The sequence below is a fragment of the Punica granatum genome, chromosome 4, assembly GCF_007655135.1.
Source record: "Punica granatum isolate Tunisia-2019 chromosome 4, ASM765513v2, whole genome shotgun sequence".
Lineage (NCBI taxonomy): Eukaryota > Viridiplantae > Streptophyta > Magnoliopsida > Myrtales > Lythraceae > Punica > Punica granatum.
In genome coordinates, this window is record NC_045130.1 from 33,052,653 (window position 1) to 33,124,741 (window position 72,089).

The 72,089-nt window shown below is 36.1% G+C and overlaps 6 protein-coding genes across 7 annotated transcripts in view; 2 read left to right on the plus strand and 4 right to left on the minus strand.

Annotated features, from left to right (window-relative positions):
* LOC116204065 (ubiquitin carboxyl-terminal hydrolase 5) overlaps nt 1–6,914 on the plus strand; it is a 7,157-nt gene extending 243 nt beyond the window's left edge. Inside the window, exons 1-13 of one of the 2 annotated variants that reach the window (XM_031536122.1) lie at nt 1–90; nt 657–911; nt 1,331–1,475; nt 1,568–1,627; nt 1,744–1,839; nt 2,372–2,773; nt 3,440–3,580; nt 3,705–3,875; nt 4,174–4,431; nt 4,511–4,659; nt 4,851–5,345; nt 5,736–6,009; nt 6,311–6,914. The exon at nt 1–90 is cut by the window's left edge and continues 239 nt beyond it. In XM_031536122.1, the coding sequence (XP_031391982.1) occupies nt 1–90; nt 657–911; nt 1,331–1,475; nt 1,568–1,627; nt 1,744–1,839; nt 2,372–2,773; nt 3,440–3,580; nt 3,705–3,875; nt 4,174–4,431; nt 4,511–4,659; nt 4,851–5,345; nt 5,736–6,009; nt 6,311–6,442 (2,668 nt within the window). In that variant the 3' untranslated portion in view covers nt 6,443–6,914. Of the gene's footprint in view, nt 91–656; nt 912–1,330; nt 1,476–1,567; nt 1,628–1,743; nt 1,840–2,371; nt 2,774–3,439; nt 3,581–3,704; nt 3,876–4,173; nt 4,432–4,510; nt 4,660–4,850; nt 5,346–5,425; nt 6,010–6,310 lie in introns of those variants that run through there. The other variant, XM_031536123.1, reaches the window with a different exon arrangement.
* Nucleotides 6,915–7,331: 417 nt separating this feature from the next.
* LOC116204341 (cytochrome P450 94A2-like) lies at nt 7,332–8,840 on the minus strand. The gene has a single exon (XM_031536427.1). The coding sequence runs from the start codon at nt 8,838–8,840 to the stop codon at nt 7,332–7,334; it is 1,509 nt and encodes a 502-aa protein (XP_031392287.1).
* Nucleotides 8,841–15,129: 6,289 nt separating this feature from the next.
* On the minus strand, nt 15,130–16,701 carry LOC116204342 (cytochrome P450 94A2-like). Its single transcript, XM_031536428.1, has 2 exons — nt 16,083–16,701; nt 15,130–16,032 (listed from the first exon to the last, which is right to left on the minus strand). The coding sequence occupies exons 1-2, from the start codon at nt 16,699–16,701 to the stop codon at nt 15,182–15,184; spliced, it is 1,470 nt and encodes a 489-aa protein (XP_031392288.1). The 3' UTR covers nt 15,130–15,181.
* Nucleotides 16,702–22,374: 5,673 nt separating this feature from the next.
* Nucleotides 22,375–29,432, minus strand: LOC116202663. Its single transcript, XM_031534258.1, has 2 exons — nt 28,449–29,432; nt 22,375–22,788 (listed from the first exon to the last, which is right to left on the minus strand). The coding sequence occupies exons 1-2, from the start codon at nt 28,629–28,631 to the stop codon at nt 22,567–22,569; spliced, it is 405 nt and encodes a 134-aa protein (XP_031390118.1). The 5' UTR covers nt 28,632–29,432; the 3' UTR covers nt 22,375–22,566.
* A 2,843-nt stretch (nt 29,433–32,275) lies between these two features.
* On the minus strand, nt 32,276–34,043 carry LOC116205487 (cytochrome P450 94A1-like). The gene has a single exon (XM_031538115.1). It carries the CDS (start codon nt 33,941–33,943, stop codon nt 32,387–32,389), a length of 1,557 nt encoding a protein of 518 aa, XP_031393975.1. The 5' UTR covers nt 33,944–34,043; the 3' UTR covers nt 32,276–32,386.
* Nucleotides 34,044–61,961: 27,918 nt separating this feature from the next.
* Nucleotides 61,962–64,148, plus strand: LOC116202744 (WAT1-related protein At5g07050-like). Its single transcript, XM_031534351.1, has 7 exons — nt 61,962–62,277; nt 62,376–62,438; nt 62,534–62,650; nt 62,739–62,985; nt 63,116–63,274; nt 63,390–63,541; nt 63,668–64,148. Exons 1-7 carry the CDS (start codon nt 62,075–62,077, stop codon nt 63,858–63,860), a joined length of 1,134 nt encoding a protein of 377 aa, XP_031390211.1. The 5' UTR covers nt 61,962–62,074; the 3' UTR covers nt 63,861–64,148.
* The last annotated feature ends 7,941 nt before the right edge of the window (nt 64,149–72,089 follow it).

Sequence of the window (72,089 nt, forward strand, 5' to 3'; positions counted from 1 at the left end):
GGAGGAAGAAAGGGTTTTGATCAGAGACATCGCCTTAGCCGCTGAAGCCAACGCCAAGGAAGGCGCCACCTTCTACCTCATCACCCAAAGGTCAGCTGCTTGCTCCTTCAGATCATTGTTGAAACTAATTTCTTGTATGATAAATTGCTCTGGGGGACGGAAGTCGGGGTTCATCAGTTGAGTGGCTGAGCTCGTTTACTGACGCATGAAATTGCCACCCTTTAAGGCCTTGTTTGGATATGTCTTTTGAGAAAGACGAAGGAGATGATGATGAAAGGGGAGAAGAGAAGGCTTATCTGGTGAAACAGAGAAGATTGAAGTTTCTAGGCCTCATCTTGCCGCTGAGTACTTCTCATTGATCTAAAGGATACTCTTTTCCCTCCCTTTTCGGGTAATTGGTTGCATAATATGCATTTAAGTAGCCTACAAGATGAGATTTTTGGAGGGCTTGTGTCCTCGGCGGTGGTAACATGCCCTGCACAACTGAAGGGAACGTGATTTGGGGTTTTGTATTCCAATGAGTGGTTACCCAGTTAAATAGTTGGTTCTCAGCGGTCCATGTAAAGCTAGACAACGAGCTTTTTCAATGTTCTGACTTTTGGGGCTAGAGTGAAATCAGTTTGTGGATGATGACATCTTCTGGTTTTTTATAATAGATGGTGGCAGCACTGGATTGAGTACGTGAACCAAGACCAGCCGAACAACATGAACGATGGATCCTCTTTATCAGAGAATTGCGATTCAGTGGGCTCGAGCTCTCTAAAGAAGCCCGGTGTAATAGATAATTCTGACTTAATTTATGATACTGCTTCAGACGACTTGAGTACGGGCATTGAGATTCACGACACTCTGCTAGAAGGTCGTGATTACGTATTGCTTCCGCATGAGGTTTGGAATAAGCTGTTCACATGGTGAGTTTTAAATTTGAAGACTGGTATTTTTTTCTTTACATTAGATGATTTTATGCTTTGTCATATGTTTAGAACTTTATCTTACCCGATGATGTTAGTGTGATGCTTAATTTCATCTAAGCGTTGTTCCCTTCTCCGAGTTCTTGATTGCTCACCTAGTCTTGGGGATCCCATCCTCAATTTTTAAGATGGAAAAAAGGAGGGAGAAAATAAAAGCTATCTTCATCTATTCCTTGTACTTATAAGAAAGGTTTGCTTGCTTTGAATACAATTTTATTCATGTATTTCTTTGATGACTCAATGTTCTGGCATTATCAAAGATACCTTGTTAAAACGAGCTATGAGGCAATGCTCATTTTCCTTGTCAAAATATAGGTGATGCATATCGGAAATCTTGAGCATTTATTCTTTGCTGCTAGGTATGGTGGTGGCCCGACTCTACCTAGGAAGGTTATTAGTTCTGGTCTCTCTCAGACAGAGTTGGCTGTAGAGGTGTATCCGCTGCGGCTTCAACTGCTTTTGGTGCCGAAGGAAGATCGTTCTACAATAAGGATAAGCAAGAAGGTATGAGATCAGCTTCATACACCAATTTCATGAAAGGGAGGTGTAGTAGTATGGAGGATTGTTTTGCGCTAAAGGAACTTGCCATTTTGCAGGAAACTATTGGGGAACTTCATAGAAGAGCCTGTGAGATCTTTGATCTAAACTCTGAACAAGTAAAGACTTCATGCATCTCAGCAAGTTCTTTTAATTCAAAGTAATTTTACTGAATCCTTTTTCTGGTCCAATATTCTTTCCAGTTTGTTGTGTTCAAGGTTTTATTGTGTTCCAGGTATGCATTTGGGACTATTATGGCCATCGGAAGCATGCTTTGATGAATGATATGGATAAAACACTTGATGATGCCAACATTCAGATGGATCAGGACGTAAGTATCCTAGTTGGGAGATATATAATCACTTAAAAAAGGTTTTTAACAACCTGTGGTTTCAGTTGATAGATATTTTTTTTGTTCTTATGTGCATATGAAGCCTAGGGGAAAGTATTCCATGAAATTTTTGTGATGTTAATAAATTTAAGATAAACATGTTTTCTCTTATTGAATGAAGTTAATATTTTGGAGTGCTGTTAAGGAGTTTGGTCATTGCTCAGCACCTCTTGGCTTGATAATCGGCCTCCAAAGGATTCAATAATTGATGATATCCTTGTTTTTTGTTTCTAGTAAAGTTATGCGAGTATTTGATTACCTCTATTGCGGTATCCTTCTTGCTTCATATCAGAACCAATTTTAGAAGGCCTTGACTGGCGTAGAATTATGTGCTGCAAATAAAACTAGCACCAGCGAATTAAGTTTGCAACTAGATTTGTACACAGTGTTTCTTGTGCTATTTTTGCAGTGCTTTACTATTTACGCTTTGTTTGACAGTTCATTTCTCGCGCCTTTGATCTATAATGAACAGATTCTGGTGGAAGTCCTTGATAATGCAAATGGGTCTGCTAGCATGAGTCACGGAAATGGTACCTTAAGGAAGGAAGCATCTTCCATGTTTGTTGAGCCTCTGAAGTCAAACTTATCAATTGCTGGAGGTTTATCTGCCAGCAAGTTCTCATCTAAAAGCTGCATCTCTGAAGCGTCACAGAGTAGCATGACTACTGGTGTGAGAGAATCTGACAGTACATATGGAATCAGTGGGGTGAATACAAGGGGTTCATCTGTTGGTCTGACTGGCCTGCTGAACCTGGGGAACACCTGTTTCATGAATAGTGCCATTCAGTGCCTTGTTCATACTCCCGAGTTTGCAAAATACTTTCAGGAAGATTATCATCAAGAGATTAATTGGCAGAATCCACTTGGCATGGTGGTAAGTATCTGGTTCATTGACACATGTCAAACAATTTATGAGTTTTACTGGGTCTAAATTCAGTATTCATGCACCCTGTGGTTCATGAGGTCTCGTTATGTCCTCTGAAGTTTAATAAATGATTTCAATCTAATTTTCTTCTACTTAACCCTGAACACTAAAAGTGCTAGTTTCCTGAATGGAATCTGATTCATGCGCCTCTCATGGTTTGGAGGTGAGGGTAGATTTGGGAATCCATATACATTCTATAAAAGTAAGGCCTCACTGAAATGAAATTGGAGAAGATTTGGTATCCCCAAATTTTAGTTTGGTGTTTGAGGTTGAGGTGAGTACCGTTATCTTCAAATTTTAGTGGACTGAACCCCCCTAGCACTTATGTGTATTCAAAATTCAAGTGCACTAACAATTCCGCAACCCTCCCACTTCACATTACAGAAAGCAATCGAATTTCCATCTGAGTAACTTATAGTGATAGTTTACTGGGGTAAATTGAAATGATTTTCCAAATTTCAGGAGACAATTCGAGACTTTTACTAGGTGAATAGTGGCCACATTACCTAAATCAAGGGGGCAAATCAAAATTAGCACTTTTTCATTCTTTACCCTGAGACCTTTGTAGTTTAGTAAAACTTTCTGACTTGTTTAATTGAACTGTTCAATGGTTAGGGTGAGTTAGCTCTAGCATTTGGTGAGTTACTGCGGAAGCTATGGGCACCTGGACGAACCCCAGTTGCACCTCGTCCCTTCAAAGCTAAGCTGGCCCGTTTTGCTCCTCAATTCAGTGGGTACAATCAGCATGATTCTCAGGTCTGATGTCTGCTTATTGTTTAAAGTTCATCTGATGTATTTTTTCCCAGTTGCATAGGGGATAAGTTATGTGGTCTTTTTTAGGCCTTTTGCCTCAATGAATATGCTATATATATTCCTTCAGGAGCTGTTGGCTTTTCTCTTAGATGGTCTTCATGAAGATTTAAATCGAGTCAAGGAGAAACCATACATCAAGTCTAGGGATGCAGATGGCCGATCCGAAGAAGAAGTTGCAGATGAGTATTGGGCAAATCACATTGCTCGTAATGATTCAATAATTGTGGATGTGTGTCAGGTGAGGATCACTTTGCTGATTGACCAAATTTAATAAGAAAATGTCGAAACCTTATACACCTGTTTTCTCTAGATAGGATGAAATTAGCTCTGTTTTTACTAGACTTGTGATGAGGTTATGGTCTCTTCTTTAGTATATATCATAGTAGCAATGAGTTCTGATCTTGCCTGAGCTTCTCACTGTTGTTGTAGATTAGATTCAGGACTCATGTGAATTTCTTTAGAAATTTAGCTTTTAATGCTACCAAGGAATCTTGAACAAAATCTTATACATGGTCTGGGCATTGGCACATTTACAGGGACAGTACAAGTCAACTTTGGTTTGTCCAGCGTGTGACAAAATTTCTGTTACATTCGATCCTTTCATGTACCTCTCCTTACCACTCCAATTCGCCAGCACGAGGAGTATGACAGTGACAGTTTTTACCTGTGATGGAAGCTCTTTACCATCTGCCTATACTGTAGCTGTTCCAAAACAAGGGCGCTGCAGGGACTTGATACAAGCACTTAGTAATGTTTGTTCCTTGCAGCCAACTGAGAAGCTTTTACTCGCAGAGGTTCGAAGCTCTAGACTTTTTGAACAAGTGGCTTATATGAGTATTATTTGATTAATAAGCTTTGGCGTCCAATTTGCAGGTAAGAAACCATGGAATCCAAAGAATAATGGATGACCCGTTAATCCTATTGTCCACCATTAAAGATGATGACCATCTCACTGCATACAAGATCCCCAAGTTAGAGAAAAACGCAGTTCATCTTCGTTTGGAGCAGCGCTGCCAAGAACAGTATGTTTCTACTTTCAACTAAGCCTACCCATTGGCCTCTGACTTCTAACCATTGTAAATCTTCGTTTAGCCAAATTCTAACCTATGTAAATCAGGTCAAAATGTCTGCTCTCTTATCTTACTGTATGCTTTTATGGTCTTATCTATGTCGGTGATTCTCTATTTATTCTTTTTCTTATGTTTGAAATTAGGACTGCTAATGATTCCCAAACTAGATGGAAACCCTGTGGAACACCTTTAGTAGCGGTTATCTCCAGTGATGGAATGAAAAGAGGTGATGTACAGAAAGCAGTTCACAGGATGCTCATACCTTTCCTTATGGACAAGGCTTTGGGACAATCTGTTCCTTCTGATCCATCAGACCAAAATTGTAACAGTAGTACTAGTTCTCAACCAGATACGTCGCCGAAACTACCCCTTCAGTTGGTTGATGAGGATAATTCATTCATTGATCTGTCAGAGGGAGAAGAAAAGTCCATTAAACTTTCCTCATCATCATTTATGCTTGTGGTAATGAACTGGTCAACAGAATTATCAGAGAAATACGACACCCAGTACCTTGAGAACTTGCCTGAAGTGTGCAAATATGGGCATGTAAGCAAAAAGACGAGGACTGAACCTCTGTCTTTGTACACTTGCCTTGAGGCATTCTTGCGTGAGGAGCCACTGGTGCCTGAAGATATGTGGTAAGTTGATATGCGTTTATATCTAAATTGGGTTGTGCTTTGATATCCTCTTTTTTATTTTATTTTTTTAACTGCTGCAGAGTTGTCCTCTTAGTGCAGACAGTAGGAGCTCTCAGATCATCCAGGCATTTTTGAACATGCTCGAGGATTAATTACACATGATCTTTGAATGTTTTTTTCGTTGAAATATGCCATAGCAGCCCCGCTGACAGCAAACCCCCTATCCCGGGGGCCGCGCTGTACTCTCTCTGTTTTTTCTTGAGTGTATATGATGACACATAAAAGCTGAGTTCTTAGAAATTCTGCCAGTTTTCATTGCAATAGAAGAATCCCCTTCATGGTTTTCTTATGATAAATTTTTTTTTCTCATGTTGGTGTTCGTCTCTGCAGGTACTGTCCTCAGTGCAAAGAGCGAAGGCAGGCAAGTAAAAAACTTGATTTGTGGAGGCTTCCTGAAGTATTAGTTATCCATCTGAAAAGATTCTCATACAGCCGTTCGATGAAGCATAAGCTAGAAACCTTTGTCAACTTTCCAATCCACGACTTTGATCTCACAAACTATGTTGCCAACAAGAACAGCTCCCAGCGACAGTTATATGAACTCTACGCATTGATCAATCATTATGGTGGCATGGGCAGTGGACACTACATGGCGAATATTAAGGTCGGTATGGAGTTTTAACTTTTGGGCTCCACTTTGTTCTAGAAAGAAAGAGGAATTTTTTCTGTTGCATTTTGCCATTCTCAGTAAATAGCAGAAATAAGTTAGAAACATAAGAATTTGCGCTCTAGCTAGTCGCATTGGATCGTAAAATGAATAGCAATTATGGTAAGAAATGGGCTTTCTGGAATCACATGGAACCTACTTTCCCATTTCATCTCCTTTTCGACCCTCCTGACTAGCTTTGAAGCCTGAGCTCTTCTGGTGGACTGATGATTTTTCATGGTTACATCATGATATGCAGCTTCTAGATGAGAACAGGTGGTACAATTTTGATGATAGCCACATAACACCCATTAATGAAGATGATGTCAAGTCGAACGGTGCATATGTTCTCTTTTATCGGAGGGTGAAGACGGTTAGCAATGGAGCATAATCTGTCAATTGTGGGACGAGACAATATCAAGTACCAAAGATAGATTCAAGGGCATGGTTCGGTTTACTCCAAAAAACAAGAGGGCGAGGAACAGGCATCAATGCGCATTCCTTGGAATATCGATGTCAAAGATGGAATATAGTGATTCCTGAATATCTAAAGTGAAATTTCGTAGCACAATTATTAAATCACAATATTACATCTTCTGGGTGTCCCTTCTTCAGATTCATACATTAGGGATCCTGCAGCGGTTGAGAATATAAATTATAGAGCCCATTTTTAGTCGAGAAGTTCTGCTTTTGAGGCTTTCTTCTTTTTGTCAGGCGGGTTGCCTGCACTATTTACCTTATGTTTTTGGCTCTCAAAAACAATGTAGAGTAGAAATCCTTAACCTTGTAATTGAAAAACGAAAGATCATCAATGAACCTAATTAAAGCTTAAAACGACAAGTTTCCATTGAGAGTTGATAGTCCAATGGTTTTTATACTTTTTGGTATGTTATACCATCATGCTTACGATTTTTTGCCTAACCTTTTTGTCTGAGATAATATTTGCAGAGACTCATAGTTGTAGAGTCACACTTGATTATACTCGTCTTTTCTTTTGCCAGCTACGGAGATGCATTTGGTCTAGGTACTCCTGCTTGAAGGTAAGTGATCAAGTGCTGATTTTTCCTTGAATATCCTCACTTTAAGGTAAGTGATCATGTGCCGATGAAAGAGCTTCGAAACAAGTACTTATGTCCTCATAACTATGAAGCATAGATGAGAGTATACATTTCTGCTGTTCTTTTACCTTATTTGAGACTGATGGCTCAGCGATTCATATTATGCCTGCACGCATCTTATTATCAAGTATACGTGAAATAATTGTTAACTCGTGATTCCTTTTAGTCCTTAAATTCCGGATACCTTTCTCTCACTTTTACAGGCAAGCCACCTTTCATTATCAGGGTGAGGGAAAGGGCCTTCTCGGGGCACATCCGGTTGTCTCGTGCCTCTATCACGAACCTCTCTATCATTAACGCTGCGATCGACTTCATTTGTATGTAGGCCATGTCCTTCCCAAGGCACATCCTAGGTCCAGCGTGGAAGATTGGGTATCGAAAGGGGCTTTCTTGCCGGAAAAGCCCATCTTCGAGCCACCTCTCAGGCTTGTACTCGAGGCAGTCCTTCCCCCAGATTTTCTCCATCCTGCCCATTGCATAGGGACTGAATAATACGGTCCACCCTTTCTTGACTTGTGTCCCATCTGGTAGTACATCATCAGAGATACATGCTTTGACATTGAAGGGCGCCGGTGGGTATAACCTCATGGACTCTGTCATCGCTGCATGGAGGTACTGCATCTCGCGAATCTCCTCATAGGTTGGCATCTCCCCGAAGCTCCTGTTGTGCTTGGCTCGAACCGCCTTCACCTCTTCCACTATCTGCTTCTCAACTCGGGGGTTTGAAGAAAGAAGCCAGAAGAACCATGTTAGACTGGACACAGTTGTGTCCATCCCTGCCAACATTAAGCCAATGCCAATGTCGCGGAGAGACTCTATTGACGTGTAGCCATGGTTGTTGAACCTTGACATAACATCAACCTTGCTCATCCCCCTCGTCTCTATGAATTTTACCTGTATGACTCTCTCGAGATGCTTATGCACGATGTTGATCGAGTCCCTGAGTCTCTGCTCCGACCCAATGGTTAGGAACTTCTTCACCTTCCACATGAAAGGGAGCAAGTGGTGAAGCCTCTCATGCGAGATAAAACTCGATTGTTTAAATGCTGTTAACAGGGTTGTGCTCCCATTTCTATCGTTGCTTAGTGAACCGGGACGTTCGTCGAACGCCAACTTGTAGAAAACGTTGAACATGATCGAGTTGAATATCTCTTGGAGGTCCACGACATGGTTTGTCTTCGAGGCGCTCTCCAGAATCGGAATCAACCTTGTATGAGTCTCCTGTGCCACAATGTCCAAACCAAAATCACGGAGTGTGTTGGAGCCGAACTCGTGAGCTGCAATCCTCCTCTGGTCCTTCCAGCGTTCACCGTCGAGGACGAACATCACTTGGCCGAAAAGATCCCCGAAGTGAGATGTGAACCGCTTACCCTTGGGATAGCAGTCGAAGTTGGTCATGAGGATGTGCTTGACGTTCGAGGGGTCAGCGGTCAGAACCAGTGGAGGTATACCGGGGCGGTGGAGGAGCATGGTGTTGGTCGGGGACGCCGAGAGGATCTCGGTGGTCCAGTCAATGAACCGATTCCGATTCTTAATGAAATCTAGTAGGTTCCCGATGAGAGGACCTCCATTGGTAGTTATACTCGAGGCATTGGACTTGTAGACGTAGAGGAGAAGAAGAATGAGGCAAGAGGATATGAGGAGAAGGAATTGCACAAAGAAGTCATCCATGGGATGTCAACAGTTTTGTGATGGGGTTGTTTTGAGGTGTTCGAATATATGTACAAACACACACACATCTATGTAATTTATAAACTTAACTCTAAATAGGGACAAAATAGTTGGTGTCTTACTAATTCATATTCATATGTTAATATACTATAATGAAATTAAATAATAATAATTTATTATTGAGTAATAATATAAGAGAAGAATAATTAAAAGTTCATTAAATATATTATTCAAATAAATTAAATTTATTCAAATTCACAAACACTTAATATATATATTTAGAAACGGAGCGTTCTGAGATCAACTGGTTGGCCATCATGTTCATGTTTTCAAATATATATATATATATATATATATATAGGTGGGTAGATAGATAAATATATAAGGGGAGGGATCTATATAATTTGGATGGTTCAAAGGGTTTGAAAAGAAAATATTCTTCATAATAATCACGAGCCTCCATACAATTTTCTTCATAATAATCACGAGCCTCCATACAATTATCCTATATATATATATATATATATATATATATATATGGATTAAACCAAAAGGTAAGAGCTTCGGACCGGATTGTTGAGCCCATGTTCTTGTCTAGCAAGCACACATCTTGCTATTGGCATGGTTAGCGAGACTAACCAACATCAAATTTAAGTTCCGTTAATCGTTATGCAAGGCGGTGGCCTTTGATTCAATTTGAAGATAATAGTGGAAGGCACTCCTGACTATAATGGGATTTGACAAAATGTGCCGGTTCGGTTTGGTGATGGATAAAAATTGATGCGAATGCGGTAAGGATCTACATTTTGTATCATAGGATTCCATTTCATTCATATCTCCCTTATGTGCTCTTAGAACTAGGATAACCTAACATATAGGATACTAGTCACATTACTTGGGGCAGCGGGCTAGCTTACTGCATGCTGCTTCGCATATCAAGTCGTAAACACCTGTTATTCCGATTAGATATCGTATAGTGACCCAAGAGCCTTGGATATTGCTCGTCTGGATGTGCTCCTAACTGTGCAATGAATGATCCAGGACCGGAACTACGCTTTCCCCTTCTTTTAAGCTACATTGTGAGGAAGAATCACTACAAAAAAAAAAAAAAATTGGTCGTAAAAGTTGCACTATTTGTTCCATTTCAAGAAATATATTACCAGTCCACTTATAGAAGCTAATCCATCTGCCCACTTAAATGTATTGACCATAGCCGTCTTGATTAAATTTTAAGTAAGATAGGGTTAGGCCATATTGACTATAAGCACTTCAGTTCATTTATTTTGTTACAACACAACCTTTTGATGCATATAAATAGAGCATAAATCGGAAAAAAGAAACTAGTTTCCATTTTTTCTACCTCTGCAATCTTCTCTTGAACCTTTTACCATGTATTCATCGATGGACATTCATTGATTTTCTGAGCCAAAAAAAAAAAAGAAAACCTAGTCTCCATTTTATATTATTATTATTTTTGTTACAGGGGATGTCCATGGTACTAGTATAATGAATCCATTTTCTAATACTTTATAAGTTAGGAATGGCTACACAGACGGACTATATAAAGCATGTTTAACCTATATAAATCTTGAATACAAGTGCGTTAAATAGTGGCCTAATTGTAAATATATACAATTAATTCACATTAACAAAATATTTATCAAATAAATAAATAAATAATAAAAATAAATACATACATCCTAAGAATATATACATATGAATAGCATGTATTGACTGCACAAAAGTTGATAACTTTAAATGGGAAAAAGAGATCCATGAATATGTGACAAAATTACAACTCCTAATATCGTTTTCTTCCCTGAAATTTTATTTGGAGAATGGATAAATGCGGTGGGAAAAGTTTTGTACCAACCGTACCATTTCCAAGTCTGTTGGGAAAGTGTGATTAAATTTGGTAGATTGTGGTTAATTAAATTAGATAAATAATATAAGTAATTAACATTGATGTTATCAGCCAGAAAAAAAGAAAAAACAAAAGGCATTGGCGTAATTGTAAATTCAGGAACACCAGGGCATCTTAGTAGAACTAAAAAAAATGGATATAATGGGCCAGACATGGACAGCCCATTTATTTTGGACAAGATTATACAGTGATGATGTTACAGTCTTTTTTTCTTTTCTTTTTTTCCCGGTAGCCTGATATTATATATAGTTTTGTTATTATTTTTATGGAGTAAGGGGATTTACTTTGTGGTCCTCGACCTTAACTAACAACCAAAAAGTTTTGAGATCCTATCTTATCTTCCTAGCATGTATATGCATATGTCCTCCGAATTCAAGCCAACCTTCCAACAATCCCGCAAGCCACCTGGTTCACGTTGTGGTCAGCAGCGAAGGTCCATGCCAAGTAACTTGGTAATAGTGTGGAGGCGTAAATCCAGATGATTTTCCCAACTTCAGAGGGAATGTGAGTTGATTCAAACGGTTCGGCGCTTGCTCCGTTTAAGTAAGATTTCGGGTTTGAGTTTTTATGAATGCAGAAAATTCACGTTGAGAGAGTTCTACCTCTTAGTGGATCGATCCGGCTTGACTGGATTAGTCGAGATCCAATTGAACTTTCGAATATCAGGGTTTATACCAAAAATAAAAATAAAAATGAGACCTCTACATGAGAGACGGTCTTTCCATGCTATTGGTTTTGATTTTTGATTAGTCGGAACCGTAGTTCCGCCACTTGCCTTCGGCCGCCGAACCACCAGCCAATCCATAGGGGGGAAACTTTGTGTTCTATCTAACAACTGCGAGGAAAGGCCAACGTGTTGACAAATTTGTTGATTTTCTATTATAAAGGGGCAATAGATCTAATATATGAAATAAGAAAGGAAAAATAATAACAAAGAAGTACGAAGAATCTACTCGACCAAACTCTCTATCTTGAAATATAGCCTGTTAACGTTTCTGCTAGTCATTTAAAGTTAGGCTCCAACTACTCACATGGTTAATTTAAATGATCTGACACTTATTTTCTTTAATCAAGATTTTGGATTCGAATATTGTAAATAGAGAAAATTCATATGCTAATAAAGTTTTACCTCTTAGTGAGTCAACTCGATTTGAATTGAATTAGTCGGTATTCATTGAACTTCTGAATACTAAAGTATACAACGAAAATAAAAAAACTAGGCTCCAACCCTCCATCCTTAAAGGGCCAAATTCACTCCACCGAAAAGGTCAAATAAACAAGAGAACAAAGTTTAATATATTGAGATACAACATTTGAAATTAAGAGATTTTGAGTTCAATTTTTACAAGTGAAGTATCTCTCCACTTGAAATCTAAGGATTCCTACTCTCTAATATATTCATAGGCATTCTTTGTAATATTTTTTTTTAAAAAAAAGTTCAAATGGATGATACCGTCAATAATAAGCCTAATAATTACTGTACCAACAAAAACAAAAGAAAAGAAAAGAAAAGAAAAGAGAAGAGAGTTTAGTGCAATAAGACTCATTCTTTGACAAAATCCATAGTTTCTGCATTTAAATAATGAGACTCTTAATGAAAAAAGAGTATAGTACAATGACGCACGCTCTTATTTGATAATCAAGATATTACAGGTTTGTTACTTAGTGAGATTATTCATGCCTCTTTATTATCTTATTATGATTTTTATTTTATTATGTTAGATTTATGTGTCTTCCTTGAAATAAAAAAATAAAATAATGAGACTCTTGGTACTCCTACATTTTCTCTTGCCTTATTTGAAGGATCGTTCTATGCAATCGAATATATATATATATATATATATATATAGACAGGGTGATGATACCATGTTTGCTAGTAAAAATAATTACGGCCGTTGTTTTTTCTTAGCCGTTAGATCTTTTTATATACGATCCTGGTCATACACCCGTCTGAAATTTTTTTTACCTTAAGATTCACTCCTCATAGTTTAATTAACGATATTTTCGACCATGTATTTTCTTGTCGATGCTCGGTCTTGTCCGTGAACGAGCCGGATCCGCTTTGATATTAAACCAAACCGAGATGTAGCAGCTCAATCAAATAAAAAACAATATAATTACTTTAAAAAAAATGCTGAACAAACACAAAAGCCATCTTCTTTCGAAAAACAAACACATAAGCCATCAACATCCAATTGATCAAGAAACCCCTTGAAAAATTCAATCTCTTAAAATCCCTAAAATTGATGATGAAGGGTGCGGGGAAGGGCGGCGATCAAGGGGCCATGCCAAGCATTGACGAGATTGAACTAATCTCGTCAATTTTATGGATTTTGAAGAGACTGAATTTTTCAATTTTATGGATTTTGAAGAGAATGAACTATTCTCGTCATCGAAGAGCAATTTAAGAACTAATAAAAGAATCGCGAGCTAACCTATGAGCCGCAATGCATAAATGGACTTTACTGAAAGCCCTAGGGTGTTCCTCATAACTGAAAAAAAAAAAATGCAAGGAGAAACAATAACTCCGTCAATGTCTACTAGATACTATGCGTCGTCTCAGCAGAATATCATTCCCAGTCTCTCCAATAAGGTTAAAAGAGCGGCAGAAATGTAACCTTTGTCTATGTTAGTTAGTTTATAAGGATTGGTGTAAGAGGAGAAATCCTTACATGCAAGACCACCTCGTGCAAGAGAGACCGAACTTCTCGACTTAAAATCTGAGCTTCCATATTCATCTTCTCACCCGATGCGATCGGTTTCTCCAAATCGGTTTTAAACTTATGGAAAGTTCTCTGCTAGTATTGAAAGGATCAACTTAATGGGCATTGTGACTCTCTCGTTTATGAGAAGGTATTATGCGTGACGAAATATATTATATGGCGAAATATATTATACGGCTCATAACTTTTGTTACGTAAAACCAATCATAGTGCGCAACGTCATTTAAGATAAAATACAATTTGAAAAAGTCCAATAAAAATACAAAAAATAATAAAAAATAGTAAAAATTTAGAAAAATAATAAAAATTTATTTTTAAAATTTTAAAAACTTTTAAAAATAATTCTAAAAATAATTTTTATTATTTTTAAAATAAATAAAAAATAATTTTAAAAATAATTTTAAAATATTTTAAATAATTTTAATTTTTTTAAAATTTTTACTATTTTTTTATTATTGTATGTATTTTTATTGGAATTTTTCAAATTTTATTTTCTATTAAATGACGTGATGCACTATGATTGATTCCACGTAACAAAAGTTACACATAGGACGCGCCACATCAACAAAATGTTAATGACATCAGGGGCAATTAACGGAATGTACTACATTGAAACGGTTTTGAAACTTTTTATACTAACAACTTACCAAAAAAACATTTTGGACCAACTTGAAATATTCATGAAACTTTTTGGACTACCAGTACAATTTACCCTTTTTTTAAGTAATTATATTGTTTCTAATTTTATTGAACCAGTATATTTCAATTCGGTTTAATATCGAAAAGGACCTGGCTCGTTCATGGCGAGACCGAGCGTCGACGAAAAGATGTATGGTTGAAAATATCATTAGTGAAACTATGAGAGATGAGTCTTTAAGGTAAAAAAAAAATCTCGGACACGTGTATGGCGAAGATCGCATATAAGAAGATCTAACGATTAGAAAAAAACAATAACCACAATTATTTTTATTAGCCAACTGCCGTAGAATATATATAACTCTAAACTTCGTAGTACGTATCATGTTGCTCCGGTTGAATAGGTTAGTACGTTTCCAAAACAGACATCACAAGAAGTGCACATTCCCCTACCTTTTCATTTTTTCCTTCTTTTTTATTGAAACATTTTTTCGTGACCTTGAAAATAGCTCATGACCGAGTTAATGAACTATCTGTCAGAGGGTGATAACAAAAATATAAACTTTTACGCATCTGGTAATATAATTCCATATAATATATTTCGTCACGCATAATACCTTCTCATAAACGAGAGAGTCACAAAGCCCATCAAGTTGATCCTTTCAATACTAGCAAAGAACTTTCCATAAGTTTAAAACCGATTTGGAGAAACTGATCGCATCGGGTGAGAAGATGAATATGGAAGCTCAGATTTGAAGTCAAGAAGTTCGGTCTCTCTTGCACGAGGTGGTCTTGCATGTAAGGATTTCTCCTCTTACACCAATCCTTATAAACTAACTAACATAGACAAAGGTTACATTTCTGCTGCTCTTTTAACCTTATTGGAGAGACTGGGAATGGTATTCTGCTGGGACGACGCATATTATCTAGTAGACATTGACGAAGTTATTGTTTCTCCTTTTATTTATTTATTTTTTTCAGTTGTGAGGAACACCCTTGTGCTTTCAGTAAAGTCCATTTATGCATCGCGGCTCATAGGTTAGCTCGCGATTCTTTTATTAGTTCTTAAATTCCGAACACCTTTCCCTCACTTTCACAGGTAACCCTCCTTTCATTAGAAGGGTGAGGGAAAGTATTTTCTCCGGTTGCATATGATCGTCTTGCACCTCTATTACGAACCTCTCTATCATTGACGCCACAATCAACTTAATCTGTATATAAGCCAAGTCCTTCCCAGCGCACATCCTAGGTCCGGCGTTGAAGATTGGGTAGCGAAACGGGCTCTGTTGTTGAAATATCCCGTCTTCGAGCCACCTCTCGGGTTTGTATTCCAGGCAGTCATTCCCCCAGATCTTCTCCATCGTTCCCATTGCAAAGGCATTGTATAGTACGTTCCACCCTTTCTTGACGAGTGTCCCATCCGGCAATACATCATCAGAGCTACACGTCTTCACATTGAAGGGCACCGGCGGATATAACCTCATGGACTCTGTTATTGCCGCGTGGAGATAATGCATCTCGCGAATCTCCTTGAAGTTGAACGTCTCCCCAGGGTTCTTGCTGTGCTTGGCTCGGACTGCCTCCACCTCTTCCACAATCTGTTTCTCGACCCTAGGGTTTGAAGAAAGAATCCAGAAGAACCATGTTAAACTAGAGACAGTCGTGTCTGTCCCAGCCAATAGGAAACCAATCCCAATGTCGCGGAGATAGTCCACTGTTGCATCACCATGGTCGATGAACCTTGATATGATGTCGTCCTTGCTCACCCCCCTCGTCTCTATTAGTCTTGTCTGCATGATCCTCTCAAGATTTTTATGGATGATGGATATCGAGTCCTTAAATCTCCGCTCCGATCCAATGTTTAGGACTTCTTCACCTTCCATATGAAGGGGAACAAGTGGTGAAGCCTCTCGTGTGAGATGAAACTCGAGTGTCTAAATGCTTCTACGAAGGGGGTACTCAGTGCACCGGGATCTTCGCTGAACATCAGCCTAGATAAGATGTTGAACATGAAGCGCTCGAATATCTCTTGGAGGTCTAGGACATGGTTCATCCTTGAGGCTCTTTCTAGGATTGGGATCAACATCGTGTGTGTCTCCTGCGCTATAATGTTGACAGCACAATTGCAGAATGTGGTTGAACTGAACTCATGAACCGCGATCCTCCTCTGGTCCTTCCAGGGTTCACCATTGAGGATAAACATCACCTGGCCAAAAACAGCCCGGAGGTGAGATGTGAACAGCTCGCCTTTGGGGTAGCGGTCGAAGTTGGTCATGAGGATGTGCTTGACATTCGACGGGTTAGCAGTGATGACCATCGGATCCATACCAGGGCGGCGGAGGAGTATGGTGTTGGTGGGGGTTGCCAAGAGGATCTCCGTAGTCCAGTCAATGAACCGGCTCCGATTCTTAATGAAATCAAGTAGGGACCCGATTAGAGGGTAGCTCTTTGGAGTTCCACTATTGGTTGTTTCGGTTGGGGTCTTTGGTCGGGAAATGGACTTGTGGATGTAGTGAAGGAGAAAAAGAATGACGCTGGAGTAAATGAGAAGAAGGGACTGCTCAAAGAAGGTGTCCATGGATGTCTAGTGTTTTGGGATCGGGAGGGTTTGAGAAGTGTATGAACATATATATATATATATTACTATGTATATATACACACACGGGACGGAGCCTGTGCGCGCATAGTATAGAACATGTTTTTACTTTTTTGTCAATTTTATCAAATAGTATATGCACATTTTAAAACCCTTATAAATTTTAATTTTCCACATAGACATTTTAATGGGACGTACACAATATTTCATGCCGTTATGTCCATGTCATCATTCGGTTAATGCCCAGTTGAAATTTGGATTGAAAATGTATAACGGACGAAACTTTTTAATAGTTTTATGACTAATTTAGCCAAACTAAAACTTAAAGGGTTCGATCGACAATTCGAGAAAACTTAGAGGACCTCTGCTATAATTTTCTCAATAAATAAATATATATTATATTAGATATATACATGATTAATAGTATTTAAATTTCACCAATAAAATAAATAAAAAACTATACTAAAAATTAGCAACCATATATTATCAAAAATATATATTTATTTTTCTTATTATTTTAATGTTATATAAGTATATATGTTAATATATATTTTTAATATTAATATATATAATATTAGGTTGATCTTAATTTTTTACCTTAAAATAAAAATTCAAGATTATTAGATATTATGTTGATCGTAAAATCTTATCAAATAAGAAAATGTCTATTATGTCAATATTTTATCAGAAAATATTCATTTATTTTATAATTTAAGAATTCATGATTTATTAGATATTATATAATTTACAGGACCGGTTAAAAAAATAGAAAAATATTTTGCTTATCTAAAAAAACAAAAATTATTATTTTAGAATTTTAAAAAATAAAAATTATTATACAAATTAATATTATTGTGATTAGCTAGATATTAGTTTTTAAAATAAATAATTCAAGATTATTAAATATATAATCAATAAATTTTTCGGAAAAAATCTCCAAAATATTCTATTATATTAATATATTGTTGAAAAAATTTATTCAATTTTTTAAAAATTTAAAATTTTTTAAAAATTTAAAATTTTTTAAAAATTTAAAATTTTTTATTAGAATATTATTAACTAACAACTCATTACAAAATTTGAGAAATATTTTATTTTATTCGGATCTATCATAAAACTTTTAAAAGTAACAAAAAGTTGTTTTTATTAAAAATTATTTAAAATTCAAGTGTCATAAAACTGTGAAATTTTCATTTTTGTTCAAAATGGAATTTAAACATATATATTTCGGTTACAAAGAGCATGGCGGAGCTAGTAAAAAGAAAAAAAAAACTAAGATTATGAATATGAGATGTGCCGCTGACTAGAATTGAACTAGGAATATCTGGGTCCATAAAATTTTGAAGTTCAAATGGATTAAGGAAAGGATTTTGCTTCATAATTGTGATAAGTCATCAGCTATTTTGTAAGCATTTTCCAGTGAAAATATTGGGCGTCTCTATAATTGTACTGCTCATTAGGGAACAAATAAGCCATGGTAGATTTTCGGATTGGGACTGTATAGATGAGCCTATTTTTCTCGTTGTGGAAGCACACAGGGCAATTCGAAGAAGCTTTCTTGTTATGGATTTTTAACCAACTTCATCAGCTTGTTAAGCAACGCACTCTCGGTGCGATTTAAAGAAGATCGAGGAAGGGATTTTTGACGAGAATTCCGTGCAAAATTAACTTAGTTAATTACCATCTGATTTGGCCCAAAAAAAAAAGTTATCGTCTTGATTACGTTCTCTCTTGTCCAATACAACTTTTTAAAAAAAAATTTTTTGATAGGTATAAGGTACAACATTTGTCAGATGAAACAAAGAAGAAAATTTGACAATGATACCGTTGGTTTGGTTTGGAATCGAAAATTTACTCGAACTGCCTAAAGAAATATTTTTAAAATTTTTTTATGACGAGGAGTTTATTCTTTCTTAACTCGTGAATACGAGAAAATATTCAACGAGTATTACTCATTCACTTTGAATGAGTAAAAAATATTCGAAATGTTTGTAAGTGAGAATCTATAGGCTCATTTTGGGGTCAGATTCTCACTTTCAGGCATTTTAATGGATGTTTCACATCCAAGTAAATGAGTAATACTCACCCAATATTCGCTTCAAGAATACCCCACAAATGCACGGATCAATTCTTGTGTAAGTACATGTGTGGGTGACCTCATCAAGAGATATATGTGCAAGGATGATTTTCAACTTGCAATCTTTTGAACTGCTCATAAAGTGCAAACACGTTCTATTTACTTGCGTAACCCTTGGGGATTAAAAATGCCTAAAATTACTATTTTAAAAAACTTTACAAAGGTTATTAAATGTTACTTTTTAATAACAAAATGTGTGCAATTGGTCTAGTACAAAGGAAAAAGTTGGGCATGAAAGTGTTACAAGCGACAATTCAAAGAGGGTATAGCATAGTAGAGTACGTCTTTATTTAGTTATTAAGAGATTTTAGGTTTGATACTCAATGAAACTACTCGTATCCCTTTATTATATATTAGAATTTATATTTTATTGTTCTAGACCAATAGACGTTCCTTATAACTAAGAAAAATGTGCCACTGCAATTACTATTTTGGAAGAAAATATGGGTTGCCACGTATTTATCAAGAATTTTTGGACTTAAATATGAACGTGAAAATTGGAGTACATAGAAGGAAGCATTTGCTCGTACCGCGGTTTTTTTTTTCCAGTTGCAAGAAATGACTATAAGTATAATATCATAAAATATAAATTTTAATAGTTAAATAAAATGGTACGGGTAATCTCATAGCGAGTATCGAATTTGAAACCTTTTATTTATCAGGTGAGAGCGTATGTCATTACGCTATACCATCTTTTTTAGGTGTGAAATGATATTTGGAAGCCTAATTGGGCCCCAACTAATCTAATCGTCGAGGTTGGTCGACTCACTAAGGGGAAAAACCCTCACAGCGTGGATTTTCTCCATTCACAAGACTCAAACTCGAGATATTGCTCAAGGAAAGCATGTGCCGAACTATTTGAACTAACTCACATTGATTGCGCTATACCCTCTTTAATTAATACACTCGTATTTAACATCATATAATTTTAGTAAGCCAGAAAAGTTACTATTATATACACTAGTCGAATAAAAAAGGAAAAAGAAGAAGGAAAATGCACATATTAGTTCAAATTATGGGGTCATCCTACCAACTCTCATCATGGCTGACTTAATATTATACTTACAAACCCGTAGTTATTAGTAATAACATTTATCTTAAGATTTTACCAACCGTGTGATTATATGTTTCTACCTAATATTAAAGTTCTTTTTTCTTTTTTTGGGTGGGAGCTTAATATTGAAGTTTTAGGATTCATGATGCTGGTATTTAACTTTTTCATTTTATTTTTCCCCGAGAGGGTGATATTTAATAATCGAGATTCTATCGAGTCAGGAAAAAAAAAGTATGATGAATACTTAAATATGTTGCGTTTCAATTTAATATCGCTATGATAAGTAGTACCGGACGTCATGAGTGGGATGTGTATCTAAGTCTCTTCAACACTCGGCAGAATCACACCTAAAAGATCGTTGTATAAGTTTTTTTTTTCCCAAACTTTGTAGGAATGTATGGCAAGTCTTCTCGTAGAATCTAATATCCTTCAGCACACATAAATTCGAGTCATTGACCAAAGCCGTTTTAATTAAATTTGAAAGAGGATAGGGGCAACTAAATTGGGCAATTCAATTCTTTTTTTCTTTTCCGGTGGTAAGTGATATTCATGGGTCAGGTATAATTAAATAAAAATCTTAAATACCTAATAAATTGGCACGGTAATCCGACAACGAAAATTAAACTTGCAACCTTATGATTGATAGGCGAGAACATGTATAACTGCGCTATACCCCCTTTCTCCAATTCAATTCATTTGTGCTCTGAAAACGTGAATGGCTAAATTTGCCCTTATCGGAGGTATTTGGTTGATCCATGTTCTATTTTCTAGGTTTTATATTTTGTTTTTTTATTAATTTGCTTTCATTTCTTCTTTTTGTTTTGCATGGCATCTCTGGAGAGAAATGAAGAGAGTATGAAACGCAAGTTAGAAGGTATCCAACTGCCTTTTTTTTTAATGTAATACTGCTTTTGTGAAATTTGATATGAAAGTATGTAAATTTCATGTTCTTTTTGTAGGTTTAAGAAAAAGAACATGAGAATATTATGAGCTCTCATGCTTTTCTTTTTCTATTATTCTTTTTAAAAATTAAAACTTATTTTTGTACGTTACTAATATTTCAATTGTAATAATTCTAATTTTTTTCCCTCCTTTTGTAAGGTCAAAATTTTGAAAGGAGAACTAACTAGAAACCCTTCTTTGTAAATAGGAGAATTTCATTGAGAGTGAACAATATAAGCAAAGTGGAAGAAATTCTGAAAATTATGTGGACACATCTTTAAATATTAATAAAAAAATATATTATAATAAAACTTATATATATATATATATATATCAGAAAACTTATAATATGAAAATTTTTCTAAGTTAATTGTAAATTAGTAGTGTAATGAAAAAAGTGATTATATATATTTTTTAAAACCTACTTATATATTTAGAAGAAAACTCTTTCAGTGTAAATTAATAAATAAAAAGGTCAATAACAAAAAAAATACAAACTTATCACATTTTGACAATTCTAGTATAAATTTTTTTTAATATAAAAATACACAAACTTTCGATTTGATAATAATTCTGATACAACGTCAACTTTTTCTTTAATTTGGACGAAAATAGTTGACTGTAGGTCGAGTGAGACCCACCATATTTTCTTTAATAATAAAATTATTTCAGAAAAAGAAAAAAGAAAAGAAAAAAAGGCAAAGTCGGGGAAGAGGGGCGGTGGCCAGCGGTCAACACCCCCTCCCCTTCTCTCTCTCTCTCTCGCCGGCAAGCATAAAGAATATCGGTAACCCCAATTGGGGTGCTAGTCAGCGATCTCGATCCAACTCGTATAGGATGTCGCCGCCCAGCCTCCACTGAGTCTGTAATTCAGTGAGACAGCCATTCCACATAAAAAAAAAAAAGGGAACAGTGAGCACCCCTACTGAATACCGCGACCCATAGAAAACTCTTCCGTAAAATTCATTTTTCAAAGAACTTGCATCGAAGCAGAAGTGATGCAGGACATAATTATTCCATGTAAGTCTGCCAGCACACCCATGAGATGAAGGGTCTTAGATATAAACTGCCAGTTGAGTCGATCTTATGCTTTATCCAAATCGACATTAATTGTCACGAAACTACTCCTTTTCTTCATACGCCCCATAGAACGGGTCGGCTCCTGGGCCATTATAATATTATCTTGAATATGGCGGTCTGGCATGAAATTAGCCTGATTAGGCCAAATGAGCCCCGACATGAATGATTGCAGCCTGTTGTTAGCTATAAGCTTAGTGATCAATTTGTAAGAAACACTGCATAAGCTAATAGGCCTGAAGTTATGTGTCGTGTCTGGATTCTGAATTTTCGGAATGAGAACCAGGAGACTTGAGTTAACCTCAGCCATCTATTGGGAGGCCCAATATCACCTCGGATTCGCTACCATTGGATCGCATTGCATCTAGTCGCAGTTGCGGATTGTGTTGCATCACGACCAAAGGATCTTCAACTTTCGATGGATCCAACGGCTTAGGGGCGCGGGAATGCCATGTTATGCTAGAATTTCCAGAAATCTTGTACAAAGTACTTGCTATACTATAGAAAATGTCTGATGTACAAGTATAGTAAGAGGTACGATGATCCACCTCATCCCCTGGCCGGGGATTCACTTTCACGGGGGCCCCCCCTTTCATCCTTAGGGTAAGAGACAACAAGGGGTTCCCGACACGTGTCACTATCCTGGACGTCGATTGTGAACCTCTCCAAGACCGACGCCGCGATCGACTTCATCTGAATGTAAGCCATGTCCTTCCCGAGACACATCCTGGGGCCGGCATGGAGCACCGGGAACTTGAAGGGGCTCTCCTGCCGGCAGACCACCCCGAGGGCGCCGTCCGATTCCAGTCACCTCTCCGGTCGGAACTCCCGACGGTCCTTGCCCCACGCGCTCTCCATCCTGCACAGTGGCAACATTTAACGATGTTGACATTATTGTTCCGCATTTAAAATCCAAAGAATTCACATTGAACATTATAAAAAATTAAACTGGAAAAATGAATATAAAATCATCTTCTTTGAATAAACGAAAGGAATTTCGCCCAATTTTTTTTCAAGTTAATTTAGTGACGTGCATTTTCAATGATAACATTTTCATAAGATTTATTAGATAAATCTAATGCAAGAGGAAGTTAATCAGTAATGGCGTTTTTCTAATCAATTTTGGAAAAGTAATATCCACTATGCAATAATCAAACTGAACATTATTAATAACTTCTCCGACATAAACGTCGAAGGGTTGGAACTAATAAATACTGCAAAAAGTTTGAACATGAATGCTTACGATTTACGAGGACAAATAATCCTACGGTTAAAGAGCTAAATCGTATTACCAAGCAAAGTTCATAAATTATCTATATTAAGAAACCAATGAATGATGCTGAATAAATGTAGCTATTTTTTTCTTTAAAGTTATAATGGTTTCTTTTCCATATAAATATTATTAAAGAAAGTCACTAATATTTAACGGTGTTAACTTTGGGAAAAGTAGGGACATGTGGCATAATTTTATGAGTCACCTGGGACAAGTGGGATAATTTTCCTCCGGAATTTTTGAGGTAGTGAAATTCCACTGCGCGTGTTTACTTTTTCTTGGTCCATCTCGGTGGCTTTATTAACTAATTCGAGTTATGATCATTATAAACAGCATAACCCGCTGATACCCCAGACCGCAGAAATAAGCGACCTGTATTGTTCTTCTACTGATAGCTAAAGGATGGTGAATCCAATGTTTCAGATCCTACTGATTTTGTATTCCTTACAAATGGAGTCGGCATCGGCCGTGGTAGCATTAGGTTACCCGAAATACCTGTTGGCGCAGACCAATTGCACGCATACATGTGGAAATATTACCATCCCTTTTCCCTTTGGTATTGGGTCCAACTGCTTCTTGAACGAGTGGTACGAGATTGTCTGTCCACAGAACAGCCCTGTCCCCCAACTGAAGAAGCTCGGCTAACAGGTTCTCAACATATCCCTTCCCCCTGAAAGTTATGATTATGATAGAGTTACTACAATTACAGTCAGCTTCCCAATCGTCTACTCAAACCTGAGCTGCAAACCTACAAATTATGGGAATGGGACGACAGTGACCTTCTCCGGGAGCCCCTTCTTCTTCTCCCAGGACAACATGTTCGTTGCAGTCGGGTGCGACAATGTTGCTACGATGAGAGACTCTGGGCCTTCCTTTGTCGGATGCAGGAATGGGTGCACTGGGAATAATACAAGACGTCTCAGTACTAGCAGTAGCTTCGACTGCTCTCAGTTGATGATTCCTTATGGCACGCAGGACCTTACTATTGAGTTCCAGGGGGACAAGAATTCAGGGACAAATGGAGGAAATCATGACTGCCAGTTCTCCTTCCTGGTCAATTCATCGCGGTTGAGGCCCAACATGACAGATTTGTACGCCTTACGGGATGGGGGTTATGTTCCAGTGGTGCTGCGATGGGGACTAGTCGGTGCTGCTATTCCGAGATCGATCGGACTCATTCTTGATGACAGGTATAGTAGTGGGAGTTCTGCTGTTTGCCGAACTGAAAGTAACTACATCAACAAGAACGCTACACCATTTATTCAGTGTTCTTGCAACTATGGCTTCTATGGCAAACCTTATATCCAGGACGGCTGTCGAGGTATGCAATATATATATATATATATATATATAATAATTATCATTATTTGCCACCAATATGGTACTTAAATTTATATTCCATCTATCAAAATGGCTTAATGTTAAATGAGAGTGACTATCACTTAGTTGTGTTTGATAACTCCAAAAGTGCTGAAATTAAATTAATAGCACTCAATAGAGTTAAGCTTCTTTGATAACACAAATGAAAACGACTTAATTTAATGAGTTAGTTCAAAAGGCGCTTAATCATTAAGTCATTAAAAAGCTACTCATTCAGCTCTATTTTTGTCGACTAACAGGCGACCTTTGGCTTATTTGCAGCGGTGTCCCTAAACTTTTTTGCTTTTGCAATCTGGTCCCATTTACCAAATTTTGATCAAAATGGTAGAGAGAGAGAGAGAGGATGGGGGGAGGGGGGATGAAGGTCGATCGAAGGCAAGGGGAGATGGTGGTCCCGAGCCCAGCCGCCACTACCACCATAATAGAGGTCATCGGCTATGTTAGAGGTCGTTGGGGGCTTGACTCTCGATATGTTCTTGAGTGGTGGTAGTCCCAATCCCAGCCACCTGCCCAGGCGAGTTGACGTTACCGGTGACCTCGACTAGGGCGGTGATGAGTGGGATTTGGGCTACCACCATCCCTCTCCCCCATAAAACCGGGCAAAAGTTGAAAGAATGAAAGTTTGGTGGTGCTTTGTACCTAGGACCCTATATGATATAAAAATCACTAATATTTGTCCAACCAAACAAATTTCACTTAATTAATACACTCGTATTTAACATAATATAATTTTAGTAACCCTGAAAAGTTACTATTTAGATACACTAGTCAAATAAAAAAGGAAAAGGAGAGGATAATGCACACATGAGTTTAAATTATGGGGTCATCCTACCAACTCTCATCTATACTACAAACCGTATTTATTAGTAATAACATTTATCTTAAGATTTTACCTGTGCGCACCTGAACTTTAATCTCGTCGGGGCATGCGTGCGCGCGCCGGATGCAACGCGGCTTAGGAGTGTCCACTTTCCCGGTGGACGTGCGACGGACGCACCTGAGAAGGAGTCGCCACTACCTGTTTACAACCCGAAGGTCGAGGGCCGATGAGTTGCCCGGGTCTAGGGGTACAGGATACGCTTAATTGCTAAGGCAATGGTCTGTACGGAACTGAAAATTTAGAATTCGGAGGTTCTATTACGTGTAGGCCTATATCCTATACGCCCTTTCGGTACTCTAGCTTGCTAGGCTTGCCATTTTATTTATTTACCGCATGATTTAAGGTTACACTCGACTCGCCCGTTTTGACACCGTAAATTTGAAAAAACACTCAAACTGTCCACTTTCCGGCCGTGATTCTTACATGAATAAATGTATAACATAAACCCTTACATTGTTCTCTCAAATAAAAATACAAATTACAACGACTGAATCCTGATCGGTTTGCGTGCAGTTATTATTCCGCTCGTGCTCACCGTGGGGTTTGAAAAAGGCTAAAACTTAAATTAAGAAGCGCACTCGGTATATAGGGGCATTGGACCCCGTGGTCGACGGTTAAGGGCGTTGGACCCGTGTAAATCGTATTCTAAGGAACGGGCTCGATCCGCATAATAAACAAGTGCAAGAATGTAACAAGTAAGCATAAATAAACAAATAATGGGGTTTTGTTATTGTCGAAATTACTTGAATTAGCCGATTATTAATCAGGGTATCTTGGCAAATCCTACCCTAAAACAAACGAACGCCGTGATAGAGAGGGCGTGTAGCATTCGGTGTTATTTTTGTGGACCCGATAAACACAATGTCTATAATCGAGTCTCGAATGTGTGGGTCATTTTTAAGTTGTTCTGTATCGTGACAATGTGGTTTTTTCAGATTATGACTAGAGTGTTTTTGCTTGAAACTCAAAACCTAACCCTTTGCTCGACTATTTGCCCGTGTTTAATTAAGCCAAGTTTGTGATTAATTTGTTTTCCTGTGTTTTGACCCGTTCTAAACACAAACTTAGGGGAAATGAGAGCACGAAACACAGGCTAGGGTGTCGGCGAGTCGAGAACCGATAGTCATGCCCTTGAACCGAAAAATATATGTGTGCATGAGAAATCAAGATTACATGACACGGACTATCGAAAGTCGGTAGCCGATGTCGACCGATCCCTGGGATCCATCGGGATCGTGAGGACCCCGAAAGAGCCAAGAGATCGGTCGCTCCGCTAGGAAGTGGTCCAAAAAGGACTCGTATACCTCGACTTGAGCCGCCTCAAATCGGGCCTAGATTTAAGCCAAGACATACGAGTACTCCCTAGATATCCATGCTACGTGTGACACGTATCTCGGTGTTTTTTGAAATTGTGAATTTTAAAAAGGGTATGACCAAAAGTTCTTGAACTGTCAGCGCGATTATATATTATTTACCGGTTTGTGCAATATATTTAAAAGAGTCGAGTAGTTTCTTTAGCCAAATTTAGCGTCCCGATTATCCCGTGTAAGGAATTTTAGGTTAATTAGAAATTTACCGAATGCTTTAGTTTATTGGTTTCGAGCCGCCGGAACGGTCATTGGTGGACCGCCCCTAGAAAACTCTAATTCCCGACCGTCTTGGGGTTAAATCCAAATTTTAATCAACTTTACGTGATTAAACCGATTCAGGTGAGGTTTTGATCAAAGACACATTCAAACATTCCAAGCAAACAAATATGTATAAAATGATCACAATAAAATTAATTCGTCTATTTTAAGTCTAAGTGATTAATTAACCGTTTTGATGTATTCTTCGCCTTAGAAATTATAGATTTACGAAGCAAATTATTTGAATCTAACGCATTTACCTTACGATTTATCATCAAATCAAAACTAAACATGAAATACGGTTGCATGCAATCATATATCAATCACGATCATAACACATATTTTATAAATTATTCAAGGATCGAATTAGAATAATTTCGAAAGAACAGAGACTGGTTTGGAAATTCGGCTAAAAATCTCGGGGACTGATTTGAGACATTTTGAAATGTTTCCTGGACTAATTTGGAACATCTGAAAAGTTCTGTCGCTGAACAGGAATTAAAAATGGCCTGGGACCTGATTGAAACGCACCTGGAAGTTTAGGGCTGATTTGAAAAGTGAGAAATGTTGCAAGGACTAAACCGAAACAAATTAAAAAGTTTCCTGGACTGATTTGAATAATCTGAAAATTCTGTGACTGAGCAGAAAATGTTAAAAATGGCTCAGGACTTGACTGAAACGCATTAGGAAATTTGGGGCTGATTTGAAAAAGTGAAAAATATCGCAGGGACTAAACTGAAACAAATTAAAAAATTCCCTGGACTGATTTGAGTCATCTGAAAATTCCGTGACTGAGCCAAAAATGTACCCGTTTGAATTGTAAAAGTAATTTTAGAATCATGATTTTCATTTTAACTCAACACACTACACAACAAAAATATACGTTTCCCAAGTCAAATTTATAATACTATCTCATTTGTCTTTTTCCACAATCAAAATCAAAATCAAAATCAAAATCAAAATCATGATTCTAAAATCACACTAACAATTCAAACGCAACATTAAAATGGCACAGGACTTGACTGAAACGCATCTTGAAGTTTGGGGCTGATTCGAAAAAGTGAGAAATGTTGCAGGGACTGAACTGAAACATAATAAAAAGTTTGTAAAACCCGATTTAGAATAATGCCGTTCGTCGACGCAGTCCATGAACAATTATCTCACATTATCATCATCCTTTTCCCTAGTTAGGTTGGTTTCTTGATGCACTTGTCGATTTTAGAAGTCGAATCTGTTTAACAAGCCGATTCATGCCATTTTGACCAAAAACATGCATTTCACATTGCCATAATCCTTGCAAGCATCAAACCAAAATGAAAATGGAGTCCTATGCATGCTACTAGGCTCAGATCTTGTACCTCTCCTGAGCCGATGTCAGGAGGAGCCTCGTGAACTTCGAAAATCCCTCGACATGTCGACAAACCAACTCGGGGATCTCGAAGGAAGGTGCAACGATACAGCGACTCGTCGGATTCGGGGATCTCGGACCTGCAAAAAGGAAGGGAAACAAGCGGCAGAAACAAGCTGAAGATGACGTACATAACACCGAATGAAAAAAAAAAAGGAGAGCTCGAGCATTGGTTTAGCTCAGGGTTCGGCGGGAGCTCAAGGGAAGCCGTGAGCGAGCTGGGAGCCTCCGCTAGGAGGATCGAACTGAGGGAGTTGTGTCGGGGGCGCCAGCAGCTGAGGGAGAGCTCAAGCTCAGGGAGCCCTTGAACTCCTGAGTTGCCGGCTGCTGTCCGTGGGGGAGCCGGTTGAGAGAACCAGCTGTGAGGGTCGGTGAGAGGGAGTGAATGAACTGACCGCCGTGATGAGAGGGAGCCGAGGGGAAGAAGAGCTGAGGTTTTTTTCGTTTTTTGTTTTGAGCCCGCGATGTTGCGGCTAGGGTTTCGAAAAAAAATGGAGTGAGAGTGAGGTCAGGAGCTAGGGTTTTCGTTCTCGGGTTTTTTTTTTCGGTCCTCTGGAAGAAGAAAGAAGCAAAAGAAAGGAGAAGAGAAGGAGGAGGAATAAGACAAAAAAAAAATGGGGGACGAGGGGCAACGGTCAGGAGTTGACCGTTGTCCTTTTTTTTTTTTTTGCATGAGAATTTGCAGCAGACCGAGAGGAAAGGTAGCAGGCACGACAGACTGAAAATGAGCCAAGAAAAAGAAAAAAAACACACGTTCAAAGTTGTCATTGCTGAGGAGAAACAAGAAAGGAAAGAAACGGGATGCTTGCTTGGACGGGATGTATGAGATTGAAGCTGAAACAGGAAAGAGAGGTGCAGGGGATCACGGGCTCGACAGGGAAGGGAGAAGCAGCAGAAGGGAGAAAAAGAAAAAAAGAAATATGGCTTGCAGGGATGAAGAAAGGATGGAAGGGAAAGAAAGAACAGGAAAGGAACGGGTCAAAGGGAACAACCCCGTTTGACCATGCCTTCTACTCGTGCATGCGTTCTTCGTGAAATTCGATTTCTTAGGATCCATTGGCATTTTCAGAACGAAAATTTTGAAATCGTCAAATTCAAGGAATAGTCAATTTTATGAGAATTTCAATTTGCGTCAATGGGGTCCAAATTTCTGTAAAATCGACATTGGACCCCTGACGCGCATCAATCGTAATTTCTCGATTGTTCTTGAATTTCTTGTCCTTCGACGGTCATCCGAAAAATAATTTGAAAACATTGTTACGTTTCTGAAAAATTCTAGGATCGATATCATGTAGAAATATATTTTTCAATCTCGAGCATCGTCCCGAATTTTGAAAAATAAAAAATTATTGCACGTAAAGCTTAAAATTCTTATCTTTTCAACCAAATACCCAAAAATTGATCCGGGACCACCATTGCGTTTAGAAAAATTAAGGCATTCGTATTATGCAGCAAATTATTTTTTAGCCTCGATTTTCGTTTCGGATTTTGAAATTTGAATTTAACGTGCGTAAATCTTGAGCAATTTGCTGAAAATACTTCCTCATATGAGTGACAAAATGACGATTTTACCCCTTTTGGAGCCGGTAGATCAAAATGGGGTGTTGACATTACCAACTGTGTAATAATATGTTTCTACCTAATATTGAAGTTCTTTTTTCTTTTTTTTGGGTAGGAGCTTAATATTGAAGTTTTAGGATTCATAATGCTGATATTTAACTTTTTCTTTTTTATTTTTTTCCCAAGAGAGGTGATATTTGATAACCGAGATTCTATTGAGACCAAAAAAAAAAGTATGATGAATACTTAAATCATTTGTTGCGTTGCAAATTAATATCACTATGATAAGTAGTACCGGATGTCATGAGTGGGATGTGTATCTAAGTCTCTTCAACACTTGGCAGAATCACACCTAAAAGATCTCGTGGGATTTTAAGTTGTTTCTTTTTCGGTGGTAAAGGATACTCATTGATCTAATATAATAAAATAAAAAGTTTAAATATCTAATAAATTTGTATAGTAGTCCCACAACGAAAATCAAATTTGCAATCCTATGATTGATAGGAGAGAACATACACAACTGTACTATACTCTTTTTCTCCACTTCAATTCATTTGTGCTCTGAAAACGTGAATCGCTCAATTTGCCCTTATCGGAGGTATTTGGTTGATCCATGTTCTATTTTGTAGGTTTTATATTTTTTTTGATTAATTTGTTTTTATTTCTTCATTTTGTTTTGCATGGCATCCCTGGAGAAGAGAGTATGAAATACAAGTTAGAAGGTATCCAATTGCCTTTTTTTAATGTAATATTGCTTTTGTGAAACTTGATATGAAAGTATCGTAATTTGATTTTTTTTTTGTAGGTTTAACAATAAGAACATGAGAATATTATGAGCTCTCATGCTTTTCTTTTTCTATTATTCTTTTTAAAAATTTAAACTTATTTTTGTACGTTACTAATATTTCAATTGTAATAATTCTAATTTTTTTCCCTCTTGTAAGGTCAAAGTTTTGAAAGGAGAACTAATTAGAAACCCTTCTTTGTAAATAGTAGAATTTCATTGAGAGAGAACAATATAAGCAAAGTGGAAGAAATTCTGAAAATTACGTGGACACATCTTTAAATATTAATAAAAAATCTATTATAATAAAACTTTATATATATATATATATCAGAAAACTTATAATATGAAAATTTTTCTAAGTTAATTATAAATTAGTAGTGTAATCGAAAAAAGTGATTATATATTTTTTTAAACTCTACTTACATATTTAGAGGAAAACTCTTTCAATGTAAACTAATAAATAAAAGGGTTAATAACAAAAAAAAATCTCACATTTTGACAATTCTAATACCAACTTTTTTTCTTAACCTAAAAATACACAAACTTTTGATTTAATAATAATTCTGACACGACATTCAGTTTTTCTTTAATTTGGGCGAAAATAGTTGAGTGTAGGTTGAGTGAGACTTACCATATTTTCTTTAATAATAAAATTATTTCAAAAAAAGAAAAAAGAAAAGAAAAAAAAGCAAAGTCGGGGAAGAGGGGCGGTGGCTGTGGCCGGCGGTGGGGGCTCGTCAACACCCCCTTCCCTTCTCTCTCTGCCCAAATTGGAGCCGCCGGCAACCATAAAGGACATTGGTAACCCCTACTGAATACCGCGACCCATAGAAAACTCTTTCATAAAATTCCCGTGCCAAAGAACTTGCATCGAAGCAGAAGTGATGCAGGCCATAATTATTCCATGTAAGTCTGCCGGCACAACCACGAGATGAAGGGTCTCAAATATAAACTGCCAGTTGAGTCGATCATATGCTTTCTCCAAATCGACCTTAATCGTCATGAAACGACTCCTTTTCTTCATACCCCCCATAGAACGGGTCAGCTCTTGGGCAATTATAATATTATCTTGAAATGGCGGCCCGGCACGAAATTAGCCTGATTAGAAAAAATGAGCCCCGACATGAATGGTTGCAGCCAGTTAGCTATAAGCTTAGTGATCAATTTGTATGAAACATTGCCTGAAGTTACGTGTCGTCTCTGGATTCTGAATTTTAGGAATGAGAACCGGGAGAGTTGAGTTAACCTCAGCCATCTACTGTTAACTATAATTCAAATCCCCTTTGATCTAAGCCTAACCTTCTACTGTGTGGCCCAATGTCACTCCGGATTCGCTACCATCGGATCGCATTGCATCTAATAGGAGTTGCTGATCGCGTTGCATCACGACAGTAGGATCTTCAACTTTCGATTGATCCAAAGGCTAAGGGGCGTGGTAATGCCATGTTATGCTAGAATTTCCAGAAATCTTGCACAAAGTACTTGCTATACCATAGAAAATGTCTGCCGTACAAGTATAGTGCGAGGTACAATGATCCAACTCAGAGGGACTGATGCACTGGCCGGGGATTCACTTTCACGGGCAGCCCCCCTTTCATCCTTAGGGTAAGAGACAGCAAAGGTTCCCGACACGTGTCACTATCCTGGACGTCGATTGTGAACCTCTCCAAGACCGACGCCGCGATCGACTTCATCTGGATGTAAGCCATGTCCTTCCCGAGACACATCCTTGGGCCGGCATGGAACACCGGGAACTTGAAGGGGCTCTCCTGCCGGCAGACCACCCCGAAGGCGCCGTCCGATTCCAGCCACCTCTCCGGTCGGAACTCCCGGCAGTCCTTGCCCCACACGCTCTCCATCCTGCCCATCGCGAATGTTTGGTACGAGATGAACCAGCCGCCCTTGATGGCCGTCCCGTCGGGCAGCACGTCATCCCTCAGGCACGCCTTCGTGTCCACCGCGACTGGCGGGTACAGCCTCATCGCCTCCGATATCGCCGCGTGCAGGTAATGCATCTCGCGGAGCTCATCGAACGTGTAAGGGTCCCCTACGAGCTTCCCGTTTCTTGATCGAATGCCTCCTAGCTCCTCCAGGATCCTGTCCTCCACGCAGCGGTTGCGCGACAGCAGCCAGAAGAACCATGTTAAGGCCGATGACGTTGTGTCTCTCCCAGCAAGGATAAAACTGATGACGATGTCCCGGAGAAACACGGCCGAGGCCTTCTCCGTGCTGAAAAAGCGCGAGAGGATGTCCTGGTCACTTGCCTTATTATCTCTCATCTCCTCCAACCTCAACCGTATGATGTCATCAGCAAACTGATGGACCGTCACGATCGCCTTCCTCAGCCGACGCTCGGACCCCACGTCTAGAAGCTTCTTCAGCTTATACATGGACGGCAAGAGGTACATGAACCTCTCGGAGCTTAGCTTCGCGGCCTCCTCGAACGCCAGCATGAATTCGCTGCTGCCATCCCCCTCCCCACTGAGGCAGCCAGGGTCATAGTTGAACGCAAGCTTGCACACGTTATCGAAAGCGAACCGCTCCAGGATATCCTGCAGGTCGAGGACTCGGCCCGACTTGTGGGCCCTCTCCAGTATCAGGACCAGCCGGGTACGAATCTCCACCGTCACGTTCTCCATCACGAAGTTGCGGAGTGACTTGCTGTTGAACTCGTAGCTGGCGGTCTTCCTCTGGATCCTCCAGAGCTCGTCGTCGGAGTTGAAGATTCCCTCACCGAGGAAGTCTCGGAGGAGGGAGATGAACCGGTCGCCCTTAGGATAATTGTCGAAGCGGGTCTTAAGGATGTGCTCGACGTTGGAGGGATTCGCTGTTATGATGCCGTTGTTACTCCCAGGCCGAATGAAGACAGCTGTACTAGAGGGTGTGGATGCAAGGACTTCGGTCGTCCAGTCGAGGAATCGGCCTCGGTTCATGAAGAATTCCGGCAATGTTCCGAGGAAGGGATAGTTCTTGAAGCCAACTCCGCCATTGGCGGCTGCTCGTTTCAGGGAAGCGGTGGTGAGGAAGAAGAAGTAGAGATAGAGAGAAGCGAGGAGGAAGAGGAGGATGGATTGCAGAGAGAAGAGGTCCATTGCCATGGATGAAATCAATGAGAGAGAGTGTGAGAGAGAGAGAGAGGGAGAGAGGGGACATCGAATTTGAGCGATGATAAGGGAGAAATAAATGAAGGGCGGACAAATAGTCGAGGGCCATGTGTTGTTGAAGACATGATTGATGACGAGATTTATCGCCATATCTATCACATGATTTCTTTTTCTTTTTTTTTTTCAAGGAAAATTTTAATGTGATTACGAATTACGATGACATATTTATTACTTTAATTTAAATATTTAATATTTTAATTTAAATATTTAAAATACTTTTACCATTTATGATGAATTAATATTAAACAATTCAATCATAATATTAAATAGTTAAATTAAAAATAAAAAGAAAAAATACTTATATTAATCACGATTATTAAAAATACTACCCACTTGAACTGAATGAATTAAAATACTAAACGCTTGAATTGAAAGTATCAAATATATTACGATGATTCGATATCCTACTAGAAGGATTCGTTTTCTTTATCGTTTTTGAATGTGTGATACTATTAATGAAACGCCTTGCATTCCTATTGAAAATACTGTACAACGATAATTTTTGAAGTACTACGTAAAGTACACTGCATTTGAATAGAAATTGCTACTAAAAAGTACTCACGTTGTCAAGGTGATAAATCATATATAAATCGCATAATTTGATTATCTTTTACATAATCTAATCATGCAAGAGTATGGACACTCTACAGTGGATTGATTTGACTGTTTTCATTTCTCCTCTTTTTTTCGGTAGGTAATTCCTCTTCTTCTCGAATTCTAAATTGAAAAATACCCACAAGATTAAAAGATTTTTATTTTTTAATGGGTTGATTCCGTACAAATCTTAATTAATGAGATCCATTAATATTTGGATATAAGGTGGGAAAAAAATCCATGAGAGAGTGCATCAAAGAAAGAGAATGACAAAATAAAGATGCATGATTCAAATCATCGTAAGTTAATTTAAATAGTTTGACACATTTATTTGTTCTATTAAAGAAGATTTCGGATTCATGTCTTGTGAATGGATAAAATTCACACTGAGAGAAATTTATCCCTTAATGAGTCCGACCTAATTGAAATAGATTAGTCATGACTCATTGTTTCTAGATACCAAGATACGCACAAGATGCATGATTTAATGACAAATATTCTCTTCTAAAATTAAGAGTTTTTTATTCTAGAAATAGAAGTATAATGAGATGATACACATTATCTCGCTTAATATTAAGAGATTTTGAGTTCGATTATTACCAATAAAATTTCTTGCAATCATTTATGTCGATTCTTGTATTGCATTACCGTCTCCCTTGATCGCTTTCGAAAAGTCTCTGCCGGTATGTTGAGTTCAATCATTCAGGATGGAAACCTCGGCTCACCTAGTTTTGCGTTCGCACTTCCCTTATATATGCACAAGAATTTAATGCAAAAAGATTAAAATCTTTTATCCGAATATTCCTTTTTTTAAAAATTTAATGCATGGATATTTAGATAACGAAATTGACTGGATGGTAAAAAGTGACCAAGAGAATAAAGTGATCAGCCACTAAATAAGGTTAGACAGCCAAGCCAATTATAGCTGAATAATCTCGCCAGATTTAAAATATATATCTACGGATTTTTATATCGTGTGCTATCTGGAATTACAAGCTCCACATGCGGCTCTTAAATCAGGACATGTGTCCATATTTAACCATAAGATTAACACTGTTAACTAGGTGACTATCTTGTTTTTCAATTAAATAAGGTAATCACTTCTAAATACTACATGTAAATATTACCCCAGACCTTTGGTTAAAAAATCCCACATCATTCATTTGCTCGTTACAATATAGACAATTGGCTTAAGAAGAATTAAAATATGAATTTTACTAAATAATACGACACGGCCTACATTTGGGGTTGAGATTATTGTTCCGCATTTAAAATCCAAAGAATTCATGTTCAACATTATAAAAAATCAACTGGAAAAATGAATATAAATCATCTTCTTTGAATAAACGAAAGGAATTTCACCCAATTTTTTCAAGTTAATTTACTGGCGTGTATTTTCAATGAGAACTTATTTATAAGATTTATTAGATAAATCTAATGCAAGAGGAAGGTAATCATTAATGGCATTTTTCTAATCAATTTTGGAAACGTAATATCCACTATGCAATAATCAAACTGAACATTATTAATACCTTCTCTAACATAAACGTCAAAGGGTTGGAACTAATATAAACTGCAAAAAGTTTGAACATGAATGCTTACGATTTATGAGGACAAATAATCTTAAAGAGCTAAATCGTAAGCCAAGCAAAGTTCATAATTTATCTATATTAAGAAACCAATGAATGATGTCGAATAACAGTAACTATTTATTCTTGAAAATTATAACGGTTTCTTTTCTAAATAAATATTAATAAAGAAAGTCACTAATATTTAACGGTGTTAACTTTGGGAAAAGTAAAGACATGTGGCATAATTTTATGAGCCACCTGTGAAGTTTTGCAAATTCCACTAGCGGTGTACCATATAAAAGTTCATTAGATTTGAGGAGGTAATTAAAAGGAGAAAATGGTGGAAAGGAGAGAAAAAGAGGGGAAGCGGATAATTATATTATTAAATTTATAATCATGTCCTATTTTAGTGGTTCTTATAAATTGAAATATGTATGGCATTCCGAGAAGATGAAAGGGAGACGAGATCTCTATTCTGACTTATAATAATATTATATAGGTAGACTAAAATAAATTTCTCCAAGTTGTTAATGGAATGAACTATGAAGAAATCCTTCACGAAGTTTCGCACAATCCAATTAGGATTTGTCTTCTAGAATTACATCTTGGGAAATTAGGCAAGAGCACGAGCACTCCTATAGCATCACCAATCAAGGTAGATTCTATAATGGAATCTCAACTTATATTTCATAATAAAATATTAATTGCAGTCATTGAATTCTACCAACTTCTAATTTAATCCGTCTATTATTTATATATTTTGTTATAGTATTTTTAGTCATTTGTATTTTCATTTCACAATTTTCACTTGTAATACTGTTTCTCTGTTCTCGAATCTTCATGCTCCATGTACCAATCACCTTCCGTCATGTGGCCCATCATTGCCACATCATCCAATCGGACCATAAAAAGTGACTTTTTTTTTAAAAAAAAAATTGGTCTAATATAAGCCGGACACATTAACAACACATCATTGATATGTAATAGGGTTTTAATTTATAGACACGTTAACGACACGCCATTTACACTTAAGCGACCCTCCAATTTTATTGTTCTTTACATGTGATCCGATAAATTTGTGATGCTATTGAAAGAACTATAGGCCAAAATATTGTCTTTAGCATTAAAAGGACTAAAAAAACTAACGTTCCATCATGGAACATATTTTGGGGTTTCATGGTAGAATTTGCCAATGGAAAAGGAGGGGTCATGAAGTTGGAAGAACAAATTTAACGCATTGTAGTCCAATTTTCGCAGCCCTCGATCCTGCAATGATCATATTGTAATTGCATCTATGCATTAATTCGTTATAACGTCATACAAGAATTTCATTATTGTCAATCTCCAGAATGCAGATCGTATGTTGTCCCACAAGGAATAAACAGGAAGTTAGAACAGAAATAGGTCCAACTTGCATGAAAAGATTACGTCTCGTTTGATTAGTTTTAAATGCTAGAGACCTGCTAAGTTGATTGACCCTCCAAATTAGATAGGTAATTTAATTTAATAGGTACCTGAATTTCATAAACAAAAAGACAGAGTAAAGTTGGTGTGCCGTGCAGTTACATATGAGAACATAATAAGACCATTTAGTTATAAATAAATAAATAAATCGTGTGAAAAATATTAAACGTACGTATCCTGTATCCGTTCGACCAACGTTGGGGACTAGTAGAAATTGAGATGTGATCCAGTGATAGCGGTATGTGTTGAGAAACTACAGATGCACAACATAAATCAAATACAAAAAATCTGTATTGTGTCGTCATAACATCAGTGATCTCCTTGATGCAGTCAATATGAAAGTCATGTCTGATTCTGTAAGTAGATGTATGTGTACAAGCCTTCGGATGGTGATTCCCGCAACGACCGAGGAAAACTCCATTTTTCTCGGCATCGATCACACGAATTCCCGGTTCTCAGTTTCACTTCTCCCGTACGTATGGCCTCTTTGTCACTCCTGTCTTCTGCTTGTTCACGTTATACGACACCCCCCAGCAAGACAGAGTTCCTTTCTTACATCCCATAAAAGCGAAAAATGGATACCTTAAAAATACCCCATTTTCGGTCATTCGATGAAATGGCAAGAAATATGGCCAGAAAATGAAATGGCAAGAAATTTATTTGTTGCTATTATTGCCATTGAGTGACGTTAAGAGAAGTTTTGCATTATAGGGATAACGGAGGTTGCATTGATCACACTTTTCTTCATATTCCGTGCTGGCAAAAGTTACTTGCCCTATTCAAAATTTATATAAGCTAGTAAGTTTTATCACAAGAAAATTCTATATGTGTGACCCTCTGATCTCCACACTAACCTGAGAGTGGGTCGGCTCATATTCTATTAGTTAATTTGGTAGGGACACTTTGTAATTAATTGATCTTAATCTTATCAAATCCTTTAACAAGATCATCAAATTTACTTGAATTTAACACAAAAGTCAAAATTCACTACTAGAAAACAGTCGATTAGAGACGGAAAGATTCATTCTAAATCCGTCTCTATGGCAAACCGTTTGTGACGGGAGCAGTATCATCTCAAAGCTTAGAGACGGACATGCCCGCCTCAAAAGTCGTCTCAAAACGTAGAGACGGAATTTATTGATGAAACCATCCATCTCAACGCCCGTCTCAACGTCTGTCTCAAGACGGTCTCAATTCCGTCTCAAACTTATAGACAGCTATTAACACCATCTCAGCGTCCATCTCACATCGTCTGAACTGAAAAAGGGAAGAAAAAAAAGTGCAATTATATAAAACCTACCTGCAATACACTAAAAACCCAATATATAAACATCATCCATACGTTCAGACATCAATCCAAAATGCACATATACTTCAAACCAACATAATAATAGTCCTATCAATTTCAGTAAACCAAAAAATAAACTTGTGGATTCAAACAAACCATCTCTAGTTCTCTTCTGCTTCATCGTCAAAGAACTTGCTAACTCCGTCGCCATCATCGTCGGAGGAGGAATCCTTGCCCTAAAAACTTTGTATTAATAAATTGCTTGGCCCCGGTGTGCCAAGCAATTTATTTATGTTTTTCCATTTAAACTTGAGGAACTATAAAATGGGAAAGGGGATATTATAATATTTTCTACTGTTCATCCAATAATCGAGTTAGTCCAGAGGCTTTATAACAATGATTTGGATTGTAAAAACGGTATTTGAGTTTGCTCCCAAGCCTGAAAGCAATCGCAAACGCACCGAGACCGAGAGCGTATGTGAGGGCTAGTTATGTAGGTAAAAAAAATATGACATCTATGTGTATGTGGCTGTGTATACCTGTCGGCTCGTAAACTTGGAAAGGACCGTAATATTGATAGACATTAGATGGACCGGCTTCATCGTCATTTCTCATAGATGGAAATCTTGAACGTACGGTATTTTGAAGTTGAGTAAGCTGATAGGTAGCTGAGCAAGTAAAATTACAAGAAATCATCACGTGCCTGGGTCGTTGCAATTCTAATTAGATTCGACAGTGGGTGATGAATTTACTCAGGTGCTGCGTCAAACATCAGTCAAGCAAATGGCGCGTCGAGTTCGTTCTGACGAATTTGCTTGGGCAATGCGGCGAATATCAGTAAATATGAATGTCTCTTATAGTTTTTATGCATAAAGAAAAGATTCATAGAATAGACCCAATTACATCAACATGTGAATGACTTGAAAAATGAAACGGCTTGAGAATTCGAGGCATATTATTCCTCAAAATTCCTTTATTTAGACAGGGCATTTTTTTGTTTCCCCTCAATTCAGAAGAAATACTTTACCTTACATTATCGATTTAGACTTAAAAGATAACTCCGAGTTTGAGCGGATGAATTAATTGGAGCAATTACTCTCATGAAATCCGAATCCTCTTCCTCTGTTTCCCTCTGAACCACCATCTTGTATGTGTCTAGGCTCGACCAACATGCGTCAACAACGGATCATGTATTATGGGCCTATGCTCAATATTTTTTTATTTCAGCCCCGCCCTAAAATAGACACTCTTAAAAGCCCAAACAGGCCCTGGTCCCAGAAGGCACCGCATCATTTAAAGGAAATGACCCGGCCTAAAGAAATAGATGGAACTGCTCCATCAACGATGTTTGCTGTCTCCAAGAAGATAATGTCTCTAAATAACCTTACTTCTTGGTTAATTACTTTCTTTTTTTTCCCGGTTACTGGTTAATTACTTTCTCGTTGAGAAAGTACAACAAAGTTTAAAACCACGGCATCCTAGTTTTGGCATGATTTTTAGGGAAAGGTATGCCTTTGGAATTAGTCTCAACCGATAGATTGAGAAGATATCACGGCCTGATTAAAAAATAAAAAGAAAAATCATATTGTTTATATATCAATGTTCTAGTTACTTGAGGAATATGTGCCATTGTTCTATGAAATAAGGTACATGATATGTACTGCAAGAACGAAAGTGAACTTTTCTTTTTCCGACGCAAGATTTTAAAGAACTAGTTTTTAGGTCGGAATTTTCAATTCTCTTGGACAAAATATACATTTGGCACCTTTTGTTCTATTGGTATAAGTTTTTTTGGCCAATTACAATTGGTATAAGTTCAAGACACGTTAGCCATCGACTAACGACAACAGCATAGTCTTGTTTTACTAACTATCATTTTCTTTTTCGAAATTTAAGAAACTATGGGAATGGTCAGAAGTCAACCACAATATATAAAACCATATGTTTATCATTGTTCTATTGCAACTTAGATGTCAAAATGTGGAAAAACGCAGCCGCCCATATTAATTTCATAATTAATTATATCCCCGAATTGAGAATGACGAAGTTGATGACATACGCGAAGGGGAGATGCACGGTAGAAAACATAAGTTGTGGTGTATTAATATTAAATAATAAACCACATCGTCTTTTCTCAGTTTTTCAGAACATATAGTTTTATCTTTAAAGTAATTTATATAGTATTAGAACATGAAATTTGAAATATCACTCGCACACATATGCACCAATCCAATTAATTTCTTGCGACCTATGAGACGCATACTGTGTATGCATATGACCCCAGTATATAATTAATCCCCATGATATATATTAAAGTTTATTTCAGCCTCTACATTCGGAAGAATGTTAACGTTAACTAATAAATCACACCGTTATCCAACAAGTAACGATTAGAACCGTCGTAGCTTCTTCTGTGAAAGTGGATCGCAAGATTACATGCATATTAGCTGTCGTAATAGACTTTAGATTGTTAATTGTTTTGTTTGCATATTAAACACCAAAAGATTTCCCACACCAAATTAAAGATATGCACCACAATCTCCCTTTTCATTGACCTGCAAAAGATAGTTCTACCAATCTTTACGAGCAATATTTTTTTTTTTGAGTGGAAAAATGTTATGATTTCATCGTTAATTAATTCATTTGCTAACCTTGTAGTGCAAATGGGGCTAATATCCACTATGAAATATGACTTCATTCTTACAACTTTTTAGATGCGGTGGATAATTTAATGATGAGTGGAATCCACTTAATTATTAAATGTTGATTAGTAGAACTTAATAGTTATATATAATATCGCACCCTATGTATTTACTACAATTAAACATGTAATTTATAACAGCACATTAAGGTAAATGCCTAGGTAAACACGCATCTATTCTCACATTAAGCTTTGAATATTTTCTATGATAATTTTTTTCAATTACAAGGGAGACTCAATATTGGTTTAGTATAAGAAAATGAAAAACTAAATAAAGGAATATAGGTAGTTCTACTAACGAAAATCGAACTTGAAATCTCTTATCTTGACAAGTGCTTGTGTTGCTACACTACGTTCTCTTTCTCTATTTTTCACAATTAATTATTGAGTTGCTTTTATAATGAGCAAACTTTTATCGTATTGACGAAAATTGAACTTGAAATCTCTTAATCTTGACAAGTGCTTGTGTTGCTACATTATGTTCTCTTTCTCTATTTTTCACAATTAATTATGGAGTTGCTTTTATAATGAGCAAACTTTTATCGTATTGGATGTCTCAGTGACTCCTTTTTGAGTTCAGGTTAGGGAAAGAACTTGATTTTTCTTTTGCCAAATTAAAGGTGGTACTATTTACTATATTAGACAGATCAATAAGGACAACATTAAGCATTAACAAATCAGGTGGAACGGTCTGTCATATTTCTGCGTAGAAGGTTATGCTCTGGTGGTGGGACAATCTTTTCTACTTCTATTTTTGCGTACGCTATCTAATATTTAAAAGTTCAATGGGTTCCAATAGATTTAAATTCTAGTTAGGCCAGTCCATTAAGAGGTGTTGGGGGCATAAAGCCCGCCTTCGATAAGCCCAACTGGTAACCATCATGATCCATAATCCAACAGACCCATTTGTAAGTGCTATAAGCCCGTGAAGCAAAGGAGAGAGGTCCAACCCCCTCCTTTAACCTCATTCCATGAACCTATATAAGGTAAAGTCACCCCAAGAAAATATAAGACACGACACCCTTGACAGATTCTCTCCACCTCACCATATACCTGGGGGCTAACTTAATCATTGGAGGGGAATCCAGGAACACCTCCCGACCTCCCTTCCTTGCAGGCATCCGTAGCCAAAGTCACTCGTGGACACAACCCAACACCTAAGAAGATTGTGGACTTTTCTCACCAACAAGAGGTAAACTCTCTCAATTATGAATTTCCTCCATTTATAAAACTCAAACCCGATATCTTACTTAAGAGAAAACGACACCAAACCACTTGAGTCATCCTATATTGGTGAGGTTGTCCTGTCTTAATCTTTCTTGCAGAACTAGGAACAGATGATCCATTTTACTTGGTGTTTCGTGATGCCAACAGCTATATATGTGGGTAGCCGCCCTCCCCTTGATGGCCTTCTTATTACGTCACAGTGCTAATTAAAGGTGCTCATATATAGTGCGTTTATTAGGATTCATTCTTCACATCGAGATTGACAAGAAACGTGCGATGAGAATCTATATTGTTGAAAGTTTATTTTCTTAGAATATATACTTTTTTTCCGGTTACAAGAGAAGTTCATGAGCTTAGTATAATAAAATAGAAATCCTAAATATCTAATAAATGGGCACGAGTAGCCCCACTTGATTATCGAACTTGGAACCTATTGGAATATATATATATATATATATATATATATACACTTGGTATGTATACTTCACCATTCTAAGATTTTAAAAATAAGCATATAAAATATATGCAAACATCCTAAATGCAATTCTATATCTTTACTTTATTATGTAATTTAGATTGTGATATTTGGGTCTTTGTTGTTTCTCTCTTATATGTGAAAAGAAACTCAAATTCTAGCATTTTGCCTAGAAAATGATTTAACAATAGAGCATCATCACTAAGATAGGCCAATGAAGATAATTAACGTGTGTTCTATGTGATGATAGTAAGATCACTTAATCATGAATGCCAAGAAGAAGAAGGAAAAAAAAATTCCTTTACTCGTCATAATGGCACAATATATATGTGTAATGCTATGTCGTTGTTCCATACATATATTTGATATCGGCCTTCATAAGGAGCATGTGTAATGCTATGTCGTTGTTCCATACATATATTTGATATCGGCCTTCATAAGGAGTATGTGTAATGCTATGTCGTTGTTCAATCATACTCATCATATGCTGGCTGAAACACTTCATAAAGAGTATGATGGATTTTTATTTTCGGAGCCTTTTATCTCTTCTCTGTACTTACCGATAGACTTTTTAATGAGAATTCATATGAATTATCAAAATAAAAATTCCAGCTTGGGGAAAATGATGCAGCTAATTCAGTGGCAGCCATGGTTATAATAATTTTATTAATGAGAAATTTATATAGGATACAAATACAATCACTATCTTAATTGAACTAAACATTAAAAATATATACAGGATAGATTTAGGAGCAACGGTGGGTTCGTTCCAGATGGAAATGATTCTTAATGGCTCGTTTAGATTGAGTGATTCAAAGGGATAGCGTTATTCCTCTAAATCCTTCAAAGCAGGTTCCAAACTGTTATATTTGACCTTAAAAAAAATCATTTATGAAAACAAAGATCTAGTGCAGTAACACCATCATCGAATGAGACTAAGAGGTCTTAAGATTTAATTCTTACCACAACTTAATTTTGTGTCTTTTTATTTTTTTTTCTCTTTTATATATCTCATTCTAGTCTCAATGAGCCTTTCTATAACAGAAACGAAATAAATAAATAAATAAATATATATATATATATTTAAGGGTTAGAAAGTTCACCCCTTCAACTGAGGGATTTGGATAGGAATAATGTTGTTCTTCCCCGGATTCCTCTACCTTTATTTTTCTTGAAATAACCTAATACAAACACAGTCCTTAGAGGGCCTATTGGTAGAATCAAATTGAAAGGAAAAACATCAAAAAAACAAATTTTTTTCCACAACAATTGTGTTTTTCACCAAAAAACAATTGGGTATAGTTCATGATGTTTTGTATTTATACATGTGTTGATAAATGGTTGCCATGCATTGCAGTGAGTTATCCACTTAAATTAAAATATAACTTTAGTAGATACATATGTAGTTGCGCACTATAAATTTTCATCTCTTTCTCGGATCACACATGATTCTCATGTTTGTCCCTATTACTGGTTCATTCTTGAAAATCAAGCTCAGTAATATCACTTTCTACGTGAATTACATTTAAAAATTAATCATTTTGTGGATAACTTGATGGAATAATCATATCTTATCATATTGCTTATCATACATGCTCATTTATTTCTTATCATGAATTAATTGCCAGTTACTTTCACCCTTCTGATCGGGCTGTTCTCAACCTCTGAGGAAGAGGTTGCCACCCGGTGAGGTCCCCTCCTCTTTTGAGGTCACCGAGTGGCCCAGAGGTCATCAGCAGCCATGTTGGGAGTTGATGACCGCCAATGAGGCCTCCACCGCCCTCTCCTCTTTTTCCCTTCCCATTCCAAATCTCTTATTCTTTATATACTTAAATTTTAATTCTTTTCTCTTTTTAGTTTTCAAAAATTAAAGTAATTTTTGAAAATGTATTTGGACGACAAAGCAATTTTTGGACGGAGAAATTGTTGGTAAGACTGAAGTGAACAAATAGTGTAATTTTAAGGATAAGGTTGAATGGTAAAATAGATTTAGGAAGATAAAGTAAAAGTAAGAAAGGGTTGAGTACTAAATATGATTTCTTTACCATATACTTTTTTTGGTGTGCATCACCTAGTATTTAGAATTTCAATGGACTTTGACTAATTTCGATTCGAGTTGAATCAAGTCACTAATGAGTAAATTTCTCATACTCATAGATTCTTTTTATTTAAAAGACTCGAATCAAGACTTTCATTGCTTATGTTTTTTATATACTTTTTCTATAACTACATCGATTTATTGGAGGAATATATATAGACTTTTGAAGATTTTGATGTTCTTTCAACTTTTATGAGCAGAATTTATAATTCTTAATTCTATGAAAATGTATAGTTATGATGAGGCCAACAAATATATATATATATATATATATATATATTGATTATAAGAGAGATTTATAGCCCTAGCAAAATGAAATAAAAAGTGAAATGAAGGACACGAAAAAATGCACTAATGTGAATTGTTCATACAACCTCATTTTCTTTCGGTTATAATGGAGGCTCACGGTCCTAATATAATGAAATATAAATCCCAATAACTAATAAATGGATACAGGTAGTCCCGCCAAGTATCGAATTTGGAACTTCGTGGTTACCGTGAAGGCGTGCGTCACTGCTCTATAACCTCTTTTTATATATAAAACCTCTTGATTCTTAAATGAAGGTATGTGCAACTGCACCACACTCCTTGGTAAAAATATTTTCGGTTACAAGGAAGGCCCATTGGTTTAGTACATTGAAATAGAAATCATAAATATCTAATAAAGGAATATGGATAGTCCTGCTAGATATTGAACATGGAATCTCTTGGTCACCGGGTGAAAGATGCGTTACTGCGCTATACCCTCCCGTGTATTTATCTAACCAAAAGGAAGAACCAAACTGTTTTGGTCTATAAAGGAAAACAATGATTTGCCTTATCAATGACCTCCATTAAATTAATTTAGTAAACAAGAGGAAAAGGAAGATACTCAGATCGACTGTGTCCGTTCTGTCCTCAACCTTCGGAAGTAAATTCCAGTATTATTGGTATATTTCGATTATGCAAAGGTATAAATTGACATTGTAAGGGCGTTTGCTTTTACTGAAAAAAGAAAATTATTTCACTTGACTAGAAACATATTTGGCAAATGCTTTGATGTTTAACTATATATAAATATTTCACAAAAAAAAAAATCCTTGGATTATATTGGTCGGGCTTGATCAGAATAGTTGACATTCACCTTTCGTCAGTCCTTACGCTATTATAATTAATGAGATGGGATAAATCTGCATGTTTAGATCTCAAGAACCATTTAATACATTCACAAATGCATCCAACTTTCACACAGGTGCCCTTTTAGTTATTCCGAGATTGTAGTGATCTTCACGGCTTTATGTATCGCTTGTGGTCAAAAGGATCTAATAGATGGGCATTCAATCATGTACTTCTCAATCCGAAAGGTCATCGACATTGCAGCTTCCCTTGTCGGATGTATGTCCTGACTAGAGTACTCTCTCAATCGTGCTCTCGTCTTTTGGATGAAAACGGCATATAGCTTGCTTTAAAGGCCAAAAGAGGTTGCATTGCGAGCTAGTTTAATTTATCTTGTGCATGGCCAGTTCTATGATTGGCCTGGTACTACACAAAAAGATAACTAAAAAATAAAATAAAAGCAAAATTGAAAACGATTGTAAAGCATCTCCATTGATACTATTCGAATAATTGAGCAAAAAGATTCATATACCATAACAGTCGGGGAGGACCTGAATCTTTGACCGGGAGAGAGGGAGATGAGCTTTTTGTATGATAATATATATACATCAAAGTGGATTGGTCTAGGCAGTTCGAATTCGAAGCATGTTCTTAAGTAAAGTTTTGAATTTGAATTTTGTGAATAAAAAAAATTCGCAATTGAATTCTTAATTTACTTCTTAATGAGCTTACGGGACTCAAAATTGAATTAGTTAGAATCTATTGGATTTTTGGATAATTGATGCAAACAAATATCTATATATATATATATATATATAAATCCAAATTTGTGTGTATATATATATATATATAGTTCAATTATACAGCCCCTCCTTTATACCTTTATCTAAAAATGGGGCATTGATAAAGTTTCTGAAAATAACAATTTCCAATCGAAGAGGACCCTTTATGACGGTCCATTTCCTATTTTGAATTATATAAGGGCATTCTCATCCGTGGTGGGATATTCAAAAGAAGATATCAAAAGGCTTGGAAACTTTATTTCAAAAGAGTTGCTTATGAAGACAGTCTTTATGTTCGTGAAAAATCAATTTCATAAAGGAACGAAATGATATAAAAGAAAAGAAGATGGACAAAAGAACGGTCACGTGTCTTCGCTTCTTGCTTTTCTGCTTATTTATTCCATGATAATATTATTGTCAAGTATGAATGGGTCACGAAAGATGAGGAATGATCGAGAGAGATGACCCTAACGCACGGGAGCTTATTATCTGTACAGATCCATCTGAAGTGCACGAATGCATGGGGTGGCCCTTGCTTCAATGGATTCTTTTTTATTCATGCTTTTATGAATAGAGGTGATTATATGGGGCTTTTTTTCAGTAAATCTATACTATAAATATATTATATTATATGCTGTATATATTATATATGCTGTATCTATGTATTGCATGTTGAACAGATGAATGGACCGAGCGGGAGTTGGCTGGGACAGTCGCATCCCGTAAAAACTTGCTATTTGGAGGAAATTTATATCACTGTCTTGAACAAATAACCTTTCGCTACACCAATTTGAAAGAATTAATTCCTATTTGCCAGCCGTTGATCTAATTTCTGGGTTCATACATCATATTTGATGTCCGAAAAAGTAAATATGTATTGTATTGAATTTATAGATCTCCTTTATAAACCAAAAATTTTAAAAAAATTATGTACATGTATATGTAGTGGGGGGGCCAAGATCGTAGCTCGAATTCAACACGTATCTTATAAGGAAAAATGATAAAATGTTAATAAGAATAATAACGGAAGGGAAAAGAGAAGGGTGGAAAAAACAACAATTCATGAAATCGACTGGTTACGGTTTCTTTTTCGAAGATACGTAGCTATATATGGTAATGCTTAGAATAACTACATCATCCCACCTTTATCTTTGGTAATTTTTTATTTACTTTTTTTTTCGATTACAAGGAAAACTCATGAACCTAATACAATGAAATAAAAATATTAATAACTAATAAAGAAACTTAAGTAGTCCTATCAGAAGTATTAAACCTAAAATGTATTGGTTATTAGGCGAAAGTATGTGTCATTACGCTACACTTTTTTTTTATAGTCGTTTATTTCCTTACCCTATCATTTTTAGGCACATCTGCATTTCTTATAACTAAAAAGAAAAAAAAAGAAAAAAAAAGAGAGAAAAACAAGAGTATCGATTTAGTGCCATTGTCTAGTTTATAGCTTTAGCTTCGATGAGGACCATATGGCAAACGTTATCACTCTAAAATTCTTGTTAAATATCCACTAAAGTTGGATGAATCACGCTCGAGATGAATGATGCGCAAAGACACGAAAAGAAGACGAATTTGCACCACACACATGAAGACTTTTAATTAATTCGATCGGGAGTCAGCAAATTGATATGGATCTTAGATGCAATCGATATGTTTTTCTTTGTTTTTCAGAGAAGATGCAAGAAAAAAAAATGATTTTCTTATTCGGGTTTTGTTCAAATGTATGTTGAACATATATGTTATTTCCAACATTATTTTTTATTTTTGGCAAAGAAAGTTTTTTTTTAAAAAAATTTTCCTGGTGGAGGTTATCTCTTTTCGGTGGATTAGTTGAGTTTTTCTTTTTTAGCTAAGCATGTAGCAGAAACCTTAGGTTATTTCCCCTAATCTCTTCTTCTCATTCCACAGTATGAAAATGCTTAGTAAGTCCAATGAGAAAAAGAATGGGTTGCAAAGCTTAGGTCGAAATTAGATCTATCTTTCAATTTAATGTTAATTTAATGTTGTTTATATAATTTCGTGAAGTTTCGTCCTTCTGTTTTTGTAGTTAAAATACAACATGAGATCCATTTGCTCTTGACTAGAGTCAAACTAATGCCCGTACAAGAAGCAGTCTCAACCAATAATTGCAACCTAAAGATACCAAGTGGCTTCACTGAGAAAAAGAAATTGTAAGTGTGCCCCTAAGAAAATAATTCTGCTCAGTTCACTCCTAATTAAATTATAAAACTTTAGTTCCACGTCCCTATAAGAACATTCTTTTTTCATTAATTGTTTTTAGTTCTGAATTGTTTCCTTTTGACAACAGAAGGTTGAATAGTATGCTAACGTCCAAATGGGATGATCATATCTAATAAATTAAGAACTGCCGTAATCTCACTGGATAAGAAAGAATAGTTCCATACAAATTTTTGTGTGCTAATTAGCTAATTCTACCATTTTAAAATAGCTGTGGGATCGATCCGGAATTTTTTGTACTTGTAGCAATTCCAATGTTGGATTAATTTCTTATATTTTCTTAAACATTTCTTGTTTCAATTAGATGTACTCATCATTTTAAGTAATCTAATATATTTATATTATTAGATAAATATGCGTTTTGTCAATTCCAATGCTGGAGGGAAAATGGAGGGGCTGGATTATGCAATGTCTCTCTACAACTCGAATAGCCGTCCTGGTGAATAGTTCCCCGACAGGACGAGTTCTCTCCTCAAAAGGGGTCTCCGTCGAGGTGACCCACGGACACCATTTTTATTCAATTTAGCGGTTGAAGGTTTTTTTTTTTTTCCAAATGATGAGAAACGATGAGATTTTGGGTCTGATCAAAGGAATTTCCTTATCAAGATCGAATTTAATTATTTCTCTCCTTCAATTTGCTAATGGCACTCTCATTTTCTGCCCAAATGATCTTTGTGTTCTACAAAACATGAAAAGAATCTTGAGGTGCTTCCAACTTCTTTCTGGGCTGAAAGTGAATTTCTTTAAAAGATCCCTAGTGGGTATCGGGGTAAGCCAAGGTCAGGTTATCTCCTTCTCTAATAATCTGAAGTGCAGACTTAGGCATCTTCCCTTTACTTACCTTGGTCTGCCCATTGGCTCTCCTATAAATAAACTCTCCATGTGGAAGCCTGTTTTAGACAAAGTGAAATCTAGGCTAATTAATTCAGATCAGTTGAGCTGTATTTTCTATAGACACGATCTTGAGTCGGGATCTCATTTTTTTTTTTTTTTTGCATTGCTCACTGTCTTGGAATATTTGGAGCTTTTTTCTATTTTGATGGGGCTGCTCATGGGCTATTGCAGATGATCTTCCCTCCCACTTTCTCCGGCGGTTGCAATACGTCGTCGGCGAATTTTAGAGAAAAGTGTGGACCGTGGTCCATGTGTCTTGCAAGAAATGAGGCTGTTTTCAATTCTAAGGAAGCCACACTCGCGATCTGATCCATATGATTTTTTTAATCGACTATGTATGTGGGTAAAAGCCATTGAGGATGATTTTCCTTATTCTGCTGCTGATCTTTATCGCTTTTCAGAGGGTATTCATAACTGGCCTAATATGAAGAAGAGTCATACTCAAATCTCCTAGTTAGCCCTGCCTGCTGGTTGGTTCAAGTGGAACACCGACGGATCTTCTCTTGGCAAACTTGGTTCCATGGGGTATCGAATGTGTTCTTAGAGATTCAAAAGGTCTTATTATCTGTTTATTCTCTTCTTCTTTTGGCATTATAGATTCAAATCTTGCTAAGTTGCTTGCAATTAGATGTGCCCTACTAATATTCGCTTCGAACTTCATTTTCCTGAGTTCCTTTTTCATCATCAAGTCGGATTCCAAGATTGCTTTATCCTAGATTATTAAAGCTATCAGCTCACCATGGAAATATCGGAATATACTCTTGTACATTCAGTTGTCTGCTATACACTTCACTTTAGTTCGGTACCAACACTCTCCTGGAGAATCCAATGGTTTTGCAGACTGTTTAGCCAAATCGGGTGTTGATAGGCCTTCGAATTTTATTGCTTTTTCATCATCGAGTCGGATTCCAAGATTGTTTTATCCTAGATTATTAAAGCTATCGGCTCACCATGGAAACATCGGAACATACTCTTGGACATTCAATTGTCTGCTATACACTTCACTTTAGTTCGGTACCAACACTCTCCTAGAGAATCCAATGGTTTTGCAGACTGTTTAGCCAAATCGGGTGTTAATAGGCCTTCGAATTTTATTGCCTATTTGTAGGGGTTGTCTTATATCTCTTTTGTAAATGTCTCATTGTGCTTCCCCTTGTTTGTGGTTGTAGAAGTTGTTTCTGATCCTTTTGTAAACCTCTTGTGATCTTCGCCTTGTAAGATCACCTCTATTAATAAAATATGAATGAATTATCAAAAAAACAAAGGATATATTTCTGCATTTAAGATAACGAATTCGGTCATTATGGTCATACTCAATTTATACAAAACTTTTGGTATTTGATAGTATGGAACTTGAAAGTGTGTGTAATAGAAAACTTGAATTAAGGTATTAACAAGCTTCACTCTTTCATCTCAATATAACATTTTTAACAAATAAAAACTTTTGGGCCTTCATCCTCGAGAAATATCACCATGCTTACACTTTACATATTTTATAGTTTTTTCGATTATAAAGGAGGCTTCGGAATCTAATATAAAGAAATAGTACTCACATACTATATAATTATAATTTTTAGAACTTTATATATGTCGTTGAGGTCCATTAATGGAATACTGATGGATCCTCCCTCGACAAACCTGGTCTTCTTGGCATTAGGGGATTTCTTCGGGATTCAAAGGGTTGTATCAAATCTATTTTCTCCTCTCCTTCTAGTTTTTTTTAAACTCAAATTCCGTGGAAGTTTAGTCAATACTGGAAGCTCAAAAATCTGCTTAAAATCCTGCAATCTTTGGTTCTCCTATTGTCATTGAGTCCGACTATGTTAATGTCATCTCTTGGATCAACAATTCAGTTGGTTTTCCTCGGAGATATTGAAACTTATCGCCAATATTCATCTTTAATCTCTCCATTTTGCTCAGGTTCGGTACCAACATGTTTGTAGAGAATCAAATGATTTCGCTGACTATTTAGCCAAATCGGGAATAGATAGTTTACTGAATTTTACTGATTGGATGTAATGCTTGCCAATACACACTTGGCGAGCTATTTCTCTTTTATTCTTGACTTTTAGATTTTTCTTTTTCTTTTTCCTGCTGCCCTTTAACTCATCTCTGTTTTTCTCGAGACCTTTTGATTTCTCGTCTGTAATTCGTAAGGCAATTTTTTGCAATGACAATCTACATTATTAGCTATTAAAAAATTATGTCTTTAGGATATCGGAAAAATTGCGCCTTTTATTCGGATTTCATCAATTAGATATTTTATTCCCTCCACAGTTCCCTCGCTTCTCACTTGTGAGGAGAAATAAAAAAGTTAATAATAATAATAATAATAATAATGTCATAAATGATCCCAACTCCACCTGAGAAACCGACAAATCTACGAAAATAGTATGCATGTCCCTAGCTAAACAGTCCCCACGCCCACAACTGTTGTCCGACCCACCTTACGTTTATTTAGTGGAATCTCACGATCTTTGAATCCAAACAATATCATTGCGTAAATCCAAAATTCGAAATCATTAGCCATTCATACCTCTTGGAACTGCCCCCAAATTTCCCAACCCTTCCCAATGCACACCTTGAGGACAATGGGACCCATCAATTTCTCGCCCTCATCCATATGACTGGACGTCATGCGTCTCTTAATCCCCGAAATATATATAGTTATGATAAGTCATCTGCCAAACTTTCTCTGGTCATTGTGATATAATTTCGATGAATTCAGATTCACTATCAATTCATAACATATTACCGATCGATATTTATTACAGTCATCTTCAGACACGTACGCTCCCGATTAACTCTCCATGTATACCTTTTGATGGAGGAAAATGGCCATTTCCATTTGGAGGTGTGTCCAACCCACAATGTCCCCCACTTATGCAACTCTGGTTTGATTAAATTCCCATTATTGCGCAAGGATCAATAGCTATTTCCTCGGGGAATTAATTAAAGAAGAAATGACCCTCAATCATTTGGCTAAGACAGGGCGGCAGAGTATGGTATGACCACATCTTTTCATATCTCCATGGTCAAGGAAAAACAATTTTTCATGGCCATGTCAGGCCGACATGGAGTGATATGACCCTAAATATATACATACATACATATGATGGAGAGATGATGCATGATGTATGTTATTGAGGATGATTAGGAGCCCATTTGCCGTGGTTGGGTGCTCCACATTTGAGTACATATGCATATATGGAGTCAACTGTTATAGGACTGTGTTCTCCCTTTTCGTGACGTACTGATGGGTAATTATAAGGCATCTATGCAGGTTGCATCTCTTTGTCGATCAAGTAGCTGCTCAATCCCATGCGCAGACAAGTTGATATCGCGCGCACTGATGATTGTGACTTCACTTGGTACCGGTCCTTATATATTGGAATCAAGATTCGATATCCTATAGATACAAGCTAATATCCCCGGTAAGCGCTCTGATTATAAATGTGATCCGGACATGACGGACTGGTTTACTCGACAAAATGAGAACTGAATCAAGAATATGTGATCCAGATTTGTGGTAAGTGTCATTGTCCTATATTCGCTTTCTCTAGATATAATTGTCACAATTGTTTTTCCCGATTACAGGAGAGATTCATGAGCTTATTACAAGAAAATGAAAAGTTAAATAGAGAGCCACAAATAATTCACCAAAAGAAATAATGGGGCAGAAATAGTTCTATTGACGAGAATCAAATCTGAAATCTCTTGGTTTATAGATAAGGGCATATATCACGGAATCTTAATTAACCCTTTTTTCTGTAATAGCTATATTATTTTTTTTTGACAATTATAGAGGAGGTTTATAGCCTTGTACAAGAGGGAATAGCTAAAACTAAATAAAGGGGCAAAAAATCTTGATTAGCTATTACGATTTTTATTTCATTGTACTAGATTCATGGCGTCTTTTGTAACTAGAAAAATAATGAGGGACAGAAGTCTCACTGATGCAAATCGAACCCGAGACCTCATATTTTTTAATCGACAACTTGTGCTATTGCACCAATCCGCCTTTCCCTCTAACGGTTATAACTTTATTTTTTGGTTACAAAGGCCATAGATTTAGTATAATAAAATAAAAATCATAATCATAATCCAAAAAAATGAAAATCATAATAGCTAATAATGGTTCTAACGTTAAATTGGCAAGCTAGAGAATAAAAATATACCAAAATATTTCACCCAAAAAAATATTCCAAATATCATAAGATAACAAGACATGTATGGACAAGACTCATGAAACCCCTTATAATATATATATTATGTCATGGAAATTCCTTCAGAACTCCGAGGGCTTAAAGGTAAGGGCCGATCGCCCATCGCATGGTCCCTACGTTACTCATAAGTCGAATTTTGATGATTTTGTGTCTACCCAAGGATCAATTATATTATGTTAATAACCCTAAGAATTAGTAATGGGTGGATGTATTATACAAATTATTAACCCAATGGATCTTTGATTTAATTTGTACAGTAGATAATGGTTATCCTTCTTTCCCTTCGTGGTATCGGAGGATGAAACGTTGCTATAATTCAGAAAAGACCCCATTCAAAAGCAACAAATTGAAGCCGAGCCTCATAAAATAATTATAGATTCAAATAAAACGAACATTCAATGACCGACGTGCGCGGGACAATGATGGACCAATCACAAAGCGACCCATAATTTCAAGTTTTAAAAAATTAGCTAGAAAAGATTGATTAAAGACGATGACAATTTTTTTAAAATAAAATCTTCCCTACTTATACTATTGAGTCACGTACAATTAAACAACGTCATATTCAATTAGGTTAATCTTATAAATTGGAGAACTATAATAATTTCAAAATCTCATATAGTATATATATATATATATATATATATATATCAGAACGCAGGTCCAATGCATCTCGCATGCATTTGCCATTATTTAATTAATTCTATGCAAAAAGTCTTAAAAACTAATTCAGTCCATGTGTATGAGAGAATATTGAGTAATAAATATTTAAGTTACATTGTAGGTAATATAATTAATCCTTTAAATTGGACGATTTTTTTTTAAAGTAAATTGGACGGTTGTAACGATATGAAAATCTCACATATACATTGTCCGAATGCTCTCGCATCTAGTACAGTGTGGTTACGTTGTTTAAATTTGGAAAAGAAAGCTTTTTCTTTATTCTGCTTGGTTCTTCTCATGTATATATCCTTACGAGAAAAAAATTGTGCCAAAAGTTAGACGTTTCACGATAAATTATAAGAACATCACAAGTTCTAATATTCTTATGATTATTTACCCAAAAAAAGATTCTCATAATTAGTCCAGGAGCACTTTTAAATGCAATTAATCTACAATCTATGATTAGTATAAAAATACGAAACTTAATTAATTGTCTCTCAACTTTTCATAATTTAACTTTTACCATTTTCATAATTATTAATAAATTTAAATTGATACTAAAGGTCTGTCTCGAACAAAACGTCATCATCAATTGAAGCTGTCTCTAATCACAACACCGAAACTTGATCCAATAATAATTCTCAATAAATAACAGGTGCTAATGGTTGGTCTTGAACCACTATCATTTCCCCGGAGTTATCCCAAAGCAAAATAACGCAGCTTGCTACAGTAATTATTCTTGATAAGTTAGTCTATATTTAACCCAGCAAAAAAAAGTTAGTCTATATTCATATAGTGTATAAGGACTATTAAATAAGAAATTACAAGTATTTATATATATTACACAAAATAAAAACATTTTTACAATGTATCCCTCAGTTTTCTTTTCACTCTTTTTCTTTCCATTTCTTATTAAACATCGCAATTTTGATTATAAATAGAAAAAAATGTCTCACATACTTTTAATAGATGAGTTTCCAATGGTTATACAAAATCCTTCATTACTACCTATAAAAGGTCTACTTTTAAGAATATTTTGCATCATTTTATATTTATTTTTGCATATTAATGTTTTGATTTATATTTCATTATTAATCGTAATTTTAAATTGAATATTAAATTAATGCATACGATAACTTGAAATTTAAAAAAAATCAAAAAGTGTTATAAATTTATCATCAATTGCAAAAAAATAAATGTTTTATATTTATATAATAACTAATATTTATTTGCAAATTTATACAAAATAATGTATCAGATTACTCTATTTATACATGCAACACACGTGATTATTTTACCGGTTAATTTATTATAGTGTAGGTGAAACTCGATTCAATCCGTAGCCAATCATATTTGGAGACGCATTGGGCCAACACCTCTCGAAATTGAGCAATTTCCCTGTTATTGATAGCCAGCAGTTGTTATCCAAATTGAATCAGATGCGTCACCCTATTATTCCATAGAGTACTAAGTCTAGTTTAGGACACAAGAAAGGATATATAAAGGAAACGCAGGTAGGCAAAGAGCATTACATCCGATTCTCTATCTAAAATATGCAAAGGTAGTTAACAACTAAACATATATAATATATATAAATATTTGCAAAAAAGAAAGTGTATATATATGTATATATATGTGTGCATGAGATGCCCATACTAAAAATATTGCATGTGAAGGTGATACTTATTGATAACTTATTAAAAAAAGTTGACTAACACTTTGGTCCTCCAATATTTCAATTGCTAGCACTTAGTTACATGAATTTTCAAAATCGAGAATGTGATTCCTGAATTTTTAAAAATCATAACAAAAACATCCTTTTAGCCATTTTCCCCACCAGTTTGGTCCCTGAAAGGACACTTTTATTATGATTTTTGAAAATTCATGGATCGAATTCTCCATTTTGAAAATTCATGTGATCAAGTGTTGGCAATTAAAAAATTGGAGGACCAAAGTGTTAGTGTACTCCTTATTAAAACATTGAAAATCAGAATTCAAAATTAGGAAGATGAACGAGATAAAGTGTCTTGCATATTATGAATTTACAAGTTTTAAATCTCAGAACGTGCAAAATCAGATTCTCCGATGACTCACTACTATAGGATTGTTGATTAAAAATGTCAAATCGAAATGCTTTCACATGATGTCGAAGCTGCACTCGAATCTGTACCAAATTGACGACCTGGAAAGCCAGGTGCAAAACATGATCGAAGATTCAAGTGCATAGGAGAACCCCGACAGCTTTTCTTTTAATTGTGCAACATCTGATATATATCTAGAAACTTAATGGCACTTACTAATCTATATTCGAGCCGAGTCATCCATCCAAAAAGTAAAACTCTCACAATCGTGAATTTTCTCCGTTCTCAAGAATAGAGAGCTTATTTTCGATCCGATTAAAATGTGTGTTGTATTATGCTTTCAGTTGTGTTTACAATAATAAGCACCATATATGGAATGTCATATATGGTTTGAACTTCTCTAGCTCCCAAATTGAACTCACTTTCCACTAGAACAAAAAAGGTAAAACAAGAAAACCGATAAAAGATGCGGACGTTTTATTTTTTATCTTAATTTTTTTTCCTCTAAAAGGTTATAGCTAGCGTGAAGATGAGGGCAACAACACGGTTTCGTCTTGTCACAAAATTGTGTGATTCCTCCACCATTTTGCTATTGCAATGTGATCCGTTGATACCGGGAATATATGAATGTATCAGAACTTATATATGTACGCATAGTGCAGCAATGTGGATAATATGCAAGTACACTAATGCGTCACCTAGAAAAGTTGGTGGTTTATTACTATTAGTATATATTCTTGTTCATAAATATATTCTTATTCATTGTCCATGTTTAATTTCCTTTTTTGGTTGGATAATCATTGTTATTATTAGATTCATTTACGTAGATTGATCAGATATGATTCCTATATAATTAATTAATGTAGATACGATGCTATAACCTTTATTAAGATATTAAATATATCTTAATGAATTAGCTAGACAAATTAATTATTTTGAGATGGATAAGTATGAATCAACTGGACATTTGTGCTATAATGAAGATGAGGACAACAAGATAAAGAGAGGCACGGGACATAAAGATCATCTTCCTCAGTAGAAGAAATAGAGGAATGATCAAAAAGCTTTTACTTTTCTTCTGTTTTTTTTTTCTATTTTGTGGAAATTAATGACAAAGGTGCAGCAATTTTTCAAATTGAAAACACTTTGATGAAATCTACTCAGACAACTTTTATTGCGCTTTGCGTGTAATTTGAGGTGCAAAATTCTTGTTTGGCAAGCAACTAAAATCATTTGGTAGCTCCGTGACCAGTTAGTGTGGGAGATGGAATGCATTTGCAGTTCCTCCAATCAGCTCTTAGTTCTCTTATTAATTTCTTCACCTTTTATAAACTGAACAAATTGTACGAACCCACCTCCCCGATTGTTTTTTCAAGGCAAATATAATATATATGTATGTATAAATATAGAGGGGCGGACAAGAGTTTGACTAGATGGCAAACTCCTTGAAGGGATGAATAAGATAATAAATTTTTAGAGAGCGAAAATAAGAAATTTCATCAAAATTAAATAATGATATGTAAATTTTCTTAAAGTGACAATTTTAAGCCGCAACTGCTTCAGTCCCTCGATCCATCCCTATATATATATATATATATATATTTCATTGTTCTTCTTGCGGCTGTGAGGGCATCTGAAGATCTCAAGGCTTCAACTTAAGACTAAGAGAGCACAAATCACTACTGGTATTGGACTGCTCTATTACATGTAGTTGAGTGGAGGTATACAAAAGAAGCACATGATTAATATAGTATTTTAATTTTCACTATCTTGCCAAATAGTTCCTAAGATTGTAAGGCCGTAATTTACAAATCTATTCTACCCAAAGAAAAAGAAGCCGAAAATGCGCATCGTCCATAAACCACGACATAAACATGTGACCTAATGCAAAATACTCTGCGAGATCGTAAACTTGTCATCCAAATGTATGCCTATGGCATGGGAAGCGCGTGGAAGTCAAGATAAAGTTCGCCGATGTAAATCCGCTCCTTTCTCAAGTGATTACTATTTAAACCTGTCAAGAATTTTTTATTTGCCACATGATGAAGGATACAAACTCTAAGATGCATATTAAAGAGGGTGTAGCACAATATCTCACGTTTTTGTCTAGTAAGCAAGAGCTTTCAGATTCGATATTTGTTATACCAGTGCCATTTATTAATTATTAGAACTTCTATTTGATTGTATTGGTAAAGGCCTATAATGCAATCAATTGCACCATGCAATTAAAATAACTTACTACAATTCCTAGTAAATTACTTGAATTTTTTATAAATTACTAATAGAGAAAGTAAATTCCATCCAAAAACGAAAAAGAGAAAGTAAGTTGCTTTCAAAGCAAATCACATGCATTTCGAAGTAAACTGTCCAAATTTTAAAATAGATTTTGAATAACTTCAGTTTTTACTTACAATTTTAGTAATTTATTTGATGGTACAGTGCAATTGAATTCATTGATTGCGTCATGAAATTTTTTTCATTATATTAGATCCATTGATCTCCCTTATAACTGAAAAAAAAAATTAAGATTGCATGTATACGTATCCGGAGATGTATGCATAGGGCAAATTTTGGTGTTATATAATTAAGAATACTTATGAATGAATCTGAAGTGGACTCAACTATTGTGATTGGCTTCTCTCCGAACCCTTCTTATGGATGAGATTGATTCATCGGAGTGCCGCGTCGTGGAAGAAAGAGGAAGATGACGACTTGAAGACGGTGGGCCGCCACCACCTTTACCCACCACCACCACCACCACCTTTCACTTAACAACATCAGCAAGCACCTGCGGGTCGCTCAATTTCTTAGCCACATTATATATAATCCATATAACCCATTTGCTGCCACGTGGATCCAAAATCACCCGCTGGATGAAAGTTTACAAATACACAAAAATAATATATATAGACACACTGAAGTGAGAGGCATCCTCGTCACATTTTTATAATTTAAAAGACTATAATCGATCAGTAGTTAAATAATAAGAGATGATTTTTAACGACTCGTGGACGAATTAATTTCATATGTTACTATGTACATCACCTCCAACTCCAATGGTGGTAACTTAGGACAGATGCGCACCTTATTCCTCGATTATCGCTCATCAAAGGGCATGTGACATTTTTTTTTTCCTTAAGCATCGAAGGGTTACCGCAAGTGGTGTAAATCACGATCACCCTTGGTACAGAGAGATTGCAGGTACGACTCACACTAAATACAAAAATTTTGGAGGCTGACTCTCGCGTGCACAATAGTGCATGAATACACCTGATTTTATTGACCGTGGAGCGGTGGTGGATCCAGGACCCCGGGTGCAGACTATAACTGCACTATGTGTGGAATTACATAATCTTTTATTATACATTTTAGGACATTAATGTAATACATAATCTGTAATTGTACTGTTATATTCTGCGAGAGAATTTCTTTTATGGTTTTTGAAATATGTGTATGAAAATGAAAATAATGATGATTACACAATGAGGGAAGTGTAGTTGTAATGATATTTTTTGAAACGATTACAAAATGGATTTGTATATATAATACAGAATTGTATTTAAACTGGTTAATTAAGAAGAAACTTATGAAATATAAAAAGATTGGAAATCGTTAATCGCATATTTGTTTCAAATAGATTAAGCAATACTCATATTGTTATAGTTGGCACTATAAAAAGAAAATACATTACAAATTAAAGAGCAAGAAGCAAGATTTTTAATTAATATTGGAACAAATTATAAAGGAGAAATCATACTCATGCATGATCGAAGAGTGCAAGAGGTGGAGAGATGAAAAGGGGGACCGGGAGAAATCGCTTTCTCCATTGATCCGTCCCTGCCGTGGAGTATTAATGAGGCAACGGAATGAACCTTTGTCATGAGAAAACTTTCTTTTTCCCCTCCTTTTTTTTCTTGTGAAACTACCTTCATATTCTCTGGTAACATGTATATAAAATACAATCATGTCACGTAACCTTACAGAATTTGAAAATTCTATGCTACAATCATTATATGGTAAATCACATTTTAGATCGTCATATGACTATTTAATTAGTTATTCATATATTCATCAATAATTGCACCATAAAGTATCCCTGAAGAATCCAGCCGATCTCCTCATTGCTCTGTGTTGAACAGTTCCGTGCGAATTCTAACAATTTTTAGAGTACCAGCTACTACATAACTTGTACATGGGGAGTTACAAATAGATCAATTTTATAGAGGGAAAACCAAACATTCAATCGATCTATCTATGTCTTTGATCTCTTGATCATGAGAAACGTAGTTTATGGTTTAAGATCATCCAAAAATTATTGTCAAGGAATATTCACATAGATGCAAGAATCAGTTCTCTAGCTAAGGATCACTAGCTGGAAAAAGATTCCCCCACGTACAGAAACTCACAAAAGAAATAAAATAAATTAAAATAGAGAAATAAATAAAATAGAGAAACGGATTTTTTTTAAAAGGATATATTGCGGATAAATTCGAGGTCCAAGAAGGCCTATAAATAGGAGACATTGAACAAAGTTTTACTTAGGAAACACATACAATCAAATTGGAGTGTTCTTCCTCGCTTCCCCTCTTCCATCTCTTTCCCTAAAGAGACTTCAACTAATTGTTCGAATCATCCTTTGGGCATTCGAATCGAAAAATGGCGCAAACAGGATGTTTGAGCAACTTCATGCACACGGCTAGGCCTTACATAGCCATGATCTGCCTCCAGTTCGGCTATGCCGGCATGAACATCATCACCAAGGTCTCCCTCAACCGCGGGATGAGCCATTACGTGCTGGTCGTCTATAGGCATGCATTCGCCACTGCTGTGATCGCCCCATTTGCTATTGTCCTCGAGAGGTAATTAAACAGACAGCGTTGGCAAAGGCCATGTTCCTATATGTTTAGTGGTCTGGTATATCGGGCTGAGCGTGTGGTTGACTCTTTCTCTGTTGTAGGAAGGTGAGGCCAAAGATGACATTCGCGGTGTTCATGCAAATATTCGTGCTGGGCCTTCTCGGGTGAGTGTCGATTCAGAATAATTCGAATAGTCATGAGTTGATCCTTGTAAAACTTTTTGGCTTATCTATCGAACTTCGTGGCGTGCTATCTTTAGGCCGGTGATCGATCAGAATCTATACTACGCGGGCCTAAAGTTCACATCGCCCACCTTCTCCTGTGCCATGAGCAACATGCTCCCGGCGATGACCTTCATCATGGCAGTACTCTGCAGGTACCAATATAACACTTCTCCACATTTCTTCGATTAATTGCGCATCGAATTGATAAGATTAACTAACGGTGTCGTCGGTGGTCATTAGGATGGAGAAGCTGGACATGAAGAGAGTGAGGTGCCAGGCGAAGGTATTGGGCACAATCGTGACGGTGGGAGGGGCGATGCTGATGACACTGTACAAGGGTCAGGTCGTGAACTTCCTATGGGCCGGTCCCGTTAATGCTGCCCACACTTCCGGGAATGCCTCGGAAGCTTCCGACAAGGACTGGGTCAAGGGCTCCATCCTCCTCATTATCGCCACCTTCGCTTGGGCTTCGTTCTTCATCCTTCAGGTATCAAGATATGTACAATTGATTAGTCCTAGCTCGATTGAAGTTTAACCCAAGCTCCTATACATAGCAACCAATACTTTATCTCGACTTAACCGATGAGATAATATGTACTGCAAATGCAACACTACAGGCAGTGGCACTGAAGAGGTACGCGGCCCACCTGTCCTTGACGGCTCTGGTGGTGTTCATGGGCACGTTGCAGTCAATTGCAGTCACATTCGTAATGGAGCACAAGGCATCTGTCTGGTCCATCGGCTGGGACATGAACCTGCTCGCTGCCGCCTATGCTGTAAGTTTCTGGAAAAACATGTTTATCTAATAGACAAAATGCACATTTTCCTTCTTTTCGCCTTACTATAATCATCGATTATGTTACACTAACTAGGATGAAAAACTCGGAACAGGGCATAGTATCATCGAGCATCGCGTACTATGTTCAGGGGCTGGTAATGAAGAAACGAGGCCCGGTCTTTGTGACAGCTTTCAGCCCGTTGATGATGATCATTGTAGCCATCATGGGATCCTTCATCCTCGCAGAGAAGATCTATCTCGGAGGGTAATTAATTCTCTCTTCCCCATTCCTCTTCAGAACATCTTGTTAGTTATCAGGCCAGTGACTGATGATACTGATATGTTCTTATTCGGTACTGATATGTTTTTATTCGGTACGATTAACGTGCAGAATTCTCGGCGCAATCTTAATAGTAGCAGGACTATACTCTGTTCTGTGGGGCAAGTACAAGGAGGGGCAAGAGAAGGAAGCAGAGGAGATCCCCGAGCCCGTGAAGTGCAATGGCGAGAACGGCCACGTCATACCGAACATTCAAGAGAACGACATCGAAATGCAGAAAGCCGAAGTCCTGAAACCGAACTAAACACCCTATAGTACATGGCCAAGACCCAGACACTACAGCGAGACCGACAATGACAGAGGAAGCAAGGCTGCCCATGGAAGATGTTTGGGAAATCAAGAGGGGCTTTTTTGTCAATGTATCCCACTCTTTTTTGTCAATATTTATGTAATTTTTTTCATCGTTTTCCTTTATTTTCCTTTTCTTTTACTGGCCATGCTCTCATCTAAAGCATGTGAGTCTATATTATAACACAACCTTCGTGTAATAGGATTGAGGAGAAATTAATGAAAGATCGAAAATTTTCTTTTCCGGGGCTTAAGATTTTTTTGTCTTCTAATTAAGACTAATTCTTGTTCGATTGTCCATAGACTTTGGCTACAAAATCTCCTGATAAATTTCAAATTGTGTCGCTGCAAGTAATATCTGTCTAGACTGAGTGCAGTTTAATAACTTCGTTATAACTCGAGCTCTACAATTTTATTTTATTTTATTATTTTAAATATTTTATTTGCATGGGGTGGAGTTGCTGACGTCCGATGCAGATCCCACTGAGTTAGTGACATGGCTTTAGATTCCATTATGCTAAGGCTTCTTGAATTTGGGACGCACCTTTTGATGGAAGAGTTTTCAGAGAAAATCATACATGCAAGGGATATATAACGTGGTAATATCATTAATTAATAAATACTCATCAATACCTATTAACTTTTAGAAATATTACGAAAAAAATATTGTTGATAAAAATAGAACTTTTATCACAAAAAGTATTTGATGAACAATTTTACGTGATATATTCATTAAGGACCTATGGTGTTGTTATCACTTGCCCGCACATATCTCACTTCATTTTGACATGTTTTGGTTTTCAACATGTAGCAATAAGGTTATTTCAAGACACCTGAGAAAGAAGATTTTTCTTTTGAAATTGATAATAATATATATATAGAAAAAAAAGTTCAAAAAAAGCTTACATTGCTAAGAATTTTCGTCAATTTTGAGAGGAAAAAAGAAAATTAAATAGTGCGCTAACAACATCTGACATAACATATATATATATATATATTTCAAAAAAATTATTGGGACAAATAAATTAAGGGAGATATAATGATAAACTCTGCAAAGGTATATCTCCAGCTTTTCAAGGGGGCCATCTCTCCAACTGGTCTTCATAATTAAAAGGGGTAAACAGAATAACTATAAGAATGCGATTTACAGTGAACTGAATTTATAGTGCCTTAACTTTACTTGCAATGTAAGAGTTTGAAATTCACTGTACACCTCGACTATGGCCAACGTTGGAATGGGAATTTATCTCTAATTAATAGACTTCATACACCCAATCTTATTAAAAAAATCAGAATTAAACGCTTGCTCTTTCTTTTTCATTTTTGTGGCAAATTGGGACAGATTATATCCAAAATCAGACAGTTTGTAGTGGAAGAAAATTTTAGTGGAAGAAATTGGAAATTCCAATTTGAACGAAAGAATAGGAAAAGCAATTCAGAAAAATAGAAGAAAATGGATTTGTGGTTGGAAAGATTCCCCGTAGTTCATATCCCAAAAGACGATTGATCTCAACCAATTGATAACGCCTATCAATATCATAAAGAGAGCTAAGATCCAAATATTAGCTACCGCAATTTTATACAAAAAAAAATACGCATTTGTTCTTCCTTAATTTTGTCCTCATTATGAACAAATATATATACGCATATATACACAACTATTTATGTATGACCCCGATCACTCCCAAACAAAATTAGAAAGTTTGCTTTTTGCGGAATTATACATAAAGAGGTATATACATATATATATAGCTTTTCTCCGGTTATAAAGCGTATAAAAAAAAAGGCATTTTGCGGCACATATATCTAATGAAAAAAGTATTTTTTATCTTATAAGTTTGGCGTTCCATCAATTTTGGTTATATAAAATTTAAAATTACCGAATCGATCATACACGTTTGCTCTGTAAGACGATTTTCGGTCCTATAAGTTTTGAAAAAGATATTTTTGATCCTACAAGTTTATCCTTCGATCAATTTTGATTCCCTAAGTTTTAAAAGTGTCGAATTAGACCTATACGTTGGCTTTGTGACGCAATTTTGGTCCATTTTGTGACTTATAAGACCTATACGAGTTAGCAGACCCGCCAAGGTTGCAAGAGTCACGAGCGAGTTGGCCCGGCGAACTTGCGGTGCTGGAAAGTAAACTCGCACGGGTTAGCAGACCCGCCAAGGTTGCAAGAGGCACGAGCGAGGTGGCTCGGCGAATTTGCGGTGCAGTAAAGTAAACTCGCACGGGTTAGCAGACCCGCCAAGGTTGCAAGAGGCACGAGCGAGGTGGCTCGGCGATCTTGCTGTGTAGTAAAGTAAACTCGCACGGTTTAGCAGACCCGACAAGGTTGCAAGACGCACGAGCGAGGTGGCTCGGCGAAGTTGCGGTACAGGAAAGTAATCTCCCACAGGTTAGCATATATTAGCTTGAGTCAGCAATCTTAAGTTTCCTATTTCAGATTATTACATTACTCTATTTTAGGAAAGTAATCTAGAGGATATCAGATATCAGTTTCCTATTTTATAGTCCAGGGGGGGTGTCTTCCCTCTATATAAATATGCATCTTATTGTAAGAGAGGAAGACAGACGAATTTGATGAATTTTTGATTGAAATTGCTTAGAGCGTTTCTTATCTTTTCTTATCTAAACAGGTTCATTGTTTAGTGGCGAAAACTCTGATTCTTATCATTCATCCTTGAGCGTGGCGAATCAAAACGATTTTTCTTACTCATGGCGAGTGAGTTTAGTTGGTTCTACCCTCCACCCTTCTTTCTTTATCAAGTTCTGGTTCGTGAGCTTATCATTTGGTATCAGAGCATAAGGTTTTGTTCTTGTTGGCCGAGTGAAACACGTGAAGGAGTGTATACACGAGTGTTTAGTGAGGAATTATTCCGGGAAACACAATGGATGAGGAAAACGTCCATCAGGTTCCGAGGGGACTCACACTCGAGCAAGCCCAGTTCCTTGGGCTTCAGCGGGGGCAAGAGGAGCAACTCTACATTCTCTCCCTGCGCACCTCCAGAAACCTCCTCATCCACCCCTTCATCTTCACTCTCGATCTCTTGAGTGTTCTGGATGGTCATCACTCGTCGATTCGGACATTGGGAAGCTATGTGTCCTAATCCAAGACATTTGAAGCACTTGATGTCTCGGCTCCGAACAGGGCGTTGCGGATCGGTGTGCTTCTCCTTTCCCTTTGTCGCCTCAGCTTGAGGCCTTTGAGAGCCTCCTACATCCTTCTGCTGCGCATTCCACTTCGAAGAGGATCCTGAACTAGCAGCCACTGGTTTTGGGTAAAGCACCCGCGATGCATTGAGTTTGCGACGTTTTCGCTGTTTTTCCACCTTACTGGCCAGCGTAATCACATCTTCCCAAAAGACATAGGGCTGCAACTCCACGACATCCGCAGTTTCCTTGTTCAAGCAATGGTCTGCTCCCGTGGCTCATATCTGACTGTATAAAACGGTTGATAAATGTAAAAATATTCTAAAAATTATTTAATATTATAAAAATACATGAAAATAAATAAATAAATAGGAATGGTTAAAAATGCAATTATTTTTCGAAAATTATTGTATTAAAATAATATATTGAGATATTAAATAAGTAAAGAAACTGATATAAAAATGAATTCCACTCTAAAATAATTAGCTGAGCATATACAAGCAAATTATAGGAAGCTAGTAATTGTGTGAATTTATGGTCATATATAAAGTATAAAAGTTTAATGTGTGTAATATATATTTCCAATAATACTACTTTAAAAGAATTTGTATAGCGATATTAGTCTCGACTAGATATATAATAAGTATACAATAATGAATATTAAACAATTAAGTGAACCTCTATACATATGATTTTCAAAATAAATTACTTGTAACCACTAATTTTATAAAATTATGATCCCATGAAAACTAAAAATTTAACTTAAAAGTAAGAATATTTAACTTAAAATTAAGAATATAAATAAATAACTGTATAATGTTGTCAATGAATCATTTAAAATTAGTCTAATATTATAGATATTATTATCCAATTTTTGAAGTTAATCATTCAAAATTCTTATTTCTCCTAAAAAAAGTTTTTTTTAACTTTACTAGTATATGATACAAAACCCGTACAATGCAAGGGGCGGACGGAACGCTTGTTATAAGTTAAGTTTTCTCCAACAATGTGGCATTGATAAAAACAAATTAAACGTAAAAACTTTAGACCAATGCGTCACCCAATGAATTAATCTGGTACACTGTCAAAACGCATACTTTTATTTATTTGTATATTAAAATGTTAATGTATCAATTCAAATATTATATACATGTATGTACTAGGCGAAAATTGTGAAAGAAAAATATAAAAAATCGTCATTCTCCGATAATACCTATGGAATGATTAACTAATATAGAATAATTTTCTATGTTTATCAATTTGTATATTATTATTATTATTATTATTATTATTACAAATCATTAAAACAGGTCCCATTCGGGATCCTGAGGACGAGTATTGAGAATTTCATTACTCAGGCGCCAGTGTTTGCTCTTTTTATTTCTTTTGGTCCCACGTTAAAGTCAAATAGAACTAAGTACAAAATATAGTAAAGACCAAACGGGTGGGTGCTAAGATGACTTTTCCTCCACCTTTTTTGCCCAGGTTCAAGACACTTCTCCTTTCTCCCCCCTTTCTCTTCCAATTTTACTTTCAATCCCATAAGTTGAAACTATAATATTTATTTTTCTTTCTTTCCTTCAAATATTTACTTCATTCAAAACCTACCAAATTGTATATTACAAAAGAAAAAAAATTATTGAACCTAAGTCCTTTTAATAACATGGGAGATTTATTCATGTGGTTCCGGGATAGTTGTTTAGATGTAAGCGAATATTTATTCTCTAATTATATTTGAAATCTTTCAAATTCTTTTTTTATTCTCCAAATGACTTTATAGATAGATAGTTTTTTATATGGAAAATTCTTATATTTTAATTTTTTCGGTAGGTCTTAGATTTTAATTTTAACATATTCTTTTCGGATTTTTCTTTTTCGATATTATGTGCAATTTGTACTAAAAAAATAGAAAGTTTTAATGTATTGGTAATTTTTCTAAATTTATCATAAGTAGACCAAAACTACTTAAATATCTAGCATATGCCATTATTGATAACTTGAACTCGGCATCCATTTAGATTGAAGAACTTTATATCTTCTTCATTTTTCAAAGCATATATATATCTTCAAAGCATATAACAAAAGTAATTTTATACAAAATATTATAAATTTAGATTGAAGAATTTTATATCTTCATCCAATTATACAACATATAACAAAAATAAATATCCATTACAAATAAATTAAAAATAAGACAGCCAATTAGAAGATTTATTTAAGTGAAATGAAAAGATTAGATTTTCCAATCATAAGTCCTTTGATAAGTGAATTAATAATTAAAAAAACTAGAATTGTTAAAAACTATGCAATATATAATAAAAATAGACTTGTATTCTACTGAAAAGTAGATCTTCATGCAGAACTTTTATTTTTATATATTCATTATCAAAATAAACTAAAATATATATATATATAATTAATTAGAAGATTTACATGAATAATATAATAATAAGAAGTGCAAAGTGAAAAAACAAAGATAATGATAAGAAAATTAGTTTACCCCTGCGAAACACTGCTCTTGCCCTAGTATGATAAATAAGCGTACCTATTAAAAGAAAGATATGATAAAATCATGTAAGAAATTTCATTTCCCCTAATAAATTCGCAATTATTTAACATAATAACTTTTTAATTTTAAAATTGAAATATTACTCTGAATATGAGAAATAATTGTATGCATTAGATAAAAGATATTATAAAAGTCACGTAAAAATTGTCATTCTAAGGAAGAAATTTTAGTGCAGTGGCACAAGACGCCGACTCAAAATCAAGAAGTTCTAAGTTCGATCATCATTAGTAAGTGTAGGACTTATAGGACTTTTTATTTCGTATTATTTCATGTTTTTTGTACTAGATCCATGGACTTTCCTTATGACAAAAAAATTATTACTCCATTCTTGTTATATATATGTAAGTGAATTATAATAAATCATCTCATTTACTCTTCTATGTTAAAATTGATACTGGATTTAAATATGATATATAAATTTAAAACTGTTTATGTGATTGCTATCATAATTTTATGAAAATTATGACAGGAATCACATAAGCAGTTTCATACTTTTATATCTTTGAATATGAGAATATCATAAAAGCTAATGCATATATATTATAGTATGATTAATATGAACGCGTCTTATAAATAATATGTGACAATCCAAAATTATGTAGAAACTTAAAATCACAATTTTCTTTACCTTTTCAATGTCAAAAACTAAAAATAAATAAATAAGTTGCATCTGTCGGAGTACCGGTGTAACTCTATCTTTGTAGACCATGAAAGAAAAGACTTGATTATTTAGGAGGATTTTCTATTAAAAATATAATTAAGTTAATATTTGAACAAAGAAAATTGGTGAACCTACTTTTATTTGTATCAATTTTATTCCAAAAATTCAAAATAGCGTGAAAATAAATCAATGTCACCTCATTTAACAATATTTTAAGGAAAATACTATGGAAAAATCTATAATAAAAAATATTTTTCATGGTGTAAAATAACTTTCGAAATTGTCAAAAAATAAATACAAGATATCGAAAAGTGTAGTACTGGGCTTATATATGGAGGCATATAACGCAGTCTAAATAGGCCATTTATATTGCAGTGATTTATTTATAATTGTACAGCAAAATATCATTACATACATATCATAGTGAAACTGTGCTAATAAATCATTAATTGGACTGTGACTATATCAAACTGAACTCTTTCCAATAAATTTTTTTGGTAGAGTTTTTGATAAATAATTTACGACTGTAATATATACAATTAATGTCGTCTTATGACTGATATTGAATTTTTTTGTTATATAAGTAGTCATAAGTATTGCATGAGTTATGGCCTAGAAACGATCCAACCGACTCGATGGGAACGATATAGAAAGGACATGCGAATAATTTGGGCGGAACTAAGAATATCCATTAAATCGCACAAAATATATTACAACAAGATTACACTCATATTTCCTCAAGCCCAAACCCGACCCACTCTCACCGAGACGAAGTGTCACACTAAACTCTCTATCACGATCTTCACCGTGCTCAGTGCTCCAAGACTATCTCTATTTATATAGAGTTTACAAGACCTACATTTATAGTATCAGAATATATAATATTTATCTCTAAGAATATGTATAAGACCACCTTGTCAGCACCCCATTTTGGTCCACCGGGTCTAGGACAAGTCATCAACTAGGATCCTAAAACTCTAACAAAAAATGGCGAGGGCAACGTATGAAATTTTGCGGCACACACAATTGATCCCGAAGAGTAAGGCATGAATTATCAATAGTCGAACCAAAAGCAGTGGACAAAGAGGAAATCACGTCTCTGTATCATTTCCTTCGGTGAGAACGACTATCTTCATGGATCCTAGAGCCAAGTTGGATATTTTTAGATCAAGGTTTGGTGAGTCAAGGACATTTCAACACAAAAATCACATCGAGAGCCCATTTGAGCAAAGAGATGAAATTCATTGGATTTGGGGTGCCTAAACAGTGAATACAGCAGCTTGAGCATGGAATTTGACGCATCATATCTCGATCAATCCTGAACCTAAAAGGGTGAATTTCATGTGCTTGACCTAGAAAATCGAGTTAGATTCGATATGACGGGTCACTCATCCCCAAGATTCAATACGGAGAGAGAGTTATGAATTTTTGAGCACACCATGCGCAAAACAGTTAAACCGGGACAGACTCTACCAGTCGAGGAAGAAAATTCATAAAAAATTCAATTCTTCGTATTTTCAAGCATGACCATCGTCATTGGATTCCCAATTCACTGAAGATTCAGAAAATCAAGAAAAACGGGATGTGTTTTAGGCTAGATTAGTACAGAATTACAGGTTTCCCCACAGATCGGAACCAAATCTCCCAGTTTTTGCCAGCTGTTGAAGAAAAATTCTTTCGGGTACTTCCCGACGTCGAACGATCTTCAAATTTTACGAGGATGTGCCTAACTCATGTAGGGATAAAGGAAAAATATCACATGGACCGAAAGGTTCATGAGCAATTCAGGAAAAATTCGC

Excerpts from the sequence above, each read along its gene's own strand:
- LOC116204341 (XM_031536427.1), bottom strand. The coding sequence starts at position 8,840 with ATGGATGACTTCTTTGTGCAATTCCTTCTCCTCATATCCTCTTGCCTC.
- LOC116204342 (XM_031536428.1), bottom strand. The coding sequence starts at position 16,701 with ATGGACACCTTCTTTGAGCAGTCCCTTCTTCTCATTTACTCCAGCGTC. Across the intron at positions 16,033-16,082 it reads CGAAGATCCCGGTGCACTGA|AGGCTTCACCACTTGTTCCC; the intron begins GTACCCCCTTCG and ends ATCTCACACGAG.
- LOC116202663 (XM_031534258.1), bottom strand. The coding sequence starts at position 28,631 with ATGTACGTCATCTTCAGCTTGTTTCTGCCGCTTGTTTCCCTTCCTTTT. Across the intron at positions 22,789-28,448 it reads CTGACATCGGCTCAGGAGAG|GATGGAGAGCGCGTGGGGCA; the intron begins GTACAAGATCTG and ends GCCACTGTGCAG.
- LOC116205487 (XM_031538115.1), bottom strand. The coding sequence starts at position 33,943 with ATGGCAATGGACCTCTTCTCTCTGCAATCCATCCTCCTCTTCCTCCTC.
- LOC116202744 (XM_031534351.1), top strand. The coding sequence starts at position 62,075 with ATGGCGCAAACAGGATGTTTGAGCAACTTCATGCACACGGCTAGGCCT. Across the intron at positions 62,278-62,375 it reads TTTGCTATTGTCCTCGAGAG|GAAGGTGAGGCCAAAGATGA; the intron begins GTAATTAAACAG and ends TCTCTGTTGTAG. Across the intron at positions 63,542-63,667 it reads GAGAAGATCTATCTCGGAGG|AATTCTCGGCGCAATCTTAA; the intron begins GTAATTAATTCT and ends ATTAACGTGCAG.